The sequence below is a fragment of the Mercenaria mercenaria genome, chromosome 4, assembly GCF_021730395.1.
Source record: "Mercenaria mercenaria strain notata chromosome 4, MADL_Memer_1, whole genome shotgun sequence".
In the NCBI taxonomy this organism is placed as follows: domain Eukaryota; kingdom Metazoa; phylum Mollusca; class Bivalvia; order Venerida; family Veneridae; genus Mercenaria; species Mercenaria mercenaria.
This window is the reverse complement of record NC_069364.1, coordinates 80668045-80720934: the sequence shown is the minus strand read 5'-3', so window position 1 is coordinate 80720934 and position 52890 is coordinate 80668045. Positions and strand designations below refer to the sequence as shown.

Here is a 52890-nt window from a genome sequence, read left to right as displayed (position 1 = left end):
AAGATCGGAGACAGACACAACAGTGAGTCAAACATTTCTGATTTTGTATCACACATACTTATGAAAGCAAGGGTTGTTTTTGTTGTTTTTGTTGTTTTTTTTTCAGTGATATATGCAAGGAAAAACATTTTCGTTTTGCAAACATAAACAGATATTTATATACACAACTTGTCCAGGTTTTTGATTTGATTAAAACACTAGCTGAGGCAAATTAAAACATTAAAATAACCCTGTACTCGGGCGACAACGCTAAGTAGTTAATGCATAGACGTGGAGGCCTGGAGTATTTCACCATTGACCTTTAAAACTTAATACCCATTGTTGGCGGGGTTGGGGAGGGAGACGGAGGAGATAATACCGACTATATCTCCCCTGCAAAGGTGTAAGACTCTTCCTGAGAGGACGCCATCCGTTGTGGTGCCTCCTAGCAGGGAGTTGTTATTATAGCTACATGCTTCTAGCACCTTTGGGAAGTGATGCATATTTTGTTTTCTTGTGTGCATCCCCCTTTCATTATTTGTTGTTGTTTTTTTTCAATCAATGATCCCGTCATGTCTCTTAAATTTCGACTTTTCGACTCGCGCTCCAACTTTCGTCTCGCGCCTTCCCCACCCAATCCCGTCCTACCCCAACACACACGCGCGCTTTTTAAAATGTTTTCGCCCAACCATTGTTCTTCATCAGTTTCAACTTTTGCTATTAGTACAGGATCCAGAAATGTCTACCATGCATCCCCCTACACTTTTTTCACAGGTTCCAAATTGTTTGGCAGGACAAACACTTTCAAAATAAAAAATGTTCCCATGAAAAAAACACTCTTTTGAACAATATATGATTTCACTGTTTCCATGGCAACCGTACTTTTTTGGAAAGGATAACCATATAGATGATAATCAGTCATATCTTGGTCAGTTATGATGATAAAATAGTATTTTTTTACTCTTATGGTTTTTTTACTCCAAATTAGCTAATTTGCATAAAATGAACCAGTGCCACAACCAACGACTCAAAAACCTGATACCACTAAAACTGCATAAAATGATATAATAAATTACTATCAATGAAATAGCAATTTATTGTTCGCAGACATAGAATAAACAATTAATTGAAGGAGAAAACAATATGTAACATACTTTACACATGTTACGTTACCATTTCAACTACCTTGTTTTAGAAAATATCCTAGAAACATGAATAATATTAGTTATTTTGTACTATAAGAATACAATATGCTTCTTTACTTGTCAGACAGAGAAATTTTTTCCGTAACACACTTTGAAAGACGTTACCACTACCATTGTTTTTGTGTGTTTTTTTCAAAGATATTTAAGAAAGATTATCAACATACTGTAACGGATTTCTTAAAACTGTTAGGGGTACATTTTAAGATATTTTTCTTCTGTTAACTCAGAAGTTGCCAAAAATATATATTACACATTCTATTTTACTATTTTAGACGAAATTTCAATAAAACACACAAAACACACAAACCTATCAATCTGTTCATTCATATGATCGTTAAGTTTATATTGGCAGTGTGAGTGAAAAGCAAGTTTTATGAAAAGTATTTTTAAGTTTCAGAAATAATAGCGTTATAAGGAAATATGCAAAACCAACCCAGTTAGCCCAATAGCGAGAACACAAATCTATTAATCATAGGGTCTTGAGTCAGATATCCAGCCGAGGCCTTTGTTCCCTATGACGATTGGATAAAAGACATTGTGTTTGGAGTCATTTGACCCCCCACCTCTGTTTAATACGGAGAACTTAACGCTTACTTGTAGAGAACTGATAAGTACTGTTACAGAATTTAAGAACACTGGTTAGGTTAACTGTCCATCGTTACATGACTGAAAAGCGATGCCAAACCAAAACTAATAAACAAAGGAAAATACGCAGGTAGTTAAAGTAAGAACTTTTAACAGGTTTGTCAAAAAACTGTTACTTTTAGTGATAGCAAACTAAGATATAAGAAATTATATTTTAAAACTTCATAGATATGAAAAGAAGAAGACTATTGTAGTCATTTTGAAACATTTAAAAGCATGACAGAATGTAGTAAATATTGTTTCAATATTTCAGATTGTACAGACAAAGACTAAATTGTACTATGTGGTAGAATATTCCTAGATATACTGGAACATTAAGAGAAACACTAAGAGAACCTACGCATCAATTCATAATAAATAGTTTGAATATCAGTTGAATTAGGTATCAAAGGCTATGATAAAGGCATGACCTGTCTTTGTCAAAAACCCAAACTGTAGCAAGAGACTTGAGAGTATCTATAATAAAATGATACAAACTGCTCAGAATCAAAATGTAATCAAATGTCATTCATAAAAAATAAAGTAATTGACAGCCTATGATCTTCTTTTGTCACTTGCTTTCCGTTTTATAAATAATATGTTATAAAGCAACACATTATTCTTAACAGCTAACCAACAAGAGAGAAAATATGCTAAAGTAGGTAACATTAAAGTAAAAATATCGTATGTGACATCTTAATCAAAACGTGCAGAATGTGATTCGTGTAACACTGCTGCCTCAAATTGTGTGCAGTTCGTATTTTTCAGACATTTCGTCACGATTTTAGATTAAGATTTTACACAGCTTTCAACAATCCATTCAATTGAACTGTAATAGATCACTGTTTAAATCAGTTCTAGGGGCGTGAGGGCTGTTTCATATTTCATTACTCCTAATGAATAGACTTAATCAAACCAAGTCGTTTATCAGTTTGCTTAGTTGTGTTCTATGCTTCAGAAGAATCGTCTTAAATTTTATTAACAATAACAACTATCTTTAAGCTGTAATAAGTCTCCCCATACTTGGATTCACTGTTGTTAGATTTTCTGGTCATTTGGGATCACAGAGTCCATCCAATTTTCCTAAAGTAGGATTCCACGTAAGCCGGTGCTAGGGGCGTAAGGTGTGTTTCACATTTCATTTCCTCTCACTGACAGACACGATAAAACCGAGTCTGCTATTTGAGCTGCGCCATGAGAAAACCAAGATAGTGAGTCAAGTCAAACATTTCTGATTTTGTATCACACATACTTATGAAAGCAAGGGTTGTAGGACCACATTCGTAACATCCGGGCAGTCTGGTCAGGATCCATGTTGTTCGCTAACAGTTTCTCTAATTGCAACGGGCTTTGAAAGCGAACAGCATGGATCATGGATGCGCAGGCTGGTCTGGATCCATGCTGGTCGCAAAGCCACTATCTTGGTTTTCTCATGGCACGGCTCATTTATTTGCTTGGCTGCATTCTATGCTTCCAAAGGATCTTCTTAAAGCTGTTATTATCATTTCTATGGCAACACGTGTTCAGCAACTTTCAAGTGTCGTTCAGAAAGTACTCAATATCTTCCTAGAAGTTGTGCATAGTAGCCTAATAAGTATTTGTTTTCTTAACAATTTAGTATAATTGATATAATAAATATAATTCTAGAATATCTAATAAGATTTAAAGATTTAGAATTAGATTCATTATTGTGGAACTAATCAAAATTTATTATGTATTTTTTTTACAAATAATGCCTCCGTACAGCGTAGTCATTAACTTTATGATTTGCAATATTTCAAATGATATTTAGGATATACATGTATTACAATATCTCTAAATGTTACAAAATTATAACTGTAAGTTTCTTCATTTTATATCCATCAAGTTGAAATGCTTTTCCATTATGTTTTTTTTTACCGCTTAATATTGTTCACATTCTTGACAGCTTTATGCAAATTTATAGGTTCAAATCTAAAAATTACTTAAACTACCTGTATCTTGTTTGTTAGCTTTTATTCACTGCTGCTTTTCAACAGTGAATATTGTATCTATGAGCGCAAAAATAGCTCACTATAATGCATGTGTTTCTGAAATTCAAAAACAAAATGCTCTATTTCTCACGTAAATGACTACATAGATACAAAAGCAAGGATAAATGAGCCGCGCTATGAGAAAACCAACATAATAGCTTCGCATCCGCGCAGTCTGGACAGGATCCATGCTGTTCGCTTTCAAACCCTATTGCAATTAGAGAAACCGTTAGCGAACAGCATGGATCCTGACTAGACTGCGCGGATGCGCAGGCTGGTCTGGATCCATGCTGGTCGCCATGCCACTATGTTGGTTTTCTCATGGCGTGGCTCAAATATCCATTAGGAAAGCACTTGCTCCATGAAAGCAGCCCCAAATCGTAACACTAAATCAGTGTATTGGTGTGTGTAGGGATATGTACATAATTACTATATACATAACTTGAAGTATATCTTCGATGCAAAATGTGATTATTGACAACAATTATGAAACCAAATAAAAGAACAACATAATTAAGAAACTGAAAGTAGTATAACTAAACTGACTGATACACTAATTCAAAATGAAACAGGAACATTGAATATATAATGAATGTTTCAGATGATTTCTTGGTTGATAAAAGAAAAGAAAAAATGTTAGAATTTATACCTTATAGTTTAAACAAGTCAATGATATCATTATATTTATAACAATGCTTTCAATTTCTTCCTACATATTGCAAAATACACCAAAATACAGTGGTAACATATTTTAAAGCGCCGTTACGGAAAAAATCTCACTGCTTGAGAAGTATGGAACTGTACTATTTGTAAGAGTATTACAAGAGAATATTCCTATACTATTTCCTAAGAAAATAACGATAGAATAAAATAAATTACTGATATGGTAACGTAACATTTGTAAAGTATGCAGTTACATACAGATTCATTCCTCCTCTAATAAGTAGTTATACTATATTTCGTATGATGCAGCTCAGATAGTCACCAGTTTATTGATCATAGTTTATCATGTTATACCTTGTTTCCAGAAATGTTTGTATTAGCATTGGTTCCTTTTATGCAAATTATCTAAAATACTTAATGCGGAGTAAATTATCGAAGTAACAAAATACTATTTTAGAAAACACCGAGAGACTTTAAGACCAGATTAAAACTGTCTCGTGTATATTTTCTAAATAACTGAGGCAATAAAACAAGGTTGATGAAATGGTAACGTAACATGTGTAAAGTATGTTACATATTGAGTCCTCCTTCAGTTATGTCTTTACATTATATTTCCAAACAGTATAGCTGACATAATCGTTACTTTATAGATAAAAACTAATTATATCATTTTATTCAGTTTTAGTGTTATCTTGTTTCCTGAGACATTGATTGTGGCACTTGTTCATTTTATGCAAATTAGCGAAACATACCTATTTTGGAGTAAAAACAAATATGATCAGAATTACAAAATATTGTTTAAGAAAACACTTAGAGACTTTAAGACCAGGTCAAAACTGTTTGCTACGTTTAAATTGATTAAAAACTTAGAAAACATTATTTGTAAACAAACTTTTGTCAATTTGTAAAATTCTCATTCATATTCATGAATATGCAAATAAGTTAATTAAATAAAAATACTGATATTGAAAAACTAATGTCTCGGCTCCATTTTAATACCATTTTTGTTGTTTGATCATCAAAACTGACCAAGATATGACTGATTATCATCTATAAGGTTGTTATTTCCAAATATGAACGGTTACCATGGAGACAGTGAAATCGTACATAGTTCAAAAGATTTTTTCTTATGGGAACATATTTTATTTTGAAAGGGTTGGTCCTGCCAAACAGTTTGGTACCTATGAAAAAAGTCTAGGGGGTGGGGTACATGGTAGACGTTTCTGGCCACCACCTATCTGTGCCTCCGACATTTAAACATCTTTCACTCCATGACCCCGCCGAGCGTAAACACAAGAATTTCGTACATTGAATGGCGGGATTGCACAGTGAAACACAATGATTATCGCAAAGCGAAAACCTAACGCAGAGATAGAGCTAATCCGCGTCTTTACGTTGTGCGTCCCAGCCTTTATCCCTTTTAAGAAGTGCGGTTGCAGGGATAGAAATTGCATTGGAAGCCGTTGACTAGACCCAAACTGTTACTGTTATGATCCTGTTACTGTTATAATCCGTTTTGGATTCAAAATGTCGAGCATAATCTCTTCAACGTACTGCAGAAATGTCTTTAAACTTTCAATGAACCGCTTGTTCGAACTTCATCTAACTTTATATGTAAGGTCATTTATAAAGTCCTTTCTGCATTTTGTGTCAAATGGGTAACTTCTCAGCAAACAGAAGACGTCTTTTTTTGGTTGTTATGACTTCTTTCTGAGACGTCTTCATGGCGTCTCTTTTCTTTTTTTTTTTTTTTTTTTTTTTTTTTGGTTATTTTTAAAAGGTGCGTTCACGTCTTTTAGAGAAATTTGAATTTTGATTTAATGTTGGAGAATTTGCACCAAAATATGCACACATATAAAATAAATGTGTAAGTTTTTCCTCGGTAAAACAGTGGAGTAAATGTGTCAAACAATATCATTTTTACAATTTTTAGTACAAAGTATCGTTTGTGTCAATTGCGTCATTTCAATAATTAATGACGTTCTCAAGATGACGGCCCTTCATCAGCTTTCCCTGTTTAACTCGCACTATGGAATTGTTAATAACATTTCCACACATTTCTTCACTGATCTTCTTCCCTTCCCGTTTGATGTTTTTCAACAGCATATCCGTGTCCACTGGCTTTGGTCTGTAAACAGCCGACTTCAGGTAGCCCCAGAAAAAGTAAGTGCATGGGTTGAAATCAGGACTGAAATCAGCTTCTGCTATCTTTAATTCCGATCTTCAGACAGTTTCAAACTGGGCATCAAGATGGCTAGTGAACTTTAACTCTTCTAAAACTGAGTCGTTATTGATATCCCGCAAACAAAACAGAGCTTATCATCCTCCACTATTAATGCAAGGTCAACAAATAAACGAAGTCCATAATCAAAAACATTTAGGTATTTTTCTTTCCAATTATCTTAGGTGGACTACACAAATTGACTACAATACAAAGAAAGCCTGGATCGAATAAATATCATGAAAAAGTTAAAATTTCAGTTTGACAGAAATTCTCTTGAGATAATCTACAAATCATTCATTAGACCTACTCTTGAATATGGTGACGTTCTTTTTGACAATTGCACTCAAAATGAAAAACAAGAACTTGAAAAATTCAACATAAAGCAGCAAGAATAGTAACTGGAACAACGAAACTTGTTTCTATTGACAAACTCTTAATTGAAGTTGGTTGGGAAACCCTTGCTAACAGAAGAAAAAACGTAAGTTAGTTCTGTTTTATAAAATGAAAAATAACCTCACACCATCCTATCTTTCAGACCTTTTTCCATCTAATGTAGGAAGAGACCACAGGTACCCCCTTAGAAATGCTGAAAATAGTCAGACTATATTCATACATACTGCATTTTATTACAATTCCTTCCTTCCATCAGTTATAAGGGACTTCAATGCGCTTCCAGACGAAATATGTAATGCTTGTTCTTTTGTGTCCTTTAAACGTATGTTAAATAATGATATTCCTACTGTTCCAAAGTACTTACTGACAGGAGTAAGAAAATCTCAAATACTCCATACAAGGCTACGTACGCAATGCAGCTCTCTATCTTCTGAGCATTATTGAGTCTCCAAATTGTGACTGCGGGTGTGTAGAAACGCTTTATCACTATTATTTCGTATGCCCGAGGTCTTCTTATTTAAGAATACAATTATCACGGTGCATATCCATATCAGCGGACTCTTTGCGAAATCTGCTATATCGGCGGGCTATTCAAGAGCATTTCCCGGAGCGAACACACGTTTTCGTCGCTCCTACTGGACCTCGGCCGTCCTGCTTTTGGAGCATCCGCTACTGATCCACGTCGCTCAAATTTATGTACGATCTTGTAGACATGTTTCCTACTTACATTTGTATTCTTAAAATGATGATATTTAAACTTTCCCTGAACGTTCGTTACACATTTTGTTAGCTCACCTGAGCAATGCTCAGGTGAGAGTTATTGTGATCGCTCGATGTCCGGCGTCTGTCTGTCGTCTGTCTGTCTGTCAACATTTAGCTTGTGTATGCGATAGAGGCTGTATTTTTCAACTGATCTTCATGAAATTTTGTCAAAATGTTAACCTTGATGAAATCTAGGCCAAGTTTGAAAATGGGTCATCTCTGGGGTCAAAAACTAGGTCACTAGGTCAAATCAAAGAAAAACCATATGTATGCGATAGAGGCTATATTTTTCAATTGATCTTCATGAATTTTAGTCGGAATGATTGCCTTGATAAAATCTAAGCCAAGTTCGAACAAGGGGTATCTGAGGTCAAAAACTAAGTTACTAGGTTAAATCAAAGAAAAACCTTGTGTATGCGATAGAGGCTGTATTTTTCAACTGATCTTCATGAAATTTTGTCAGAATGATTGCCTTGATGAAATCTAGGCTAAATTTGAAAAAGAGTTATCTGGTGTTAAAAACTAGGTCAAAGTTGGTCACTAGGTCAAATCAAAGAAAAACCTTGTGTATGCGATATAGGCTGTATTTTTCAATTGATCTTTATGAATTTTAGTCAGAATAATTGCCTTGATAAAATCTAGGTCAAATTTAAATATGGTTTATCTGGGGTCAAAAACTAGGTCACTAGGTCAAATCAAAGAAAAACCTTGTGTATGCAATAGAGGCAGCATTTTACGCTGGATATTCATAAAATTTAGTCAGAATGATGAAATTAAGGTCAAGTTTTAATAGGGATCATTTGGGTTAAAAAACTATGTTGCTAGGACAAATCAAAGAAAAACGTTTTGTATGCGATAGAGGCTGTATTTTTCAATTGAGGTTGATGAAATTTGGTTAGAATGAATGATTGCCTTGATGAAATCTAGGTCAAGTTCGAGTGTAGGTCATCTGGGGTCAAAATCTAGGTCACTAGGTCAAATTGAAGAAAATACTTGTTTACACTTAAGAGACCACATTTTTAGTCCAATCTTAATGAAAATTGGTCAGAATATTTGTTTCCATGAAATCACTAAGTCAAACATGTTTACACTATTATGGTGTGTTTCTCAGGTGAGCGACCTAGGGCCATCTTGGCCCTCTTGTTTTATAATAGTGTTGACGATAAAAATGATTTGATCTGTCGTCAATCGTGCCATCTTAACAATAATGTATATTTTGGATGACGTCACCTTTAAAATGATATAAACTTGATACAAAAAGCCATCGATTAAGCAAAGTTATGAAAATGTTAAAGTGTTACCATTCTTTTCGGACACCCTGTATTATTGACGAATATAATTATTAAGTTATAATAATGTTTAAAGTATTGTACTCACTTTTCTGCATCACCCTTCTGTACATGATGTATAAACTTGTGTGTGTGTGTATGTAAGCTTATTTATAGTCGCCAACGGTGACCCATATGGCCGACTCCTCCAGAAGACTGTTAAAATGTTAGTAGGAGGATAGTGCAAGATACAGAAGACGCTCCAATTTCAGACGCTTCCCTGGTTCTTTGGCGTGCTAGGTGTAAAGCTCCCATATACGGGACTCCTATCCTAATGTTAGTAATTTTTAGTTGGAGGAGCGGGAGCTCGAACTCACGTATACTTGTTCTGTCTTAAAAATATTATTGAATATTGTGTAAACCAATATGAGGACACAGGCTTGACTAATAGATAACATGTGTAGAGAGAGAGACGGACCACTTGTTACCATGGTTACAAACATGTGTTATAAATGTTCCCAATGAATCCCAGTTTAATCATTACACTATTGCTTTCCTGAATATTTTAAATTTATAAATATTATTATTAAAAGTAATTACAACGTTTTAAAAATAGCTAGACAACAGCCCAATTTTAATAACAATTAGAAACATTTTCGGAAGCGCAGAAATATCATTTACAAGTTGTAGTCCATTTTAATGAGTTTTGGAACGCTAGCAAATACATCGTATTTTGAAATGCTAAACTTTCGTTCCAACATATATCTAATATCACAGTTTTTCCGACAGTATATGTTATAAATGTTATTGCGGCTTAGAAGAATGAAAACTCGAATTTTCTCATAGACAACGACGTTTTATGACGGCCATACAGTTTCTGGTGGATTGAGATATCTATCGGCCAAATCGCAGCTGGCTCCTGGTCATGCCTTTTACATTTCTAGCGGATATGCTCCGTAGTCTGATCTTCCTTACCACATGGACAGATTGGTGATGGTGCCAGTCTGTATTTCTTGTACATGTGAGCATTGAGCTTGTTGTGCCCTTAGTGAAGCCTGACCAGCATCACTTGTTCACACAGATCAATGCAAAGCATCTTTCTCTATCCTTGGTCTCGTTAGTGTCTTGATAATGGTGACTTTCTCCTTGTAGCTCACATGTGTTGTTGGTTATTCTGATTGAGGTACTGGCTTAGCCAGTTGGTCTGCCTCTTCATTGCCTGCATGTCCACGGCGGGATGAAATCCACTGAAGTGCTACTTTGCAGGTGATACTTAGGCTCTGCATTCTCCTGGCTAGCTGTGGAGCTATATTCCATGACAGACAGTGCATCTGTGAGAAAGGCGAAAAACATGAACTTCTCTGCTTGAAGCAGGACCTTTGCATGTCTCTTGTCTTGTAACACTTGTGTACCTGTTAGCTTCTCCATGAAGGAGATTGGTGTAGACTTTGTAGCACCTGTCATGATCCGCAATGCTTGGTTTTGAACCTTGTCTAGAGTCTGTTGGTTAGTTTTGGCAGTAGTGGACCAGGCATTTGAACTATATTCTAAATGGGGTCTCAGTGTTCCCAGATATACTGTCATGAGTGTGTGCTCATTCGCTCCCCACGTTGTTCAAACACGTTTACGCATCATGACAAGCTTCCTACGGTCCTTCCCTTCTGCTTGACAAATGTAGCGTCTTCAGGTCAGTCGTTTGTCAAAGGTCACTCCAAAGTATGTTGCCTCGTCTGCTTCAGTCAGCGAAGTATTTCCCATCTTGATTTTACCCACAGTCTGCTTTGACGACAGGGAGAATAGTGTGCTGGACGATTTCTCTGTATTGATCGCGATACACCAAGCCTCGTCCCAAGCTGAAAGCTTGTTGATGGCTTCTTGCGTCCTGTATGTGGCTGTTGTGGCAACATGCACCATGCTTCCTTGCACCATGACACCAAGTCTTCAGCGTAGAGTGCAGCCTTAACTCTCCTTTCGGTAGTTCAGACACCAGGTCATTGATGAAATGCAGGAAGAGTGTAGGGGATAAGACTCCACCTTGCGGGACACCATGACGCAACAGGAACTTCCCACTGCTGGCATCTTGTAGGTTGACTCTTGCTCTCCTGTTGTAGAGGTATGACTTGATCCACCTCAGCATGTGACCTCCTACTCCACTTCTCATCATCAGTTTGACGAGGAATCCATCAGTCCAGACTTTGTCGAACGATCGCTGCAGATCAATCCATGCTGTAAGCAAAACTTTCTGCTCTTCGAAGGCGTCCTCTATCTCTTGCGATAGGTAAGTGGTATTGTCTTCATTGGAGCGGGATTGTCTGAAGCCAGCTTGTTGTGTTGCGAGTAGGTTGTTTTTCTCCATGTATGACTTCAGACGTGCATTCACAATCCTGTCCATGGTCTTTCCAACACAACTGGTTAGACTGAGTGGACGATAGCTTGCAGCCTTATTTGGATCCTTTCCTTTCTTATGGGTGGGGATCATGACTGCCTCTTTCCATATTTGTGGAAGTAGCCCTTATGTCCAGCTCTAGTTGTAAATTTCCAGGAGTTTGGAAATTGATGCAGTGCCTAAGTGGATCAGCATTTCATTTGTGACTCCATCTGGTCCTGGAGACTTCTTTGTCTTCAACTACCTGAGAGCTGTTTGTAGCTCATGTAGTCTAAGACTCTGTTTCGTGCATTCTGGTGTCACTTGATTTGTCTGCCTCCTTTCCCTTTTTGCTCTTTTGGCTTCCCTTTGCCGTTCCATGCTGATGGGGATGTTGTAAACATCTTTGTAGTTGGAGGCAAAAGTGTTTGCCGCTTGTTTACCTGTCAACAGTTCACCATTTTCAGTTGTTGAGCCTCTTTCTGTGTCTTCATCGTTTAGCTGTCTCGTCAATTTCCATAGCTTTTGACCATCTCGCTCTAGGTTGAGCGAGGCTGTTTTGTTTCTTCAGCTCTTTCTCTGTGCTTCCAGGCCTTGGCTCGCTGGAGAGAAAGGTTAATTTCATGTGAGGTATTATTTTCTGCTACCTGCCTGGCTTCTGATAGCTTTGTCTGTAGATTCTCCAACTCATCACTCCAGTAGGGCTTATAGTAATTTCTTGCTCCCTTTGGAATGGCACTGTGAGCAGGTTTTGTGTACTGGCATTGAAGACTTTGACAACAAGTTTGATGTCTCTACCTTCCACTCTGTTGTCATTACAGAGCTCATCACTCAGAGTTTGGTAAAAGGTCCATCTGGTCTTCATCTGGGGATGTTTGGTGACGTAGAAGCTATACGGTCCATAGTAAGATGGACTAGGCGATGGTCGCTATCTCCTATAGTTGCTCATCAACCTCCCGTTTGACATGTCCGTGTATGTCATCATTACCATGAGCAAGTTCAGCGGTTGACGTTGTTCGCCAGCTTCTGGAGTAAAAGGTTGGGGGGATCGTCCGGCTTGTTGATAAGGTTAAGCTTGTTATCATCTTGCTAGGTCTCCACTTCCTCTCGACGTTTATCCAGGTGGTCAAATCCCCAGCTTTGTGAGTGACTGTTAAAGTCTCCTACAATGATGAACCTGGTTTCACTATAAGAAATGTTTCTTATCAAATTTCACACCATTTTCATCTCTATTTCCAAGAAAGATGCAATACCAAACATATTGCCAAGTTTCATTGTGAAATTTCGAGATTTTGGAGAAATATAGACATTTAATAGAAGCCATCCCCTACCCCTTTACAGGGCTAATTTTTGGCCTTATGGGCCTTTTATTGTATATTTTGGTAAAAGTTTCACTTTTTTGCATCATTTTTCACTGGGATTCTGAAATATCATTCATTCCGTCATGAATAAGACCCAGAAGGATGCATTTTGTGCATTTTCTGACATTCTCCAGACAAAGTATTGGCTTTTAAATCCCAGAAATCGCTGCTGAAATAGACGCATGTACATAAAATAAGGTCAAAATTCAAAATTTTTCACATTTCATTATTATTTTGCATTGGAAACACTCTTTTATATCATTTACAACCGATTTATGGCTATAAAGACTAATTACGATGTGTTTCGAGAATAGTCTTATTTCAGCTCTTATAGGTTAAAGGTCAGTAATTCAAATCCTTCTTTGTTTCATATAAAAAACGACAACTTCATGTCGTCTTTACGTATCTTTAGAGAACATCACTTTTTCCTGCACCAATTTTTCATGAAAGTTCTATCACAAATTAACGAAAAAATGAAAGAAAATAGGGGGTTGAATAGTTCCTAGTGAAATGCCAGTCAGTTGTGGTCTGCTACCCTAAAAATGGCGCATATTTGCTCTCCTCCGCGCAATAAACACCTACTTCCGGTTTCGATCTGCAAAACTTGCCGTGTGGGTTGTATGAACATGAAAACCGTCTCATTTCATGCAGAATGTATTCTAGTAGCGAAAAAGTGTGATTAAAGCGCTCGTTCTACACGAATTTGCGCAGAAAATGGGAAAATTAGGATCTATTTATTATGGACTTCTTTCGACTACACCACGGAAGCACATTTTCGACCGAATTACTGACCTTATTCCTTCATCAGTTGCAACTTTGTCCAGGGACAGAGCGTTGTCTCACCTGGAGAGTATATATTCACAAGTTTCAAGTTGAACTCGTTCTTTCTGATGCTCAGAACTTGGAACTCGGAGTCATCCATATGCATATTGGTCTGGACAGCGCCGATGTTGTTCCTGACCAATGTCATGATGCCTCCTTTTCGTCTGCCAATTCTGTCACAGCGAAAACACTAATATCCTCTGACTTTGAAGGATTTCTCTAGTTGCAGGAGAGTTTGTTGAATGCAACAGACATTGATGTCTGTCTAACAGAGCATATGCTGAAGTTCTGCCTCCTTGTTGAAGACACCCTTCGCATTCCAATGCATCAACCTGAAAGGCTGATGCGGATTGGTTCTCCTACTTGGAATGTTCCGCCTTCCTCTATTTGCATGTTGTGGATTGAAGGAGGGACACTTAGTAGCTGTGGATGGACTCTGCAGGGGCTCAGAGCCCGGCACTGAATTTTCCTGGAGGGACCTCAGAGATTCAGCACCACATTGCTGTATACCAGATGGCTGTGTAGTCATTGCGATATTGCATAGTACTGTGGTTCGTTAAGAGAGTGCCAATGGCCCAGCACCTCTGTCTTCACCTCTCTAGGTTTCTGTATTTGTCCCATAGTTGGGGGTTTCTTTATAGGCATCAGGGCGTGTCCACACACCGGTGGGCCTGGCATGCCACATGTCTGGGGGCAGACCTCCTCCGAGTCCCCTTTAGTTTTGTCTGAGGCCGCAAGGTGCTCAGTTACTGTGTGGCGCCATCTGGGAGGCACTGCAAAGGGCTTGTCTGCAGGGAGGCTATGTGCTGGCAGGGAGGACTTACGCACTCGGCTTCTTTTTCGCCAGAAGGCTAGCAAGCGGCGGAGGCTGAAGGCGGAAGGTGATAAGCACACACCACACTTGACGCATGAACAGACCAATGCCACACAAAACTTTGTTCAAACTGGGGGTATTTTGGCCTGTTTTATGGTTTTAGCTCCCTGACCTTCGTTCAGGGTGAGATATTGGTATAAGTGGATTTGTCAGGGGTCTTACGTCCTGCGTCCGGAGTCATCTTTTTTACTAAAACTTCTTCTACTCTGAACCTAATGGTCAGAACTTCACCATACTCGATCCTGTCATGGATCTCTTCATGTTCATTCATAAAGTTGAGCTTTACCCCTTTAAGGAGCTGACGAATGAGCTAATGAAGGGGAGCGGTGGTCTAGTGGATAAGGTGTCGGCCGCTCAATCCAGGGGTCGTGGGTTCGAGCCCCACTGGGGTCACGACCATGACTTCTCATATGACACCAGTTCTGGTTTTTCCAGGAAGCGGACTCGAGAGTGGTTCCAATAAGCTTGAAGCTTTCATCACAATCGAGCTAAAACAAATTAGTATAAACTAAGGAGCTGACGGAATTTGAAATAGAAGAACTTCTCAACGACTTCTTCTCATGAACCGCTTGATGAATCGTCATTGGCTGTAGTCTATAACATCACTATAACGTCCTCCCCTAATTTTGTTCAAATGAGGTTGTTTGGCCCCTTTTAGAGACCACAAGAGCAGAAATTAGAAACAGCTTTTAATAACTTCTTCTCGTGAACCGCTTGATAGATCTTCATCAAACTAGACATGTAGCGTGATTATGGGTGCATTTGGTCACTTTTATGGGCTGCTGGAACTAGAAATAAAATTTTAAAAAATCAAACGACTTCCGGTCTGTTCAAAATCAGGACACTTGACCTCATTTAGGTGGCAGTAGAACTTCTGCTTATGAACCGTTTGGTGGATCTTCATCAAAGGTAGTCCAATCACTGTAAGGTTTCCTGTCAAGCTGGTTCGAATTTGGGTGATCGGAATCTTTCAGAAGCCATTTGAGCTTAAATGGAAATACCTTTTTACAACTTCTTGCGGTCAACCGCTGAATGGATTTTCACAAAACTTGTTCTGAAGCATCAATGTAAGGTCCACTATGTACCTTTTATGGGCCGCAAGAGCTAAAAATAGAATTACCTTTTAACGACTTCTACCTTTTTACCACTACATAGATCTTCATCAAACTTGGGCTGGAGCATTATTATAAGGTCTTTTCCAAAATCAATCAAATGGCGTGGGGGGGGGGGGGGGGGGGGGGGGGGGCAATTGGCCATTTCAGGAGACAAAACTAATAACACTTTTAAGCGACCTCTGTTCATGACCCGTTTGATGGATCTTCATCAAACTTTGCCTGCAGCTTCTGCCATTTTGTTTGTCGGTCCCTTTAAGGAGTTACCAGAGCTAAATACCTTTTAACACTGTTGAATGCATCTGCATTAGACTCTGTAGCATCAACATAAGGAACTCTATCAGTTTCTTTTTATTTCTTTTTATTTTTATGAAATAGGGGTATCTGGGTACTTTAAGCGGCTGCTATAGCTGAAAAAGAAATACAGTTATCAGAATTATGGTCCTTTTTAGAAAATTTCTTTTTAACGTCCATTTTCATGAATACTATAAGAGGTATAGCTTTTATAGCTTTGAAACTTTGTACATTTGTTTATTATCATTAGTTGGTCGTTGAAGAACCATAACTCTCTACAAAATTGTCATTTTATTCATTCTTTACGTCTATTTTTCTTGAATAGTACAGCTTTGAAACTTTACAATTTTTTCATCATCAGTAGGTGAGTAAGAAGGCAAAAAGCACAAACTTTTCTTGCATATCATCTTATGCCAGTGTCTTACAGACGAGCGTTAGCACCTGCACATGATGCTCTACTTTAAAGCGGCAGGTATCTGTACATGGACAACATATTTACATTTATTGCGAAATTGCTGTTTTCATAGCTGATATATTAGCTCTATATCATGTTCTCGGGGATATCAGACCATCACGCGTCAATTCGCCGTACAATCCAATTCATTCCCGTTTCGAAGAAAAGCAGTCATATTGTTTTACTCCTTGTCGGTCTGCCAATCCGTCCGACGGTGAACCATTTGGTTACCAATCAATAATAAGAGAATGATGTAACATTAACTTCATAGCATAGTTGTCTGTGGTAAGTTGTTTTCAGTGTCTGTAGACCAATAGTCAATGTCACGGTGAGAGTGCGCACAAGTTCACATGCTGAATGACAATCCTGTGAGGTTTAAATACTGCGTCAAATAGGCCTACTTTTCTGAGATATGCACGACACAAATTTGGACGGAGGGACGGACGGACAAAGGCCACTTTAAGTGCACCCCACCCCACTCCTAACAAACACAAAAACAAATAGGGGTGGGTGGGGGGCACAATAACCATGTAACTCTGATGTGAAGAAACCGCTGGAAACACTATCAGTACACGGTGCGTAACACGGAAAGCAGGCTAAATAGGCCTAATTTTGTAACACTGCCAAGCATTTTTATAAATAAAATGTATTTTTAAAATACCAGTGCCACTGCTCTTACTTTTATAAGAAACACCGTTAAACATTGAAAACTGGAATATACGTGCGCCGATTCATTCAGATATGTTTGTTCGCTATGTTTACTTTAGTTTTTTTTTAAAAAGTAAAAAAATGTCAACTGATTATGAAACAAAAATACTTAAGAAATAATTACTGGATCTAATCCTACTTGGATTGGATTACGCCAAGTGCTGGTTCCCCATTTCAGTTCTTATTTTATTTAGCGAGGAATATAATTAATACATGCCTTACTCTAAGACCGGAACAACCTAAAAAGATTATTCAGTTTACGCACTTGTTCTGCATTTTTCTGTAGACCTTAGGCCTAACCCATTCCGTGAAAGGAAATTTCTTTATTAGATCTACTATGATTTAAAAAATGAAAATCATTTTCATTTAAATGAACTTCATTTTATTTAGCAATGCCCGTATACATAAGTCGAAACATTAGATAGCGGAAATTGATTCCGCACATATTGATATTCTAAATGCCCTAGCTACGGCGCGAAAAGTATTGTGTTCCTTTGACGTCATTTGTATAAAAAGTTGTGACGTCACACTATATATTTGTTTGAGTTTTGGACAGCTGTTTTCTCCATATCCGAAGTTCTCCTCTGACAGCCTCTGACATATTGTTTAACCTGGTCAAATATAAAGGTGAGAATTTATATATACATGTGACGATGTGTGTGCACAATAGCATTTCTACCTATATTAAAATTGCAAAAATTCACCAGAGGCCACAATATCAGTGAACACTGAACTTTTTGAAGTCTCATTTCGGGTAGTTTCTTTTTTAGCGGTCCCCACTGACTTTGACTATTTATTTTAGGAGGGTTGTGTTTAAATTCTTGTTAAAATAGCATAGACCATAGCGTTGGTATGGGGCCAGTAGCACTAAAGGAAAAAGCAGGGGTGTGGGGGCGGCAGCCCCCGAAGTTACGTGACGTCATGACGTATTTCTGACCGGGGACCGCTAAACTGGAAGTGTCCCAACCCCTTCAATATGCTGCATCCATAACTTGTATTCTCCCGCCACCTAGCCTTACTCATTTGGCTTATCGGGTGACTTATTTTATGATCTGATATTTTATAGTTGTCATCCCCCTGACGGAGACAGCGACAGTCAAAAGTTATCACCCTGTCCTGAAACGTCCTATTATTTGGACTATCCCCCCCCCCCCCCCACACACACACCCCACCCCTGACGTCAGATAGGCTGAACAGGAAGTAAGCGGTTTTCTATTTTAATATCTGATCCACCTTTTCCGTAACAAGGTCTTTCATTGATTTCTTTTTAATATAAGACAAATCATCTACAGACTACACCCTACATCATGCTAAATAACTACGAGGGTTGTTTCAGGAACTGCTTAAATTTTCAAAATGGTTTTCATGCTTTGAAATTCATAGGAAATATTGTTGGAAATTGTTTTGTGGAATTTCCCATTGTAAATTTCAGTCATTTTTGATAGATAGATCTATCAACATTTTCTTTCAAAATCAGTTTGATTTTATTTTCAATTGATTTCTATAACACTTTCAGAATAGCTTGGCTTAAAAGCATTATTTCCTTGCAAAAATCTTGTGAAAAAATTAAAAATCACTCGAAATCGAAATTGTGAATTTATCCAATTTTTACAACGTGTACATGATATATTTTGGCCATCAAATTTTCATTAAGGTAGTTCTGCACGTTTGATATACCGAAGGTAATGGCGTAAAGATAGTTATCCGGATAACACTGACTATAGCCCGTACTCGGCATAACTTGAGTACAGAAACAAAAATCATTTTTTGAATAAATGTCAACTCATGAGTAAATTCATTAAAAGGGCAACGTTAATATAATACTAAAAGTAATAAAAACTAAATAATTCCAAATAATGCCTTAAAATCAGCTTGAAATATGCGGATGTCTTTAATAATATGCCAATATCTCAAAAATAAGCCTACGGACTTCTACATTTTATTTCACCACATAATAGACGATATGATTTTTTTTACGACTGTGAGAAGTTTCATTAAAATCTAAATTGTAGAAAGAAATACTATTTTCGAAAATGTCATCGTTTTTTGTGATTTCAAAAACTTGTGCGAGGTTAAAAATTTTCAAATCCGATGAGTCTAGCAAAAAATCACGCAAAGACCCTTTCTATTTTATCTGCCGAATTTTCTAGGTATATCTAAAATTTTGAAAAAATCATGGTTTGATCAAATTCTACATTGAAAAAAACCCAAAGAATCCTAAAATGCAGAACTACCTTAATATAGGATCTATGATTTAAAAAAATAACATAAAGGCCCTACTATTATGCGATTAAACCTTTAGAATGTTGTACATTATAATCTAGATCTTGCAAAATGAAGCTGCAATTCCCTGTTAGGATTTATGCCTATCAAACTGCTGTAGAGCTTTCTTATATTGTGATTATTAACCATCTGAGAAATTATCTTATTCTTTTGATTCATCTTTTCTCTTGTTCGTACCCGAACATTTCCACAAAGAACTAGTCAAAATGAAAGTTAATGGTTTATTCGAACCAAAATGTACAACAGTTTGAAAATGAAGAAGTGCATTTTCAGGTTTTTTTTTCTTTCAGCTTGGTGTAGATCTATAGCTTATAACTTCTAGTATTTAAGGTAGTGGACCCGTAACGACACACGGCAATTTCCCTTTGATTACGTAATCTCGTAAGGCAATTTGGCATCCTTCGGACGTAAATGTAACTCAACTTGAAGATTGTTTTCCGTATGCCGAAATCGCGTGCGTACTGCGTACGGGGAATACCAATTTGCCGATTGTGATTACTGGTCCACTACCTTGAAAAGAAATTGGCTTCAAGAAAAAAAACTTGTTTTTCGAAATAGGCAATTAAAACGTTACAGATAGATTAGAAGAAATTCTTGAAAGCTCTGTTACGAAAGGTGAATCAACCACTCACTGATATTTTTATTATTGCGCTTATTGCACTTGGAATTTTTCTGTCATGTACAGATACGTAATGCTTTGTAGGCTGCTAGTATATGGATGATAGTGAAAGGTCAGTGCCGCATTGGCAATGTTTCCAGTGTTTCCAATCACTAGCGCGGCTGTCATACCCAATAGGATGATTGCATGTTGGCACTGTTTCGGGGGTCAGTAGATCAAGATCACAATGACTTTTACGACCGATAACCGGAGAAAACTTTGTGCACTCGTCAGCTCAATTTCATATAGGTCGGCTTTGGTCAATAGGTGTTTGGTTTCGAGTCATGTTTACCTCGAAATCTTTTGCTGACAAATAAATGGAGAACGTTTGCATCCGCCAAACATTATACATGATGATTACCTGTTGGCATTAGATAACCCTTACAGTCCTTCGGTAGTTGCACGTATACATATATAAAGGCATTTTTTTCAACGCTTTGATATACAACACATGCTTTTAAAACCCGGTAGATGACCCATATTTTTCATCATCTCCGATGGTATACTTTTGTTTTATTAAGAGGTCTAGTTCAGTTATAGATTTTATGGCATATTTTTTCAACATGAAAGTAGCAGGCCAACTTTAAAAAAAAAGGAAAGCGTTAAGAACAAAATTTACACCGGGATTTTACTATTAAAATACATTTTAACCATAGACTTAATTAAATAGTCGTCACGATATTACTTGAGTGTATTCTTAAACGAGTTGAATAAAATAACAAATGCGAGGCTCTGTCCAGCTGTATAGGAAGATACAATTTTTTTTTTGTTCCACATTTTTGCTTTCCTTTTATTTTTCGCTGAGACACCGAAACCTCTGCCTTCCGGAGTTAGTTCGACCATCGACTTCTTTACTTAACAAGTTTAAAACGACGTCAAAATCACAAAATTAATAATTATAAACTCAACATAGAATTTTGTCCAAGAATACCTTAAGCTTGTTTGATTCGCACAAATCATAACAGCGGTTTTTCATGAATTTCTTCTTAATACAAAATCCAAGTAAACTTTTTAAAGTGTAATATATAGGAAATTCTTAAATTTTGACAGCTTCTTGCGTCCATGGTAAAGTATGTATTTTTTTCATAGGGAAATCCCGGTGTAAATTCTTTGTCCCGACGCTATACGAGGATGCTCTTTTGCTGTAAACCTAAGAAAACGTGAGTATTCATATTTTGTACATTTTGTAATTAATTAGGGGACATAGTGCCAGTTTCCAAGCCTCGTTACGATGTTACGTCTTGTACTAAAAAGTCGAAATAGGGTAACCGGTGACTGTTTCAACATTTGTAGCAATAAAATTTTGTTAGTTTTCAACGTTTGTAAAAGACATTCAAAAATGTGTAACAGACTTTTTCAGTCTTGTTTGTGTACTGTTAGTAGGATCTTGAAACAATTTTGTTTTCCGACGCCGCCGCATGGATTAGGTACATGATTTGTTTGAAACAGAAAGCCTATACAGTTCACTGGCACCAGACCAGAAAGAAAATATCTCTGTACATGCTATACACTACCCCTAGGTATATTATAAGAACCCTATGGTCATGAACGGGAAAATATACTAACCCATTTCAATCGCGCATTTCTTACCTAAAATACGCAGTTCGGTAAATGTGTACTATGGATATTGAACAAGTGGTAATTTATCTTCCATTGTGTACCGGACACATTTCTTCAATATTTTTTATCTTAGAGAAACAACGTGTAGTTCATAGTTTTTTGAACGTTACACAAAAAACTTGGTTGAACTTCCCTGGTGAAGTTCCGGTCTGGATTACAAAACCATTCTGATTGGCTGATGCGAAAATGTATGTCAGTCGTCGTTTGACTACACGTGTACGCTAAAATGTGTATATGCAGCATAAATGTGCAAAATGAATTAAATAATCAGAACAAATGTATACCAATGTATGATTTCAAATTCAGAATCGTATCTAAGATGAATTTCATTTATCATTTCGAGTTTTATTGTAAATCCGTGAGTATTTTGTATTCTATTTTTGTTTGTTTACATTTCGCCTCACATGTGTACACTGCTGTGACCTCTAGACCGGATGTTCATTAGGGAAGTTCACGCAAGTTTTTTTCTGTAATGTTGACGAAAGCTTAAAATATGTGGAGTATCTCTGCAATATGATATGGCTGGTGCACGATGGAAGATAAATTATCGCTTGTTCAATATGCTAGGTACCCATTCACAGAACTGCGCGTTTTAGGTGAGAAATGTACGATTGAAATGGGTTAGTGCACTTTCCCGTTCATGACCATGGTTCTTGTAGTATATCTATGGGTAGGGTATAGCATGTACAGATTTATTTTCTTTCTGGTCTGGTGCCAGTGGTACAGTTGAGCTTATTTTGAAATCGTCTCATATACAGCGAACGCATAATATTATGTATATTAGACCGACAGCTGTGCAAATTTGATGTCGGATGGATATATCGATCGAAAACCATACCGGTCTGATATCGGCGTTATAGGTGATGCTTGCTGGTTAATGGCCAACACAACTGGACACTAAAGTTATAAGATATACCGCCAAAGTCTAGATTGTTGTTCCACACGCGAACTTGTCATACTTTTGATATTAAAGTCTGCAGAAGCCCTTGGGAAATGTTTGTGACCTCGATCTTCGGTCTCGGTTACAAACATTCCCGCGGGGTTCTGCAGACGTTAATACACAAAAAACGTGTATTATCCCTACCATTGACGTTGCCTTGACCTACGATCCACAAACTTGATTTGGTTATTGCTCATTGAGAATTACCGACTCCAATTGACTTTTAGGTCAGTAGGCCAATGGTCAAGGTCACAGTGACTGTTACTAATAAAGTCGTTTTAGCTCAATTTCTTGAGAAGCTTTAAACTTGGCAACCTAATTAGCCATGGGCAGTGCATGTACCCTTATTGATTTCTACGGCAGTGGACAAAAGGTCAACGTCAAAGTGATTGCAAAACCTTTTCCCGCTCAGTATTTTGAGAAAAAAATTGAGAAAGGTTTGTCCAGCAGACACATTGTGATCTGTAGATAATCCTTATTGATTTGAGGTTCATGGTCAAGGTCACAGTGACCGTTTATACAAAAATCCATTTTCTGCTGAATATTTTGAAAATGGCTTGACCTACGACCCGGCAAATGGCTCATGGACAGTGAATGACACCAGGTTTAGACTGCAGTTCTTTCTTGGTCATTGCCATGTGATCAGGTTCGTGTATTATGTATTATGCGACACATTCATATTCTAAGCTAAGCTAAGTTTAATAGTTCCAACGTATTTGATTTTGTACTAGCAACTTAAAACTATAAAGAAACTTAGCTCTAGATACGCTATTTTGTGCGGTTGTTTTGCGGTTATTTCCCTTTAATAATACACGCATTTAGAAAAAAAAGAGATAATTTAAAAAGTCGTAAACATTTATCCTTCAGAATATTATACACATTATTCAAATTGTTTATGAGATATTTAGAATTTATATCCTGTTTAAACCGATGCTTTTTGTTTCAAAATACTTGTCACTTGGGAAATTAAATCCGAAGATAACAGTTTATAAAACCTAATACGTACAAAGGTATTGATTGGTTATTTCGTTCGTTGTGTATCGGACTTGTAACCAACAGAAGCGTAAATGTTTACATTGTAAATAAAACGAAAATTTCATGATCATCTAAAATTTAAAAAGCTGGTTTTCTACTTATTCTACGTTGGAAAAGCACGTTTTTTGTGAGTTTATACTTGAATTGTGTGCACAAACCTGAATAACCAATCAGATACGAATAAATAGTCACGCGCTCTCTTGGTAACCACTAACGTTTGAGAAAAGTGTTTTATAGTTCGGCTCACGTCCAGATTTTACAATATGTACAGAGGCTACGTAGAACAGCTAGATTCACAGTCGGCGCAGAGTCAGCAACCGGTAACGAGCTCCAAAGGCAAAGACGACAAAATGTCGGAGGAGGACAGGTGGAGACAGCAATGGAATGCCAAGCCGGTGTCGGAGTTGTGGGAATCACTTAATAAGGGAGAGTCGAAGTCACTTTTAAAGAAACACTTGACAGAAGCGAGATATAATGAATTAAAGGATAAGAAAACAAGCCTAGGAGGGACCCTTGCTCAATGTATAAGCTCAGGTAGGAAAGTTATTTTAAATTTATTCTTTATTAATTTATACTTTATCTTATGCATGATAAATATTTTATTGTAACCTACGTTGAATTATTTTTGTGTGAAAAGTATATTGACATTTAAATCGTTCGTCCTTTTCGCGACCTCTAAATATTTAGATTACCGATATCAACGCGACTTGTTAAACAATGAATGAATGGATTCAATATATTGCATTTATCGATCTTCCAAAAGGAATGCATTTGTCTTGAAATTAATTCTTAAAAAAATGAACATGTGACTGCCTTTGTGAATATTTCTTCCGATAATCTATATCAGTATCAGGTTTTGTAACGTTGTAATATGATCTTTTTGTCGTGATCAAATTTTCAAAAGTTCACTGATCAATATTCTTTCAATAATTTATTTTCGACCACTATTAACAATGCTACAGTTAACACACTAAACAGTATGATCTGGTTATAAAAAAAGCTTGCCGAACTCGTTTTTCAAGTGCTTAACAATTTGATATAGGAAAAAGTGAACGCATTGTGTGTTATTTATCGTCTGCCACACGAAAATTTTGACGTGTATTGGAATTCAATGTTGAGATAGCAAAGCCTCAGGAAATGAATTCAGTACATTCTATTACCAGGCACACTCGCTCGCTCCTATGGCAACCAATTCAGCGTTAAAAAAAAAAAGATTTTCCTTCCCGTTATTCTACTTCTGAACAAAGCTCACAGCAAAGAAAGCGGTAAAATGAAATATTTATATAGTCGATACGATGACCTGAGCGATTCGTTTCCGTGTACTCAAACCGCAAATAAGTTCTACATGTCTACACACATGTAAATTATACATAGCAGTTGTTCGTGGGATGGTTTCAATGATAAATTAACAACGTGACCTCTCTAACTGTCTAACTTTACTATAACACTCCTAAATTTTATTATACATCAGTGAGTGTTAACCAGAGCTTGTCCTTTTCACTGAACTACTACGGATGTTAACACCAACACCGTACATTGTGACAACTGATACTTTAAGCTTGACTGTTTCGCTGCCCGTGTTGAAAATATGTTAATTTATTATTGCAATTACATATACATGTAAGATATTTTCCTAATCCGGTATCTTGAGGACTTGCATCTCGCTGATAAAGTTTAAAATATTGCTGATAAATATGCAGTTTACATGGACTCGTTACTTTGTCAAAATTGCAGTCACACTACTGGCTAGGCTGTCTCCCACTGTTTTAAAAAATGTACTTATAAAAATGTTGTAATGAAAAAATAACCATGCGAGAGAGACTGCCTGGCTGGGTACTCTCAACTTCTCATAAAGGTCATACTTTAAGGAGCCTAAAATCCGGCTTTTTATTTTAATACAAGTTCCTTTTATACACGTAATTTTAAACATGTGATTTACATATAAATGACAAAGTTTAATTATCAAACGCGGTTTAAACTGTTTGTGAACATGAGGTCATATGATCACTGTTTCCCGATGTTCTTTGGTACAGGTTTTACTGTACGTACAGGTATACCTCTGCACAAGGTCACATTGAGAATATCGAATATCACCCGATTATAATACCGACTTTACAAATACAATGTACTTACAGTAGTCCACCATGATTAAAATAATCTAATTCGTTACTTCGTAAAGACATTTCATGATTTAATCTTCAATAATGTGCGGCTATATGATATAAAGATTAACGACTTTTATATTGAAAAACGCCAGATCATGAAAAAAAAAAAAACAATGAATAGTCAATATATGGCGAACGATAAAACATGTATTTATAACCGTTACAATAATGTTTTTTTCCTGACCTGGATTTTTGCCAAAGGAAATTCTTTACTGAATTCAACAATCCTTTCAGATCGGGTTCTTTATTTTTGTTCAATGTTTTCTCCCGAAGGGCCAAATGAGTTGAGACTTCGATCGTTTAGTCATTCAGTTCAGATTCATAACCTGTCTTTGTACTGAGCAGGAAAAATGTAGAAAGTAGTGATAACACATGTTTTTGTGTAATAACATCTGCAGAATCCTGAGGGACTGGTTGGTGGCCGAGCCCGGTAGGGCAAGGGTATCAATGTTTCCCGAGGGATTCTAAAGATGTTACAACACAAAATGAACATGCGTTAACTTTATTCTAGCATAAAACTTGTACAACGAATAAATTTTCCCTCAACGTCATTAAATTTCCATGAAACGCGCGGGAATGTATGTTTTTTTTCACGTTGACGTCATTTCTTTTTGAATTATCCGTTTAAGGGCCGTAATACGTTTCCGCTTTGCCACGGAACGCGCATATATAAATGGTGTTTTAACAGCACGTGAGAGCGAGAATCTCTCTGTTAACACACGTTTTCTCCCCAGTTAAAACACCCCCGAAAAGTGAATGAATAGCAGTTTTATGCTAGAATGATGGAAAATGCAAAAATGACATAGCTTAGTTAATGCATTTCTGGAAATAATGACTTGTCTCTTGTTAAGCTTCATCACTTGATAAATTTAGGAAAAACGTACGGTGGCATATGCGAGGTATGTATGCAGCCAATTAACCATAATCCTATTGTCAGATCTAATCATATTTTACTAGTCTACATTTTAGGTTATTGATATGCCTTGAGGTATTATATCGCTTCTTTCAATCTACTTACTCGCGTACCTTGATCATACTGAAGTAATGCTATAAATTGTAAAATTTACCCTTTGAGTGGGGGTATGAATCATCGTGATAGCTCAAGTTTTTTTCCATGTATGTATAAATGTTACCCCCAGCTGTTACACGTGCATTGTATTACGTTCTGTTTACCATAGTGCCTCCTTGGCGACAGCTTTGAACAGAAAGATTGAAAAAAAACCTCGATAACCGATCAAAGGGTATCGTTGCCTACAGTACAAATAATGTGCTTTTCATTCTAATACTTTTTTCTCTGTAATAAATGTTGTCGTGTTAGCATGAGGCCAATGCCTCAATTAAGCCCAAGTAAAATCTGACAAGCCGTTGGATTGCTTCCAGTTGATCTGTCTGTCGTCTGTTAGACGTTTGCCAAAATACTCTGTTATGACTTGATTGACAAAGCATCAAACACTAACTGCACATGTTATTATTAATCAATGTGTTCAAACAGCAGCTGTCATAATTCTGATTAAATATCCGCGGGAAAATAGAGAGTCAAACTTTTCATGAACATCAGTGTGTTTTTTATTTACATCGAATGGTATGAAAATGAATTATTTCAAAAGTACAGTCACAATATCTTGAATATGGACATGAAATGAGCCGTGCCATGAGAAAACCAACATAGTGGGTTTGCGACCAGCATGGATCCAGACCAGCCTGCTCATCCGCGCAGTCTGGTCAGGATCCATGCTGTTCGCTAAGTTTCTCCAATTCCAATAGGCTTTAAAAGCGAACAGCAGGAGCCTGACCAGACTGCGCGGATGCGCAGGCTGGTCTGGATCCATGCTGGTCGCAAACCCACTATGTTGGTTTTCTCATGGCACGGCTCAAATAAAGCCATTACATAATTTTGATATGACACTAGTGTAATAAAGCTTTGACGGTGGATTCGTTTTAAGTATAAGAGGCGTTAGTCGAATATACTTGGTCTATAATGAGAAAAGAAAGAAGACATTTTGATGACTCAGCGGAAAAAGCAAGCATGTATAAATACAGGTTTATACAGGAGTGTCTTCATATTGAATTTATTAAACGAGTTGAATAAAGTAATAAAATGCGAGGCTATCCGAAGGATACTCGAGCTATTCTACTTACCCTGACGTCGGCGTCGGCGTCACATCTTGGTTAAAGTTTTACTTGCAAGTACACATAGCTATCCTATCATTTAAAGGCATATAGCTTTGAAACTTTTTTTTCTCTTTTTCTAGGTCAATTACCAACCTCACTGTGTCAAGTCCCATAACTCTTACATGTATTTTGGCCAAATTATGCCCCCTTTTGGACTTAGAAAATTCTGGTTAAAGTTTTGCATGCAAGTTACGATCTCCAAAACTAATATAGATATTGAATTGAAACTTCGCAAAATGTCTTTAGGGTTATAAAACTAGGCGATAGCATCAAATTCTATAACTCTGGCATGCACTTTGGCCAAATTATGCCCCCTTTTGGACTTAGAAAATCCTGGTTAAAGTTTTGCATACAAGTTACTTTTTCAAAACTAATGCAGATACTGGATTGAAGCTCTGTATATATTCTAACATTTAGGGTAATATTCCTGCTTCTGTGACAACAATTTGAATAGCCGAGCATTTGTTGTCTTATGGACAGCTCTTTTTATTCTACATTGTCCCTCGGGTATTACACAGGAAGACATGCAAGATCCTTTTTATTTCTGTTGTCAGTTGGATGTTTAGATAGACATTCTGGTAGTTCAGCTTCGCATGAATTCATTGAAAGTTATCATTGATTCAACATTCGTTTTCATATTTGCTGTCTTGGGCATTCCATTCTTCCGTTTACCACAATCCACAATATCATTGCCTTAGCGGACGAATTCTCAGAAATTTAAAGATGCATAAATGATAAAAATGCCATTTTCATCTACATTTAAAAAAATATATATTTATGATCTACACATCTTCTTTAGATTGTTTTTACTAAATTGTACTTGACGTTGTAATGTATAACTCGTATAAATTATCAACATATTTTTTATCCTTGCAGGGTTCTCATTTTAAGATTAACTATTCGTAGAAAAGCTAGAGCTATTGCATCCTTTCTTCGGCGTCCGCGTCCGCGTCTTGCTCGTTGTCATGATATGATAAGACATGCACTGCTCAGGTTCCCTATCCCTTTTTTGCATTTTTACAAAGTAAGCCCCTTGCTCTACTCGGCAATTTTTGGTTAAGTCTTGTGTCTCAGTATCCGCTAATGATGATATGACATGCAATGAAGAGGACCCATAACTCTTGTTTTGCTTTTTCACAAAGTTACGTCCTTTTTCAACATAACATTTTTCTTAGTGTAATCTGTAACCTCATTTAACATTAAATAAGAGGTGCTCTACAAGTCAAAACTGTTGCCCTGTTTGTACTTTTGTCTATGTGTTCATTATATTCAATTTTATTAGTGACAACATTTTTTTTTTGATAATCGAGAGTTCGTGTCTTTCGACAGCTGCTGTTATATAATTCGTTGTTTTCTTTAGTCTGTTTCTGTTATTACAAATACTTACATGCTGACACAATTACAATATCTTTGCTTTTTAAAATAAAGTGCAAGGTTTTACCTTGACATCTATCCTGATACTTGATCGAACAGTTGTACATACTTCCCTTGCTAGGCAAGTGAAGGACAAGGTTTCCACTACCCGAAGGACAATGTGGAATGAGAAACCCAACCCAGCGTTAGCTGCAGGATATTAGGTACTTATATATTTTGTTTTTAATCTTTTTCAGGATCACTTCACCTGGGCAGCAATGTCGGTATTTATGCGTGCGATCCCGCAGCATACACAACTCCAGGCTACAAAGAACTGTTCAACTTGATCATTCAGGACTACCATACCAAAAATCCTAATAATAATGTCAAACATCCAGAGCCCAGCTTCGGAACAGACGCACAGATTGACAGTCTCGGTGACCTTGATCCAACTGGTTATTTTGTGAAGTCTACACGTGTCCGAGTTGCCAGAAGCCACAAGGGCATGCCCTTCCCACCAGCCGCTAAGAAAGAGGTATTTCATTATTTACTAGTGCATTTAATTACATGGTAAAAAATTAATTCCCGCCACGCTTTTAATAAGTAAATACAAATGTACTTCTGGTGATTACGTTAGTAAACTAAATGTGATAGATATTTTTGTTCGTTTGCGACAGTAGATGAAAAAATATCGAGGAACTTTTTATTTTTGGACGAGTTCATGTATAAGTTTTAAACGAATAGTAACAACGTAAATATTCTTACCTGTAGGACTTCGAAAAGATGGAGAAGTTGGCTTGTGAGGGTTTGTCCACGTTGACAGGAGAGTTGGCCGGAACATACTACCCCCTTCGCGGAATGGACAAAGCCACGCAGGATAAGATGATCGAAGACCACTTCCTGTTCAGAGCAGATGATGCGTAAGTAAACGAATAAAGTTTCAGCAGCAGTAAGTACTGTTTCCAAAAGGACGCTGAAACATGTTAGTACTGTCTCAAATTCACGTCTATAAATATTTTAAGCTTTATTATGCTGGAATGAAATACTGCGATTATTTTTTTACAACATTGCACATAAAGTCATCTGTTTTGTTTTCTTGCAGGGTGCTTGGTGATGCCGGTGGTTACAATTGCTGGGACACCGGAAGAGGAATCTTCCACAATAAAGAGAAAACCTTCCTCACATGGCTGAATGAGGAGGACCACTTCCGTTTCATCTCTATGCAAATGGGCGGGAATCTTGGCCAAGTATACAAGCGTTTAGCGACAGTAAGTTGAATTCACTTTATGTTTAAAATAAGTTGTACTAATTAAAAGGAAATTGGTAGCAAATACGTTAAATAAGTTTTAATGCGCGGAAGGAAATTTTGAACGACACTTTTTTTTCAATTTTAATTAAGCGGTATTATTTGACACTGCTTTAATACACTTTTCAAAAATATGACGATATCAAGTCATGCATACCCGAATCACGAAGTATCTAATGTCAGTTATATTTTTAGGCCATCAAACATATCGAGACCAAGATGGAATTCGCCAAAGCCGACGGCCTTGGTTATCTTACGTTCTGTCCAACTAACCTTGGCACAACAATGAGAGCAAGTGTCCATGTTCGAGTACCCATGCTCAGCAAGGATCCACAGGTCCTGAAAGACATTTGTGCCAAGTATAATCTTCAGCCTAGAGGTATGTCAAAAACGATGTCTGGGCGCTCTTTTCATTTCCCATTTTCTTTGTAAATTAAAATCATGTTACTTCTTTGGAAATGAAATTTTAGGCCAATTTTGTTAACACATATTGAGGAGTCAGTCACAGCATATGGAAATAAAAATTGATTTTTAATGGTTGTTTTTGAAAGGTACCAATTATGATAATGTATTGATATCGTTTTCTATTTAAGGTGTTCACGGCGAGCACTCTGAGAGTAAAGGAGGTGTTTACGATATCTCCAACAAGCGTCGACTTGGACTTACAGAGTGGGATGCTGTCAATGAAATGAAGAATGGTGTTCTGGAAATTATAAAGGGTACGTGTGACTGTGTTGTTGCTTTTACCATTTCATATAATGAGATTGTGATTCTCTGAAATGTGTATACAGGTGTCAAAATTCCGCATGAAAATTTTGCAGGAAATGCTTACAAGAATACCTGGTTCTGTTCATAAAGATCAAATAGACTGGACTGCAATTCTTGCTTTAAAGTACATGTAGTGGATCTGAAATATCCGTAAAAGTGCGTATTCTGCATCCTATTTCGGCATTCTTTGGCGGTCATAAGCACATGGATTCCGTGCCTGTTCAGAAATGCTGAAATCTCATTCGGAGAACATGTAATTGATCAGAAATTGCTGATTGTCATTAGGGTCCACTAACTTAATATTGACGCACGGAAATGAACTGAAATACGAGTGTGCCTTATTACCACAGCACGTGTTAATTCGTACAATAATTTCAACCCCAGACTGGTGCCCTCTTCCCATGTGTGCGCATTATTGGTAAGGCCGAGGTCATTGTATTGCATTTATTGAACGGATTTAGATACCCACCGTTTGTATATATAACGATTTATATTACATAGTTTAAAATCCAGACAACGCGACGTGCATTTATCAAGGTTGCATGTAGAAAGATAACGGTGGATATAATCAAGGTTGAAAGGTTGCGTGAGTCATTGAAATGATTTCAATCCAGACACGCTATGTACGTTACATGAATAATGTATACAATGATTCTCAAGCGCTGTGCTAGTTAGTAAACGTAATTAACATAATATAGTAACAAATGTTGAAGTACGCTTCCTCATCTCTGAACCTTTCATAAATCCTGAATGAAAGAACTGTGTGTCATGTTAAATCGTCTGCGCGACATCCGTCTTGGTTAAAATCATTTTCATAAGTAAAACAATTACTGTTGTTAATGCACTTGAATGCATTGTAATTGTTCTGTTGTGAATCATTCGTTTTTGAGCTGAGTAGACTTTCTAAAATAAGATTTTATGTAACTGTAAAATTCATTATGAATCCACTTCGCATATTTTCCTTCGTTTTAGATAAGTTTGAATAGTTGTCAAAGGCCCTGTCACAACAAATAATTTCATGCCCTTGAGATGGTGCTGAGGTCCATTTATTTTTTGTCTGTCTATCAAAGCTTTTAGTCCTTTAACATGTCGGACAGAAGTGTCGTGAATTATTCGTTATATCAAGCGAATAAAAATTGAGTTATTGCATTATTCAAGGTTTAACTGTCAAATGAATCAAGCCATGTTAGATTGTTTGTAGAGGATATTACGAGTGTCTTTTCCTGGTAGAATTATAAATAACCGAGTGGTTAAGGTCGCTGACTTCAAGTCACTTGCCCCTCACCGATGTGGGTTCGAGCCTCACTCGGGGCGTTGAATTCTTCATGTGAGGAAGCCATCCAGCTGGCTTACGGAAGGTCGGTGGTTCTACCCAGGTGCCCGCCCGTGATGAAATAATGCACGGACGGACACCTGGGATCTTCCTCCACCATCAAAGCTGGAAAGTCGCCATATGATCTATAATTGTGTCGGTGCGACATTAAACCCAACAAAAAAAGAAAGAATAGAATAATAATTGCAAGGAACGTGTGTATTAATTTCAATATTGAAGGATGCAATGTGTTACGTTTTATGACCTGTCCTTTTGGAACATTGAAATTTCTTCTTTCTTTACATTTTAAAGATAAAGTCAGTTCGACCAAAGTCTCATATACGTAAAACTACATCATTGCATCACTTTACATATACTTTACATCTGCAGAGGAAGCAAAACTGACCTGGACACCAAAGCCTACAGACGAGCTGTATAACATTATCAGCAAGAGTGACTCCCCGTCTCTCATGAAGAAGTTCCTGACACAGGAGGTGTACGACAAACTTAAGGACAAGAAAACATCACTTGGTGGTACTCTAGCTCACTGTATCAACTCCGGTAAGTTTATACCTTGTTCTTACTATAGATTGTCGTCAAAACCGGAAAAAACGTCTGTAGAGTATTATGGGAATAAGAACTTTCAAAGAACATGGCTGTACGATATCAATGGCGCTAGATAATCTGTTCACTCGGTGAAAGATAAGAGTTCGATCTGACACGTTAACGAAACTTTCAATGGGTTTTACCAAATTATAGCAGCTGTTTGCACACACAGTGTTGCGCATTGGGAAACGTCACGTGCGAAATCATGATGTTACCAGAAAAAAGTTAAATTAGATTTCTGTTACATTTTGATACGATGAGACGCTTACCTTTGTTACTTTATGTATGATATTTATTCCATTGCACGTATCTGAACTTTAAAGTGTTTATTTGAATGGCTTTCTCATTTTAAAAAAATACTTGTATGTACATCAGTTCTTTTAATTTAATAGCGCAAATAATCTAAAAGAAATACCTGCAAAAGTAAAATTAAACAAAAGATGGCAGCTCATTTTGAATTGAAAGTGGTGACTTTTAACACGTGGATCTTGGATAGTACATACTGACTTTACAAAATCAAAGAAATGCATCGTGAAAACAAACTAAGAACCGACGTTGATATTTTGAAATTAACCCTGCTTGTTTCAGGTTGTCTACATCTCGGCAGCAAGGTTGGCATTTATGCCTGTGACCCCGAAGCCTACACAGTATTTGAAGATATATTTAACAATGTAATCAAAGCCTATCACAAAGTTGACAGTATTAGCCATCCTGTGCCAACATTTGGTACCGACGCCGACATGAAAGCTCTAGAAAACATTGATCCCGAGGGTAATATGGTCATCTCGACACGTATCCGAGTTGCTCGCAGCCACGCCAAATACCCATTCCCTCCAGCATGTACTTCGGAGGTATGCCGATAAAAACTTTACATTTGCGTCATTCCGCAAGTTATACACTTTTAAAATTGATCTACACACAACATAGACATGATTAAAGTTAAAGATCTTATCTGTTATGTCAAATTACCAAGGCAACATAAAACGTCAAAAATTTTGTATTGGATGTTTGTGAAAAGTTCACTTAGGTTGATATTTTCAATTTTACTTGATCTAATGAACAAACTGAAAAGCATTTCAATGAAATAAAAATATGCATCAAGAAATATTTTCACGTACTTTTGCTGATAAACGTTGCACTTCTGAATTCGCGAAATAATACCACTCTGAAAGCATGTTGCAAAACAGATACACTTTTTGTGCTGTTTTGAAACATAAAACATGTCTGTTGATTTCCCGTTCCAACTGTTTTCTCCTTCACATTTCTTCATGCGCATGTTTTCATTTTATAGAGGATATTAGATGAGTGTCTTTTCGTATTGAATTTATTAAGAGTTGAATAAAATAATAAAATGCGAGGCTCTGCCGAGCATTTTATCAATTTTATTCAGCGAGTTTAATAAATTCAATGTGGAAAGTCACAAATGTATTATTCTTTTTATCATATGCTAGCTTTTATACTGTCGAAACATCAAACTTTCTACTTTCTTTTACTATAGGCTATAAACAAGTCAATTTGACCAACGTCTCCTATACTATAAACGACGTCGACGTCAAATCTTTATTACACTAGTGTATTATCATTTTTATTTAATGGCTTTATTACACTCCCGCGACGTCAAATTAAGAAATAATTTACAGCAAAAGAATGCTTTAACACTATTTATGCACGATGGGTGGTTATACGTCGGGCGTAATAATTTCACGAGGGCGCAGCCCGAGTGAAATTATTAGTACGACGTATTATCACCCGAGTGTATAAATAGTGTAAAAACACGGTTGTGCTATAAATTATTTCGCTTCTAAAATGCCCTTGATCTCAAACAGTAGATAAAATATATATATAGAAGCGCTCTTTCTTGGTCACAACAAAAACTTTGACGTCACCGCACGTTAACGTGACGTCATTCTAGCGTAAGAGTGTTTTAACAGAGACAAGTATATTAGAACATGTGATAAAGTTTTTTATTAAATTTTACAAAAACCGTTATGTGTGGTTCGAAGTAACAAACTTGAATTTCATGTACAGGATTTGGAGAACATGCAAGATGACACTGTACGTGCCCTGAACACCCTCAAAGGTGAACTCGCCGGTACATACTACCCCCTTGCGAAAATGGACGAAGCCACCCAGAAACAGATGGTGGAGGACCACTTCCTCTTCAGAGACGATGACGAGTAAGTTTACATAAAGGACATCTTTTTGTTTTAAGGTATCTCTATCGGATGAATACCGGACACAATATGTTCACATAATTATGCAGTATTCGTAAAATATGTTGTTAATGATGAAAGAATTGTACTATAAGGTTGCTAAAATATCCCAGTTTTCAATGATTATAAACCATTTAAACATCTAAACGCTATGAGTCTTGGGCTGATTTTATTTAATAAACACTTCTGTTGCCTCTTCATCTGAATTTTCGTGTTGGATTTTTTTACTTGGGTCATTGATATGTGGAGCAAAGAAGGAAAAATTGCCCTGCTTGTAGATACACTGTATATGTATTGCAACAAGCTTAGTCTTATTTATAGAGACTTATTTGCATCCAAGGCTTTACAGAACAATCGTAGGATGTCAACATTTTAAGAAACGTTGTTGACGCATTGATGATGTTACCTCGCTCATAAACAAATGTTCAGTAAATCACATGAATAAACAAGGACATCAGTTCGGTCTATATAATTTTGTTTTGTTTTAGTAATTGGTTGTTGATAGTACACTATTTACCAGTTAATGCCTGTTTTGATGATCCACGTGTTTATTCTTCATTTCGCATTCCGTATGAGTAGATGCGTGCGTTCATACGTTTGCGTTTGGTCTATAACTTTGTCATACACGGAAATAATACAAAAGACTCTGCTAATGATTTGTGGCAAGCAAAACATCGCTCAAATGTCAGTTTCACAGAGGTCAAATATCAAAAATCTTTTGTCACATGTATGACGTCGTGGGAGTGAAATAAAACCATTTCACTTAGAGGTTATTATACAGGGTTGTATGCCTTAAGGCGATATTGGCATACTAAGAGAGGCATTGACCTGAGGTCTTTTAAACATTCAAGCCCATATACCCTTTACATGACTCAGAGCCCTAGCTTGTCAGAGGCACAACTCTTAACATTTTTCTTAACATTGGTCAACCGTGTCAAGTAGAACACAATTTCTCTATTTCTACTGATCTTGCGAAGTTTAAACGGCGTTTCAATATCTTCAGTGTGTTTTGATAGACGCAAAACGTTGTAAACTCGCGAATAAAAACACGATTGAAGTGGATGATGAATTTGCTATATCAGATTTGTTTGTGCTCTAGTGATTTAAGTGTTAATTATACTGCAAAGGAATGTATGGTAGTTACTATATCGGGCGTTGAACAGAAAAAAACATGTATACATTTAACACGAGTTTATGACAGTTCAGTATGCAGATCTTATTTAGCACAACTGAGGTTGATTTTTATGCCCCCGGGGTGCATAGCGTTGCTGCTGTCCGTACGCACGTACGCCCCGAAATCTTGTGTGTCTAAGCTCTCCCTCACTATTTGCCTGATTTGCTTCAAACTTTCACAAATGATGTGCAGATGACCTTAAAGGAAGGATTTTTGTGTGACTATTTTACCGCAGTTATGGCCCTTTGATAGTTTTGCTATATAGAATACGGAGAAAAATCTTGTGTGTCCAACTCCTCCCGCACTATTAGCCTGATTTGCTTCAAACAAGCTAGATGTGCAGATGACCATGTAGGAAAGATTTTTTTCTGTGAATATTTTTACTGGAGTTATGCCCCTTCGATAGTTTTTGCTGTATAGAGGATGGCACAGTATGTGGGGGTATCCGTGTCCTAATGACAAAATTCTAGTTTTTTAATGTGTCGAGATAAAATATCAGCGAAATTTATTTTAAAACTACATATTTTCGCGTGATTATACGTTGATTATTAAGTATTTGAATAAGTGTTTATTAAAAAGTGGTCATCAGTGTCTAAAAACAGAACAATGCAAAAACTGGTATATGTTAGTGCAAAAAGTGCTTACTGCTTCCCTGTCAGCGACGTTTTACGCTAAGGTGACGGTACAGTGCTCTATAGGGCAAGGACGTCGTGGCAAGACAATTCTGATATCCAAGAATTGTTTTTATCTTAACCCGATCTATTTACTTAGTCTAGCCAGAAAGGACTTCGGACACTATCATATGCTTCTAGCCTACATTTTGAATGCAGAATTCTCCATAAGTATTTAAACAATACCCAAATTGTTTCGAGTCAATGATAAACCAATGTGTTAGTTAACTTATTACAGCAGAAACTGTTTTTTATCTGTTCCTATCAAGATGTTTTTCTTATTTTATCTTAGCCAGGATATATTTTCTTGAAAAAATAAAATGTTTAATTTCCGTAAAAATATAATGTCATCACTTTACGGAAGTTTTAAATATATGTATTCCAGTCGAAAAAAGTGACAAAATCTGTTTATTTAAGGAAAAAATAACATTTTAAAATTAAAATCCTAAAAATAAATAAAAAAGCGAGCGATATTTTTGCAAACAACCTGTACTTGATTTATCTATACACTGTTCGTAATGTAAAGTTATTGATGCATTACATGTATGAATAGATATACATGTATAAGTGACCGGTCAGTTTTATTACAATGGTTCAGGTAGTTATTTAAGTACATGTACATGTCTGTATAGCTGTGTTATAAGTGATGGCAGGTATTTGTGTGCTGTATAACATTAATACTACGAAAAGGCAGTCATCTTATCAAGCCGTAGGGTGGGTTCTTGCTTGGAATAAGTACCAGTGGCACAGATAATATTTGAGCCGCGCCATGAGAAAACCAACATAGTGCAATTGCGACCAGCATGTATCCAGACCAGCCTGTGCATCTGTGCAGTCTAGTCACGGAGCTGTGCTGTCAGCTAACGGTTTCTCTAATTCCAATAGGCTTTGAAACCGAACAGCATGGATCCTGACCAGAGTGCGCAGATTCGCAGGCTTGTCTGGATCCATGCTGGTCGCAAAACACTATGTTGGTTTTCTCATGGCACGGCTCATTTGGCTTAAACATTTAATAAAAATGTATCCGAAATGACAGTTCTTTGTGGGGATTGCCTATGGAAGCTGTATTGGAAAAAGTTAAATCGGGATAAGTCTGACAACAGCCCATTTAACGATAATGTTGTCTAATCAGGGCAGAAGTTGTGAGCAAAACACATTCGAAATGTATCATTTGTAGGGCTAAAGTAGAAGCAGGTCGATGCATAAAAATTCCACCTGAAACTCGGCTGGACCTTTCAGTTCGTTTTCGCGTCTGGCCGTATTTGTATATGTCATCTGCATGGAACGCGACTTGACACATCACTTTCGTGGCATCACACTGAATGTGAAACCGTCACTGTCATGACCTGCCAAGAGGCTACTGTTTTGGACCTATGCATCACAGGCATATCAATAACAAGCGTTATTTCTGTTTGATGGACTATAGTCAGGATCAGATTATCTGCTGTGCACATATTGACTCTTTTTTGTGGTGTTTAGTCCGTCGCAAAGAACAATACTCAATTCAGTTTTCACAGAAGGAAGAACATGAAGTAATGAATCTGTGTGACATTTAGTTCGTGTCTAAAAGAAATAAATATAAACGCACAGAAGAAGATGAAAAAAATTAAGAAATGAAAAATATATAAAAATACAAAACATAATAAAAACAAATGGAAAACAAGTAACATCCTCATCGCTAATGGCTGGCATGCGCGTCGCGAGGAGGGCATGCAGAAGATTAGCTGGTGTGTTGCTAGTATTTTACAGCACACATTTGCCAATCTACTGCAACAAACAACCAGGATAAGCCAATGAAAATTTAACCCAACGAATAATATTCACAGTAGTTGCTTCTCTCACTACTATACATGTATAAAATGCCTATGTGTACCCTTTCAAACATTTGCATAGTATTTGAGTTACAAACAGATGTAAAAATATGTGACAATCTAAGTATTAAACATGAATGTAAAAAGTATTGGTTACTTTACATTTAGGAACACCCTGTAGTTATATTTTTTGTTTAAAAGTACTGTTCCACCCCTTGCATCAACACAATAGTCACGGAAAATGTGTATAATTAATATCTACATGTGCTGGCCAAATATGGTTTTGATGCACGGGTGGGAACAATGTTGTATAAAACAAAATAGCTTTTATATAAATAATAACAGGGTACGTAATTCTATTTAGAGAAAAACTCACCGTTTTATGAAACAAATATTGAAAATGTGACTTTAAGAAATAATCTCAAATATGTATTTTGATGGTGTATGTAATTAAATACTTATTTCTTAGTGGTTTATTTTTCACTCTTGGAGTAGGCAAATTCATATAGAAAGTGTCCGAAGTCCTTCATCAGGGATTTATTGCACGTACACGTAATGAATTTATTCGCTGTTATCCTGTCGGCGGAAACTGAAAATCATTGTAGCAAGTTATTGCGTTTGGACATTATTATTCAAACCGTACTACATACGTTTTATCTACTTGTATGTTAGCTTTAAGCAAGATATTGACATTGTACATCAGGTATTTAATTTACACTGATGTAACATCCTAATTAATGCAGTATGTAATTATTAATAAAATCTATGTACATGACACAGCTTTGCTGTTCTTTTCTCGTATCATTATTTATAGATTCATTTCTCTTATCAGATAGTTTTATTTCCCATAATAATCTTGAAAGCTTGCACCTTTATTTTCTGCAAGGTATATAACACGAAACATGAGGTTAGTCGCGCAGCTAAGTGATGTTGGTATTTTCGTAAATAGTTTCTTTGATTGAACGTTTATCTTAATGTGCAAATAACTTGCTTACGTACTTCGTTTGTTTTATGAATGTCACTGTGCGCATGCGTACACATAAAACTTTTGCCTGGAATCTCATTAAGTTACTGTTCCATATCAAGGTTTTTCATTAGGATTGGTACTTTAAATATATGAGCCGTGCCATGAGAAAACCAACATAGTGGCTTTGCGACCAGCATGGATCCTGACCAGCCTGCGCATCCGCGCAGTCTGGTCAGGATCCATGATGTTCGCTAACAGTTTCTCCAATTCCAATAGGCTTTAAAAGCGACCAGCATGGAGCCTGACCAGACTGCGCGGATGCGCAGACTGGTCTGGATCCATGCTGGTCGCAAACCCACTGTTGGTTTTGTCATGGCACGGCTCAGTTATCATAATGATATACCATAAAGATTTATGGGATCAGAATATATTGACTACTTTATAATTTAGCGTATGCATTTTCATGGGTAATTTCCTTTGTAAATTTCAAATAATTTATAAAAAACAAACTTGCCCACAGTTTGATACTGCAGGAATTGACTGAGATAAATACACTTCACCACATTTTCATGAAAACAGATTCTATAGTTTAGAAAATATGTAGACCCGAAAAGCTTTTTTCTCATTTTTTTTTTTTGCGTGGTATATTATATACAGTTACTGAATGTTGAACTATAGACTGGTTAGTAGCATAAACTATGGACCTGCGATTTATATGAGGGGTCGTATCTTAATCGTACTTGTCCGGAGTGAACACGCTGGTGATTAAGTGTAGAAACTGGATGGTACTTTCGCTTTAGTTTCGTTCGTTTATCGTTATCACGAAAGCAAAGATGCACAGTTTCCGTGTCATCTTATTTCTCGACATTGTGTTGATAAATACTTACCTGACAATTAAAACAAGTAGGTATGCAAGTGAATATAACGAGTACAATACCAGAAATGTTGCTAAAACATTTATTGCAGATTAAACTAGTAGGAGTATAGGTGAAAGAATTATTTTCATGCTGATGCGGTATTACGTAAGCCGACTACAGATGTGAAAATTACCTGTCTTGCAAGCTACAGAGATAGTTATATCTGGCTAAGAGCTTATCTTTTTTCATTATCTGCTTTGAACGTTTCTCTTTGTTTCTGAAATAAGTTGCATTTGACAGTTGTATTCAACTGTATTACGCCGTGAGCATGTCTTAATAAACTTGTCCTAGTTTCCGTGTTGCAAGAAACATCATACACATGCATAATTTCAGAGAGCATTTAACAGTTATGAAAATAAAACTGTAAAAAGATCCTTAATTAAAAGAACAACATCTCTTGCATGCTCTTTTCTGCTAAAATGGAACTTTAACAAATGAACATTGCTCAGATTTCATTGTCCCAAAGGATCACAAATAGCTCGGACCGTATAATTCATAGTGTCATAAACTTGTTTTTGCTCCGTCAGGGTTATATATGCATAGATTTTACTTTGAACTTTGCACGAGTGTGCATTCGGCAGCTACAAACATTTCGGCAAAATTTCACAAGTCAACAAAAGTTATGCGGAATTGAATATATTCCATTCTTTTGGAAGCCTAAGGCTTAAAAATGATTTTGTTTACAAGTTATTGCTGTGTTTGCAGTGTGTTGAGAGATGCTGGCGGCTACAAATACTGGGATACAGGTCGTGGCATCTTCCACAATAAGGACAAAACTTTCCTTACCTGGGTGAACGAAGAAGACCATCTCCGACTGATCTCTATGCAGAAAGGTGGTGACCTGGGAGAAGTGTATAGACGTCTTGTCAAGGTTGGTTGTTTTGCTACTCATTTCAGAGTTTGGAAATACGTGTCTTGCGTGCTATTTTCAGCAATATCAGTGTTAAGGTTGACTGTCATGACTTTGTACAGTCATTATGCATCTTTCAGTTTTGTACACATGATTTGTCTGTTGTGTAAAACTTGGAAATGTGGTTTTAGATATCCTGATCGTGGTTTTACTATACAGTTGAGGGCGACGTGAAAAAGACACATAAATACGTAAAATGCACTTCACCTGATGTATTAGATAACTTAACCAAAAGAGACAAAATATTTTAGAATGAACGTAATGCTTTCTTTACCCATACATATTGTACATGATAGTTTTTGACAAGAACTGATCAAAGTATTGTATATTTTATGTTAAGGGCTTCCATGGCCGAATGGGTATTGTCGCTAACTTTGAAATCTCGTCGGGTTTGTCATTAATTAAACAATTTAGCAGGCATGTGGACCTCATGAAATGTTAACTTGGGTCTTTCCCCCACTAGCAACAGCTGTGTGCTAAATAACGTTTATGATACGTTTAAGCAGGTGAATTGTAATCACAGAAAGAGTGCAGACTGCAACAGGCGTCTAGAGTTTACAAATAACACTAATATAATGTTGCCTGGATAATTATTCCTGACATAAATCCAATATACGATATGCAATAAACAGTGCCGCATGTAATTCTATAGTGATCAGTAACCTTCCCTAACGAGATTGAAAACGCGTCTAGAATAAGATAGAAACGAATCAGTTTCATCTTTTTACGGTTTCAGAAGACTGGATCAATACTCGTTAAGAGAGGCTGTTTAAATGTACATTTGAGAAACACACGAAATCTAGGGCAAAAATATATATTCACGTCGCGGAAACTCTGCTATTCAATGTTCCGGCTGTCATAACCAATACTGTGGTATTTTTCGTCAAAACATGTGCTGCTTCCGTGGTTAATGATTTTCTTCAGATACAGGTAGTTTGCACAGAGTAGTGTGTAGACATATAGCCTATATGAATACATAGCTGGCATAGGCACAGGTGAACGTCCTTAAGCGAAAATACAGTGAAATCCGTGTGTGAAGATCTACACTTGAGACACCCAAAACTCTGTCTTTATAACTTTATAAGCAAGATGTATATATTTATGTCTTGGTATAAATATTTCAGTAGCCGACAGATCAGCCTTTACTAATGTGAACCTTTATGTGACAGATCCCAGACCAATATCTTAATATTTTTAGGCCATCGGTGAACTGGAAAAGAAGCTGACCTTTGCGAAAAGAGATGGCTATGGGTATTTGACATTCTGCCCATCTAATCTTGGCACCACACTTAGAGCTAGCGTGCACATGAAGATCCCTAACGTTTGCAAGCAGCCAAACTTCAAAGAAGAATGTGAAAAATACAACATCCAGCCAAGAGGTATGTAAATATAAATGTTATATTTTGAAATATAGATTAAGATCTTTGAATACTTGGGATATCTATTAAAACCATATCTTAGCATAAAGTGTTACTTTTGAACCCAACAGATTTGGTATGTTGACGGTTCCGGTGATACTAACTTAAAATAGAGAAATGAGTTTTACCTTCCATGATACGTCGTAGAACGGAGCTGTAGTCATTATGCTTATCATTATGTGCTGACCCAAATATTTAGCTATTTCAGTATTGAACCACCTTGTAGATTTTTTTCCTGTAGATACGATCATATTCAGAACTTAGTTTCAAAATATTGACAACGCGAAACCTAAAATTACATTTTAAGAAATGTTTTGGAAATCATCGTGTCTAAAGTGGTTGCCACTTGTATTTAAAATTGTACACGTTTTGCGTTGTGTTATGGGTATCTGAACATCAAACATCCAAGGTTGTTACTCAGCATGTGAAGTTGTGCACCTGGGGTTTTGTTTTGTGATGTCACTGTTAAAATCGATGTTTTGATCATTGACTAATCAAAAAACAGCATAAAGGGCATAAACGTTTGTTTCACACATATCTTAAAAACTATTTAACATTAGGAAAGTTTTTCAGTATGTGAAGTTGTGCACCTAGGGTTTAACTTTGGATTTACCGTCAACCACATTCCCCACGAAGAAAAGTTGTTGTTGCTTTATATATTATTTTCTTATCTTGTATTTCTTTATGATGTTTTGCAGTAGCCTTAACGCCTCAGTAATATGAAAATTACATAATTATTTCATTGTCAACAAATACCATATGACCGTTTAGTGACGTAAGAGGGACCACCAGTGTCCTGTGAACACATCTAGTTACACTTGGTAAACCGTTAAGACCACTAGCTGCCATTGAAAACCCTGCCTTTAAAACCCTGTATGTTTGATGTTTTTAATGGAATTAAAATTTAGCCACTTTGTTCTTTATTTTCGGAAAGTAACGATAGCTTTTTACAACAGGTATCCACGGTGAGCACTCGGAGAGTGAAGGAGGTGTGTACGATCTGTCAAACAAGCGCCGACTCGGCCTCACTGAATACGCTGCTGTGAGAGAAATGCTGGATGGTGTTCTTGCCCTGAAGAAGTGGGAACTAGAACTTGCAGGTGGAAAGAAATAACCTGTTTTCAAAATTAAAATTGACATTTTGACAACCGCGTGAGCCAGATTTATGACATTTTAATACAAGTGTGTTAGACTGTATTTCTCCTTTTTTCATTGCTGGAACTGAATTTAACTTGGTTTAACTTTTATGCATTTGTTAATAATTATGCAATTGAACGTGTTCGTTAAAAACTATATTCGGATAATGTTACAAAGAGGAGTTTACAAATGTTTTGTTAGCATTGGAGTACCTCTTTTTTCCCTATGTGATAACTTCACTTAATATCGACACCTGTAATGTAGCTTCAGTTTATTGTGCTAGTTATAGGGGCCCTACAATATATTGTTGTAAGGGGTTATCTGTGATTTTGTTGACTTTTCCTATTTATTTCCATTTGACCGGAGAACCAAAGAATAAAATGCAAAAAAAACTATTTCATCTGTTTTTATTTTCTTGCCTCATCATAAAGATAAAAGTAAGGCCTCGGTAGCCTAGTGGTAGAATGACTGCTCCGAGAGCGAGAGGTCGTGGGTTTGATCGCTCGCCGCGTCAAAGCAAAGGAAAAAAATCATACTAGTAGTTTCCTGACTTGGCGCTCAGAGGATAGTGCCAGTACTGGTCAGCCCGGTGTCAGTATAATGTGATTGGGTGGGGTATCATGTCGCGTGTCTTCGGTGTGATATTCCAGTGACTGAAAAATTGTTGAAAAAGACGTTCAAGCAGAACACACAAACATTCCTCGTCATATTTTGTACATTCTGCTTCCACTTTGGTTCCTTATCAATGCATACAACTTTCATATACAATGTATTCAATAGCGTCAGTTGGGGTGCTCCGTGGCCGAGTGGTTAAGGTAGCTGACGTCGAATCACTTGCCCCTTACCGCTGTGAGCTGTTGTAGAATTATTTCACGTTAGGAAGCCATCCAGCTGGTACATGGGATGTCTGTTGAGCTACCCAGGTGCCCGTCCCTGGAAATATAATGCCCAGGGGAGCCTGGGGTCTTCATCAACCATCAAAAGCTGTAAAGCCGCCATGTAAATGTGTCGGTATGACATTAAACCCAACGAAAAAAAAAGCAACGAAACTTTGGTAACAAGCACAGAGGGAGAGTAACATTCAGAGTTGAGCTCATCAAAAGGATCATTCTATACAAAGCAACTTCAGTTTATTTCGGCATACAGTGTTTTGATCTCTCTTCGCCCGTGCGTCTGCAAATTATATGAAGGACATCTAACCTGCCTACTACACATTATAAAGGTACTTGGGAATAGGCTAAATACAGCACGATTTTAAAGCCTTGCATGACAAATTTTACAATGAAAATTTTCTCATTCGAAGTAATAAGAACTTTAGCAAGGGGTTAAACTGCCATTTAGGTGAACTTGCACAATGAGTTTGGTTTATCACCGTTTTTCACTATTTCAGTTACGTAACGACATATATGGCACGCCAATTGTTCAATAATTACATGAAACAAGGTTCACGGTCGAAAAACTAGGATTAACGATCGATAAACTAGGTTTTTCGAACGTAAAACCAGGTTTTCCAAATACTAACATTTACGAGCGAAAAATAAGATAACGGACGTAAACCATAGTTTACGCTCGTGAACCCAGGTGTACTTGGTTTCTCGATTGAACTATGAATTTCGGCCGTTATCCTAAGTTCACGAGCGTGAACCTATGTTTACGGGCGTAAACCTGGGTTCACGAGCGTAAACCATAGTTTACGAACGTGAACCTATGTTAACGACCGTGAACTTGGGTTTACGACCGTAAACATAGGTTCACGCTCGTGAACATGGGATAACGACCGAAAATCATAGTTTTGTTCGAGAAACCTAGTGTATCGAACGTAAACCTAGGTTCACGTTCGTAAACTATGGTTCACGTTCGTAAACCCAAGTTCACGATCGTAAACATAGGTTCATGTCCATAAACTATGGTTCACGGCAAGCCAGTTATCCAGTAGTTACGTTCTTGGTCGAAAAACTAGGATTATCGAAAGAATAGGTTAAGGAGGTAGGATACCTTGTTACAAGGGTAAATTCAAATTAGTTGAACCGCAGCATGTTTTTGTATTTCGTGTAATGCGAAGTTTTAACTGCTACAATCTCAATTTCGTTTGTCTCTGTCCCTTCAAGTTCAATTTTTATCTAGGTTTGAAGAACATGACCCTCCAAAGGTATTTCATATTGAGAGAAGAAGGAAAATACGGATATTTAACACTTTTCAGTGTATTTTAGTTTCATTGATATCCGCAGAAGTCTGCATAATTGATAGTTTTACTGGTATGCACGTTATCTTTTTAATATAAGCTAAAAATGTATATGTCGCGGGGCTCGTGTTTCCTTGGTAACGCATTTTCTCTCATTTTTAAACAACTATGTATAAAAATAGGAGTTTTCGACGGCTTCAGTGCCATTCTGTTAATGACCAACATGAAATATTTGGGTAATTTTATTAGCAAAATACCAAACACTTTACATGGTACCTTATTTTTCTTAAATATTAAAGTAACCATGGCAACAGAGATGTTTAAAATAGATTATATCTTGCTGTTTGTCGTAATTTCTTTAAAAAAATATTGAATACGATTATCTTTCTGGTTGATGTAGCTTTAAAACATATTGTTTCTAACGTAGGTTACATTTTCGTGTTATTTGCATTTATTCAAACAAATTTCACAGCTTAGAATACGTACAGCAGTACCCCTCGTCTGCCATTTTTCATGAAAAAATCATTCAGCGTGCTGCTATTATTCTCATGGATATTGTTGAAATGAAAATAAAAAGCCGAAGCTGTGTTTCTTAAATAGACCAGTGTCAACGCTTTTGAATTTCACATTTAGATACATAGGTCACGGGCTTCGTTTCCATGGTAACATCAATTCAGTTCAAGAAACCACAATTTTCTACTGAAATTTGAACAATTTTAGATCTTAGTTTTAGTGTGTAAGTAACAAATTATCAATGAAACCTGAAAAATAGGTATAACAAATCAAACTGCTAGACTTTTTATTTGAAAATGGCCGTAACAAGTAACCTTTCACCCAACTATATTCCAAATAACATCGGTTGCCATCATCCATTTCCTTACATTCCGCATAACATTTCAATATAACTACATAAAAGAAGCAAAATATTGATTCAGAGCAAAAGACTCATAAAAAATATATCAGCAAATAATGGTTATTTGAAAATAGTTAATATAAAGTAAATATACAGAATTACGTACTTTCAAGATAAAAGCTATTAATTTTGCGCGGTAACTGACACGTAACGTCATGACGTCAATGACGTCATTTTAAGGCAACATTGTTTTGAAGCGTTTCTGCGGCAATTTATTCATTATTTCTGCATTATTAAATCATAAAGCGTCAGATCGAATACAGGTCTATGATTTGTTTTCAGAAGAATGAATATACAAACACATTTAGTTTGTCGTCGTAAATCGTCATGTTAGCTTCCGGTTGGACATGCGTGCATACAAATATGAAGGTAACCTACCTCCTTAACATGCTTTATGTTCGAAAAACCTAGTTTATCGATCGTCAGTCCTAGTTTTTCGACCGTAATTACTGGACAATTGTCAAACATGTCACGCCCGTAAACTATGGTTCACGTTCATAAACCTAGGCTCACGGTCGTAAACATGGGTTCACATTCGTAAACGTAGGTTCACGCGAAATTCATAGTTGATTTTATAATCCTAATATATCGACCGTAAACCATGGTTTACGTTTGATAAACTAGGTTTCTTGATTGAACTACGAATTTCGGTCGTTTTCCTATGTTTACAGTCGTTATCCTGTGTTTACGCTCGTGAACCCCGGTTCACGCTCGTAAACCATAGTTTACGAACGTGAACCTATGTTTACGGCCGTGAACTTGGGTTTACAAGCGTGAACCTACGTTTACGACCGTGAACTATGGTTTACGGCGTTATCCTATGTTTTCGCTCGAAAATATAGGTTAGTATTCGAAAAACCTGGTTTTACGTTCGAAAATCCTGGTTTATCGATCGTTAATCCTAGTTTTTCGACCGTGAACCTGGGTTCACGTAATTATTGGACAAATGGCGTGCCATAGATCGACGTTCAATTAAACTAACTATTCTAACACGATCCGATTCAGTTTCCTATTAAACAAAGAAGGCAGAAAACAGTGAATTATTATACAACAAATCACTGTTCTGACGTCACAATTATTACGTCATTGCGTCAAACGGCATAGCGGCGCGCTGGAAAAGAAACCGATTGAAAACGGGCAAATATTTAATGAATGTCGTCAAGGATGTACTTTAAAATCCTTGGTAACGTGTTAGAATCGAAATAATATATCTCATTTAATGATTTGCTCTTGAATAAATCATTGTTTGTCGTTCATATGCGTATTATAATATCACGAGGGCCCTCGTGATATAATTCCTTCGCATCTGAACTCCAAACAATGATTTATTCAACGACAAGTCACTGGCTGAGATATATTATTTCTTAAGTGTTCCTGGATTATGTGCTAATGCTAACTTCTCGACATGAATCAGGTGGAGGAGGAGATTGGTGATTTCAGCATTTCAGACACAATCGTCATGTGGAACGTACGCCTCGCCCGCGCGGCTCTCACTTTACACGTTTATGGTTGAGTAAGCTGGCTTTGTAATAGAGATCAGTCAGTGATTTATCCGACCTGTATTTATATTATTTTTATGCCGGTAGGACATCATGCGGAACAGTGATTTACATGTATGCATGGTTGTAATGTTAGCGATAAGTCAGTTCATTTATATGAATATGTCATTTGTCAGTGTTATTGAAGAGTTTCAGTGTTTTTTTTTGTTTTTTTTTTGGCTGCTATTGTGACCGGTCATTGTCCAGCGTCCGTCGTCGTGCGGTGTGCGTCGTGCGTCGTCCGTCAGCATTTGCCTTGTTAACACTCTTAACACTCTAGAGGCCACAGTTGTGACCCAATCTTTACTAAACTTGGTCAGAATGTTTGTCTCGATGATCCCTAGGTCAAGTTCGAAACTGGGTCATGTAAGGTCAAAAACTAGGTCAGTAGGCCAGATCAAAGGAAAATCTTGTTAACACTCTTATTAGAGTCCACAGTTTTAGTTTAAAACTCATGAGAATTAGTCAGAATATTTGTCTTGATTACCTGTAGGTCAAGTTCGAATCTGGGTCACGTTGGACAAAAACTTAGTCATCTGGTCATTTTGTTAACGGGCCACATGTATGACCCTTTCTTCATGAAACTTGGTCAGAATGTTTGTCTTGATGATCTCTAGGTCATATGGGGTCAAAAACTAGATCACTAGGCCAGATCAAAGGAAAATCTTGTTAACACTGTAGAGACTACATTTTAAGTTCGAAATTTATGAGAATTGGTCAAATGTTTGTCTTGATGACTTCTATGTCAAATTCGAATCTTGGTTATGTGGGGTGAAAATCTAGGTCATCCGATCAAAAATCAAGGAAAAACCTTGTGTATGCAATAGGGGCTGCATTTTACACTCGATCTTCCTGAAATTTGATTAGAATGTTTGTCTTGATAAAATCTAGGTCAAATTTGAATATGGGTTATCTGGGGTCAAAACCTAGGTCACTCGGTCAAATCAAAGAAAAACCTTGTGTATGCAATAGGAGCTGCATTTTTCACTGGATCTTCATGAAATTTGATTAGAATGTTTGTCTTGATGAAATCTAGGTCAAGTTTGAATATGGGTCATCTGAGTTTAAAACTAGGTCACCTGGTCGAATCAAAGGAAAACTGTGTGTATGCAACAGGGGCTGCATTTTTCACTGAATATTCGTGGAATTTGATCAGAATTTTTCTCCTGATGAAATCTAGGTCAAGTTCGAATATGGGTCATCTGGGGTCAAAAACTAGGTCACCTGGTCAAATCAAAGAAAAACCTTGTGTATGCAATAGGGGCTGCATTTTAACTGGCAATTCGTGGAATTTGAACACATTGTCTTGATCAAATCTAGGTAAAGTTTGAATATAGGTCATCTGGGGTCAAAAACTAGGTCACTTTGTCAAATCAAAGAAAAACTTGGTGTGTGCAATAGGGGCTGCATTTTTCAACTGATGTGCTTGAAACTTGATCAGAATGTTTGTCTTCATGAAATCCCTGAAGAGTTTTCATCTGGGTCACGTGGGATCAAAAACTAGGTCACCAGGTCAAATCAAAGAAAAAGCTTGTTTACACTCTAGGGGCCACATTTTTATTTAATCTTCATAAAACTTGGTCAGAACGTTTGTTATTACGAAGTCTTAAAGGATTTCAAATCTGGGTTAGGTTACGTGAAGTCAAAAACTAGGTCACTAGGTCAAACAAAGAAAATGCTTATCTACACTCAAGAGGCCACATTTTTGGTCCAATTTTAATGAAATTCGGTCAGAATATTTGTCTCCATGAAATCTCAGAAGGGTTAAAATTTGGGTCAGGTTGGGTCTAAAGCTAGGTCATTAGGCCAAATCGAAGAAAAATTGTTTACACTTTAAAGGCCACATTTTTCTTCCAGTCTGAATGAAACTTGGTCAGAATGTTTATCTCATCGAAAACTCGGACGAGTTCGAAACTGGGTCATGTGGTTTCAAAAACTGGGTCACTTGGTCAAACATGTTTACACTGTTATGGTGTGTTACTCAGGTGAGCGACCTATGACCATCTTGGCCCTCTTGTTATGTGTAATATGTCTCACATCACTGACCATCATGTTGCGTTTATTTTGTTATGCTTGAAAGATTTTTAGCTCGACTATTCAAAGAATAAGTAGAGTTATCCTACTCACGTCGGAGTCGGTGTCACACCTTGGTTAAGTTTTTCGTACCAGTCAAGCTTTTGAGATAAAGCTTTGAAACTTTCAACTCTTGTGAACCATCACCATGTCCAGTTTTAGGCAAGAGTACATAACTCCACCGAGGATTGTGGCTGAATTATGGCCCCTTTTAACTTACAATTCTTGGTTAGGTTTTTCGTACCAGTTCATATTTTGTGTAAACTGTTTGACATATGGCTTTGAAACTTTTATCACAGTCTCTATCTGTGGGCAAGGGTACATAACTCTGTCAACTATTTTGGCTGAATTATGGCCCTTTTTGGACTTTGAAATTGATACAATTTTCGTACAAGTCCACGTTTTGTCAAAACTATTTGATTTGACATGTGGCTGTGAAACTTTGAACACTTGTTTATTATCATGATTTCTATTTGTAGGCAAGAGTACATAACTCTTTCAACTATTTTGCTGAATCATGGCCCTTTTGGACTTGAAAAATGGTTCAGTTTTCGTACAGGTCCACGTTTTGTCAAAAGAATTTGACATGTGGCTACTATAGTTTATCGTCATGATCTCAATCTGTAGGCAAGAGTACATAACTCTGTCAACTATTTTGGCTGAATTATGGCCCTTTTTTGGTCTTGGAAATCAGTTAAATTTTTTTATACCAGTCCATATTTTGCCTAACCTGTTTGTCATATGGCTTTGAAACTTTGACCTGCTTTCCTTTTTACCATCATTGTCTACATATGTAGGCAAGACTACATAACTAGGACGAAGACTTTAGCTCATTTATGGCCCTTTTTGACATAGAAATTAGTTAAGTTTCGTTTACAATTCCATATTTTGTCTAAACTGTTTGATATATGGCTTTGAAACTTTAAACACTTGCTTACCATTATGATCACAATTTGCCATATATTGCAAGACTTAGCAAAATCCACAAAACAGAGACATTGTTTATTTTCTTCTTTTGTCTGAAATCTGGCAATATTTTGACCCCATACTTCCATAAATTCTTCGAAAAGTCGAGCACGCTGTCAACAGACAGCTCTTGTTTGTTTATATGTCATAATACATGCATGTATTTGGATAAGTTCTTACCATAGTAATTCAATTAAAATTTGAGATTGGCTTGATAACTTGGAATGTATTTGCAAGGGGACAACATGAACATGAAATTTAAATAAGCTGAAACCGCATGCTGACAAAAGATGACATATACTTATACACAAGGGAAACAATCTGTTTACAGAGTGAAATTGTTGAGTGAACACCGTTTGTCAATCATAATTCTGTCCATGTTATATCATTGCAATGGAAAAGTAAGCTATTTATGTTACCTGCTATACAGGATAGGACAGTCCTGAAATTGTTTTCTTTGATTTTCTCATATTCTAGATATTTTTCCCATACTTTGATATGAGTAGCAGAAATTGTTCTCTTTCCAGCAATGATTTTTTCAACATATCTTACCTTGTGAAGTTCTGTGGGGTAAAAAAGAAATCGTCTGTTTGTTGACAGCTTTCACCATATTTAATGGTTTGATCGTTACATATTTTTCTTTTCAAACTGCTGATCATTGC

The 52890-nt window shown here is 36.8% G+C and overlaps 1 protein-coding gene across 2 annotated transcripts; it reads left to right on the top strand.

The window, feature by feature from the left end:
* Nucleotides 1–17618: 17618 nt before the first annotated feature.
* Nucleotides 17619–44951, top strand: LOC123552278 (arginine kinase-like). Of its 2 annotated transcripts, XM_045341810.2 has the most exons (14): nucleotides 17661–17747; nucleotides 21151–21221; nucleotides 23928–24190; nucleotides 29604–29881; nucleotides 30118–30266; nucleotides 30449–30614; nucleotides 30848–31031; nucleotides 31246–31371; nucleotides 33123–33293; nucleotides 33927–34189; nucleotides 35367–35515; nucleotides 41797–41962; nucleotides 43200–43380; nucleotides 44376–44951. In XM_045341810.2, exons 2-14 carry the CDS (start codon nucleotides 21193–21195, stop codon nucleotides 44531–44533), a joined length of 2283 nt encoding a protein of 760 aa, XP_045197745.1. In that variant the 5' UTR covers nucleotides 17661–17747; nucleotides 21151–21192; the 3' UTR covers nucleotides 44534–44951. The 2 variants fall into 2 exon arrangements, with proteins under 2 accessions (XP_045197746.1, XP_045197745.1); XM_045341811.2 differs by lacking the exon at nucleotides 21151–21221 and having other exon boundaries at nucleotides 17619–17747.
* Nucleotides 44952–52890: the final 7939 nt, after the last annotated feature.

Coding starts and splice junctions, on each gene's coding strand:
- LOC123552278 (XM_045341810.2), top strand. CDS start 21,193: ATGCTCTTTTGCTGTAAACCTAAGAAAAC. Junction 21,222..23,927: donor TGCTGTAAACCTAAGAAAAC/GTGAGTATTCAT, acceptor CAATATGTACAG/AGGCTACGTAGAACAGCTAG. Junction 35,516..41,796: donor CTCTTCAGAGACGATGACGA/GTAAGTTTACAT, acceptor CTGTGTTTGCAG/TGTGTTGAGAGATGCTGGCG.